This window comes from Mesoplodon mirus (genome assembly GCF_964341445.2).
Source record: "Mesoplodon mirus genome assembly, chromosome: 18".
NCBI classification, from domain to species: Eukaryota; Metazoa; Chordata; class Mammalia; order Artiodactyla; family Ziphiidae; genus Mesoplodon; species Mesoplodon mirus.
The window spans coordinates 40,937,068-41,009,156 of NC_138994.1; the positions used below are offsets into that span (position 1 = coordinate 40,937,068).

General features: G+C 43.1%; 1 protein-coding gene across 1 annotated transcript; it reads left to right on the forward strand.

Moving 5' to 3' along the window:
* Window positions 1-21,054: 21,054 nt before the first annotated feature.
* TEKT3 (tektin 3) lies at window positions 21,055-56,329 on the forward strand (the record flags this gene model as incomplete). Its single annotated transcript, XM_082603321.1, has 8 exons — window positions 21,055-21,222; window positions 29,328-29,935; window positions 32,592-32,675; window positions 37,518-37,588; window positions 41,406-41,549; window positions 44,136-44,358; window positions 47,856-48,010; window positions 56,113-56,329. The coding sequence occupies exons 2-8, from the start codon at window positions 29,357-29,359 to the stop codon at window positions 56,327-56,329; spliced, it is 1,473 nt and encodes a 490-aa protein (XP_082459447.1). The 5' UTR covers window positions 21,055-21,222; window positions 29,328-29,356.
* Between the last annotated feature and the right edge of the window lie 15,760 nt (window positions 56,330-72,089).

Here is a 72,089-nt window from a genome sequence, read left to right on the forward strand (position 1 = left end):
TTATAATTTTGTCTGGGTATGACATAAGGAATTTTTAAGTTCTTACACATACATACATACCTACATACATATAGTATATTCATGAAACAATCACCACAGTCAAGGTAATGAACATATTCACCACCCACTAAAATTTCCTTGCCCCTCCCTCTCATTTCTCCCTGCCCCTACCCTGTCCCTGGGGAACTACTGATCTACTTTTTAATCACTATAGATTTGTTTGCATTATCTGAAATATTATACAAAGGGAATCATACAGTATAGTTTGTAGTCTTTTTTCATCTGACATAACTATTTTAAGACACATCCATGTTGCTGCATGTAATAATAGTTCATTCCTTTGTATTGCTAAGTAGTATTCCGTCAGATGGATAGACCACATTTAGTTTATTCACCCACCCGTTGATGGGCATTTGGGTTGTTTTTGATTTGGGGGTATTAGAAATAAAGCTGTTATACACATTTAGGTATATGTTTTTGTATAAACATATGCTTCCATTGCTCTGGGATAAATACTTAGACACAGACTGGCTGGGCCATATGGTAAGTATATGTTTAACTTAAAAAAAAATTGTTCAGTTAGTATAGCAAATAATAGAAACATTCCCTCCATGTTACCAGGATGACAAAAAAAGCAAGGAGAAGCCAAAGACTGAGAAATATTTTAAAATATTTGCTAGCTTTATTTAAAATGAGATACCATTGTTTTATTTTTCACTACACTTTTGCTATTTATTCATTAAATAATTGCCTTTATTTTGGTTTGACTTTAATTATGAGTGAGATTTAGCATCTTTTAAGTGGACTGACCATTTGTGTTTCTTTTTCTCTGAAATGCTTGTTTGCTACTATTTGCCATTTTTCTATGGGATTGATTGGCTTTTTGTTGTTGTTGATTTGTACGATCTGTTTAGTAATTAATATTTACATATATATTTCACATGATGTGCAGATTTTTTTTTACCAGTTTTTTTTTTTTTTTTTTTTTTTTTGCGGTACGCGGGCCTCTCACTGCTGTGGCCTCTCCCGTTGCGGAGCACAGGCTCCGGACGCGCGGGCCCAGCGGCCACGGCCCATGGGCCCAGCCGCTCCGCGGCACGCGGGATCCTCCCAGACCGGGGCACGAACCCGTGTCCCCTGCATCGGCAGGCGGGCTCCCAACCACTGCGCCACCAGGGAAGCCCTTACCAGTTTTTTATTATGTTTTGTTGACATTTTTTTCACATAGGAGTTTTACATTTTTCCAGCAGGATTGTGAAGGGTGAGACGTGGAGATAAAGATTCCAGGTACTTTCCTTTGGCACTGATGGGCCACTGGGATGAGAGGAGGGTTCTGGACATTAGGAGAAAATATTCAGGACCATCTGAGCTTGTTCAGAAAAGATTTATGGAAAGAGAGCAGGGCTGCCATTTGAGGAGGTAAAATAAAGGAGCTGAGCCAGATGCTAGCTGGAATCTCTTCCAGTTTCAATATTATTTGCAGCTGGTGTGCGGAGCCATCACCTTGCCATGCATCTGCTGCTGGGTTTCTTTCAATGGACAGAATCTGGACAACCACCCTACTCCAGCCAGCCTTGAAGTTCAGGAAGTGTCACCCCATTTTCAACTTTCCCTCAGTCAGCTCTTCTGCATGTTTCCCTTTAATGGTCAAAATAGGCAGCGTGTGGGGAAGGGACAGGAAATTACACAAAACCCCTCAGATGATCCTTGCTGTCTGGGGTTGGCTGGGCGGCAGAAAGGCAAGACCTCTTCTGCTTTGGAGCCTGATGGGTTTGGCCCTGATCCTTGCTCCATCCCTTGCCAGCGGTGTGACCTCAGGTGGGCTCCTGAAACTCCGTGGGTGTCTATTTCTTCTTCCAAAGCATTTCTTTCTCTGCCTCTCTCCTGGATTATTGTGAGTGTCAGTGAACAAATATGTACCTTTCCACCTATGTTATATTATCATATAATAAAAATCCAATGATTACAAATGCGTGGTGCTTAATAAGTGCCTTGCATCTAATAGGTGCTTACTACATACTTGTTGATGAAAGGGGTACATGACGTGGGAAAGGGACTATGGAGGGTTTTCAATGGTGCAGTATTTTGGAGGCTGACCTAGTACTATGTATTAGTAGCCTTAAACATACAAACCTTTTCATCCAGCAATTCTGGTTCTAGAAATATTTTTTTCTAAGAAAATAACTAAAGGATATATAAAGATATTTGGTACCACGTTGTTCATAATAGTGAAAAGAACTGATAACATTCTACGTGCACAGTCATGGGAGGTGGGTTAAATAAAGCCTGGTTCTGTCCCAGTGGATTCATGTCTGCAAAGCCTCTGCAGAAGCATAAGGCTTGGTTTGCAGAACAGGCCTTGGTGCCGGCGATGAGGCCTGGCTCTGACGCCTGCCGGCTCTGCGGACTTTGGCGAGTTTACTTAAGCTCTCAAAGCATTAATTTTCCCCTTTGAGAGTGGTTTTAAGGATGCCAACCTCGCTGGGTCAGGAAAATCAGACAGGTGCTTGGGACGGCTGCTGGCAGGCTGCCAGGGTCCCAAATGGCAGGCGTGATCAAGTCACATGAAAAGATGGAACGCAGCCAGTGAAATCAGCTAAGCTGCAAAACCGTATGATTACTCTGTGTGTGTGTGGGTGTGTGTGTGTGTAAAATAAATACACATATAGAGGTAGAAAAAGTCTGGAAGGATATATGCAAACTCGTTGATAGCGGTTATCTCAGAGGGCGTGTTGTGGGTGCTTTTTAGTTTCATCTTTCTGTTCATTTGCATTTTCTGTTTTCTACAATGTACTATGATCATCTCTGCAATAAAAGCACATTCAAATTGTACATATGGTGTCATTTCTGGGATCTTTGGGAAAGGAGTTTTGTACTGTTTGGCATAGTTTGATGAACTGCCATAAAGGCAGATTACCTGATGGGCAGTTTTATGTAGTCTGAGCAAAGTTGACCTGCTAAGAGGCAGCGTCATCCTTTTTGGATGAACTTACATTATTTTCCCATCAAAGGACTTTGGCTGCTCACTCCTCGGGTGGGGCTGGGGATGCAGCATCCGAGTCACCGTGGACAGTGCTCGCTGGCAGTTCAGTGACGACAATAATAACAGCTCACATTTTGTCTGCCAGGCACTGTCCCCGTCATAACAACCCTATTATACTATGATACTATTATTGCCTCTATGAGGTGGGTTAAAAAATGAAGGCATAGAGAGGCTAAAAAAATGCCCACAGTCTCAAGGCTACTAAGTGTTATAAGCAAGAACTACTACATTCAAAGGCACTGCCTCCCAGCTAGAGGGTCTGACAGTGAAGCATCTTGACAATCCCCCTGGGCAGCTTTGTTAGTCGATGGATCTTGTGCAATTTTCTTCATCCATAAAATGGCGATATTAACAGTGCTCCTTGGGATGAATCCACGAGCTAGTGCATAGAAAGCAGTGATCACAGGGCCCGGATGAAGTCAGACTTGACGTCCTGTGTGTGTGGTTCCGTTTCCCACTAAGCTTTATGGCAGAATCCTCTGCAACAGGGCTCCGAGGGACCACCCCCCATGAGCTAGAGCTGATGCAGCAGATTCTCGTATCTGCCATCTCTGGGCTAGCATTTCCTAGATGTTCTTACGATGTCATTTCAAACAATAAAAATGCAAGCTCTGGTTGAATACGGCTGTCTTTCCCCATTCCTGTGCTGAAGCAAACTCCTACCATAACCCTTGTGCTCTCTTGCCCTTCTCCTTCCCCAGGGACAGCTTAGATGTTAATAAGCATGGTGATCATGGTGATTTTCATTATTCTGATACCATCGATAAACCTGTTTTTTTTGGATTAAGGTGCACTGAAAATTAACAAATGAATTTGTATGGTTTGTATTTGAGATGACTATTCATAATGTTATTTGTAGTTTTTATTTTGTCTGCTCTTTCTCAACTGCCATCTTGTCCTACATTTCATCGTTACACTTTATTTTTTCTTGTGATGAGATATGGTATTATTAACTCCAGTCACCATGCACAGTGAATATGCAACATTTCAGTCTGCAAATTCAACCTTGAAAAGAAGTTTGTTGATACTCTAAGGAAACAGAATTGTGATATGGTGAGCTGTCACCTGATGGTCGTTCTTTGGCTCCACAATTCAGACTATAAGGCACATGTGTTATCTGAGATCTACCTATCTGAGATTAAATCTATCTGAGATTAAACAACCATGTAGGACCCAGTGAGTCATGCCTCCTGACTCTGGGCCAAATGGGTGTAGCCACATGTTGTGTAAATATCAGCGTCACTCCTTTTCCTATTCTTCTAGCAAGCAGAATATTAAGGTTCATAAAAAGAAAATGATATATCAAAGTCCAGTGGAAATAAGTTATTACAAAAGCGAGAGGGTGGTATGCTCAGAAATGTCTAGAAACTCACAGCTGTGTGGATTTTTGCACTTTTTGCTGGTGATTTTGCGTTTAGAATGGCTTCCAAGAATAACGCTGAGTTCCTGTCCAGTGATCCGAAGTGCAAGTAGGCTGTGATGGTCCCTTATGGAGGAAACACACGTGTTAGGGAGGCTTTGTCGGGCACCTGTTGTAGTGCTGACGGCCGTGAGTTTAGTGAATCAACGATATATATTAAAGTGTCTTTAAACAGAAACACACATAAAACAAGGTTATGTGTTGATTGGTCGATGAAAATGTTGTCATCAAAGGCTCCCAGGAGCCTAGCCCTATATTTCCCCCAGGAGCAAAGGTTCACGATTTGCTAATTCAGTGTTCTCGGTGACTTTATAAAACAGAAATGCCGTGAATAACAAGAATCTGCTGTACTCATATTGATTATATATTGATTATCTGTAACTCAAAATAACTAAACTTCAACTGCATTAATATATTTCATCATAGTGAAGACCCTCCAGCAGGATGGGAAAGTGACTCCTCAGGTCTAACGAACCCGAGGCCCCCTCCCTTGCAGGGTTGTGAGTCGTGTAAGGATATTTATTGTGAGCCCCGGGGGGAACACAGTGACTGAGGAAGGACAGCTATTCTGAAGATGGCGATGAAGACATTGTGAATCATTTCAGGTGGGTCAGGATGGACCCGTGAGATGATTTTCAGTGTAGGCATGAAACTCACAACCTGTTCCTACCCTCCCACTAATAAAAAGTTCAAACTTCATAAGAATTAAGTTATATGCCAAAGTCCAGTGGAAATGAATCATTAGAGGGGAAACATCCAAAAAGTATTCTGTACAAGGTAAGAAGATGAATTTACCACCTAGGAAGAGCCCAAGTATGTCTTATTGTGCTTTATTATTATTTTGCAAAGGCTTTGCTCGTACTGTTTCCGGTTTGACAGCTGAGAGTTGGTTCAATTCACCTGAAATCACTGTGCATCACTCAGAGATTTGGATTTGCTCCTTTGTATGGTACTTGGCTGGAATCCAGCCTTGAGACAAACCATGGTTGATTTTCACAAAGAAGTAATGCTGCAGAATTTTATGTTTCTAGAACTATAGGAAAGCATAGATGAGGACTCCTTTCCTCTTGTTATTTGTTCAAATGAAGAAGTGAAGGCCCTCACTGAGTGAATGAGAAGCCCCAGGAAGCATAGAAGGATCTCATGCCTTCTATTCAAGGTTCTTAGGAGAGTTCATGGAGCAAATCCTATCTTCTTGGACAAAAGGAAAGCTAGGGCGTCCCCTCTAGAGTGGACGCTAGGACACTAGGATGTGCCCCGTCCCTCTTGTCCACTCTGCCCAGTGGTGGTCAGCCCTTAAGGCATCTGCCCTCAGCTAATGTCCTGGTCGTCAAAAAGTGCATCATTAGGGACTTCCCTGGTGGTGCAGTGGTTAAGAATCCACCTGCCAATGCAGGGGACAAAGTTTCAAGCCCTGGTCCAGGAAGATCCCACATGCCGCAGAGCAACTAAACCCGTGCACCACAACTACTGAGCCTGCGCTCTAGAGCCCGCGAGCCACAACTACTGAAGCCCGCACTCCTCGAGCCGGTGCTCCACAACAAGAGAAGCCACCGCAATGAGAAGCCCGCGCACTGCAACGAAGAGTAACCCCTGCTCGCTGCAACTACAGAAAGCCTGTGTGCAGCAATGAAGACCCAATGCTGCAAAAAAAAAAAAAAAAAAGAAAAGAAAAGAAAACAAAGTGCATCGTTAATATGGCCAGCCCCCTTCTGAGTGTACATGATTAGCTCAAAATGAGACTAAAAATATGTGGATCAGTGCAAATCCCTCCAAGTTGGAAAAATCTTTCGAAGCACATCCTCCTAATCTTGGGCAGGCTCTTCCTCTGTGCCCTTGACCTAATTGAAATAGGTCCATTTACTGCTCACTAAGTGCCGGCTTCTGTTCTATAGGACTCCCCACTGTCTATCACTGGAGAATTTCTGTGATGGAGGCAGTGTGGTCGTGGCCACTGTAGAGCCGAGGAAAGCAAAGCACAGAGCTGTGCTCACCTTACAGCTTATGGTCAAGGAGGCAATATTCCGACCTGGGCCGTCTTACCGTGTGGTGGATCTGACGTCCAGGTAACGCAGGTGGACCTGGATTAACATTTCAGCCCTGCCAGTTGACCTTCATCCAGCTACCTAACCACTTGGATCATCATTTCCCCCAGTTCTAAAGCAGGGATAATGCTACATAGTGAGCAAGTTTTATTGTGTGTCTGTCATTAGAAAGATGCAGCACAGTTTTAAGGTTATTTAGCTGTGAACCAAATGGCCACATACCTATTTCTGTGTGTCATGAGGGAACTGGGTGTAGGTGTGGGGTGAGGGAAGATGGAAAGATGTCTCTCTATGGCTCTATCTAAGTGCATTAACAAAAGAACCCACCCAGCTTTCTAGAGAGATCTAGAGCTTTTTAGAACAATAAATCCTCAACCATCAAATCAGCTCTTTTGAAAGCGGCACCTTTTCTTGAGGAGGTATTTGCTCTCCTCCTCCTTGGATAGACCACGGTCCACGAATTCCTGGAATAGTTTCACTGTAAAAGCCGAGGTCCGGGACATCTACAATCGAGTCCCTGGACTCTGTCTGTGCTCACTCCCACTGGCTGGAATTTTTTATGGGAGTTCAGACAAAGGCCATTTTGTGGTGACTCCCTCTGCCCCCTGCCCAGAACTGGCTTGGCTGGAATGCATTAATTGCTGTGAACAAAAGGATGCCTGTGTCCTCTCTACCCCATGGCTGTGCATTGATTCTTTATGGTGTTGGTATCAAAACTGCCAGTGTTTCCTCTGGACGGTCTGCTCCCAGACACAGGACACAGCCGTGGGTCTCCTGTGCTCTTGGGGATGTGCTTGTGAGGCTGGGGAAGTGGGAAATGATGAGCTTCACTCACCTAGCAGCCTGGTGGGAAGCACCTCCACTGGCCATAAGGTCCCCTTTGTCTGTTTGGGCCCATGTCCTGGGCACTAACTCTACAGGTCCAGCCCAGCATGGGGAACAGTCAGCACCTTGCAAAGATATTCAGTCCACCTACTGGGTGTTGGCCTAAGAAGAAACCTGGTCCTACCCAGAGAGGCTTCTCTAAAGGAGAAAAAGGAATGACATGAGGGGGTGGGCTGAACACCTGTATGAAAGTTTCTTGAAAGAATAACAGCATGAAAAAATAAGATGGCACACCATGAGCCAGTAAGGATGGAGGACAGTTTTTGAAGATGCAGTGGGTGGGCAACCAGAATAGCAGAAAAGCCAAAGCACGGGACAATCCATTGAAAGGCTATCATGAGATGTAGTGATGTGAGGAAGCCCAGAGTCTCCAGACAGAAACACAGGCTCAGGTAGGAGACCCCTAGTCTTACTTTAGGGGTGTAGTTGGAAGCTGCCTTTGGAAGGTGAGTTGGGCTAGGCAACCCCCTTTTCCAACTCCTACTTCAAGAAGCAATGACTTCTGTCCACTGACTAGGATAGTGAGTATTTGGGGCTAAGAAGGAAGGAGGTGTCCCCAGAGGCTACTGAACCCAGGGAGGAGTGGAGACCTGCTCACACCCAGAAAACCCCCGCTCACAATCCCCTATAGTGAGGTCCACAGAATAAACGGGTCTACAGGCAAAGAGAGAATCCCCCAAATGAAGGGAAGCACAAGAATCACCGGCCTTTCCAGAAGATCAACCTTATGAAAGAGAACCACCAAGCTTAACAAGGGGGAAAATCATCCCCCTGCCAATAGTGAAAACAGAAAAATACTTTAAAATATAGATAATTATTATCTTATGATGGGCTAATTGGGAGGAATCATCACAACATAATAATGACTGATGTTAAAAAAGAATCAAGTAGAAATTTTATAAATTCAAACTAAGATAATTTAAAAAATACTTCAATATATGGAATGAGTAACTAAATATAAAAAATAAATCTAGACACCAAATGGTCAAAGCAGGAAATTCTCCCTGATTTTGGGGGAGTTCCTGGGCGGTCCAGTGGTTAGGACTTGGCGCTTTCACTGCTGTGGGCTGGATTCAGCCTCAAAAATTTATAGACTGTACTATTCTATTTATGAGGAAGGGTAGGGGGCAGGGATAGTTTGGGAGCTTGGGATTGACATGTACACACTGCTCTATTTCAAATAAAATGCCTTTCCATGAAAAAAAATTAATTAAAAAAAGAAATTCTCCCTGATTTTTAAAAAATGTAGATTAATTTTTTAAAAAATTGCAGTAAAATACACATAACATAAACTTTACCATTGCCACCATTTAAAAATGTACAGTTCAGTGCCATTAAGTACATTCACATCATGTGTAACCGTCACCACCATCCATCCCTAGAACTCTTTTCATCTTGCAAGACTGAAACTCTGTCCGCATTAAACACTAACTTCCCATTCCTGCCCCCCTCCCCCGACCCAGGCCCTGGAAACCATCCTTCTACTGTCTGTCTCTATGAATTTGACTACACTAGGGACCTCATATAAGTGGAGTCCTACAGCATTTGTCCTTTTGTGACTGGCTGATTTCATTTAGCATCATGTCCTCAAGGGTCATCCATGAGGTAGCATGTGTCAGAGTTTCCCTCTTACCTATGGCTGAATATTATTCCATTGTAAGCATACACCACTTTGGCTTATCTATTCACTTATTGATGAACAATTGGGTTGCTTCCACCTTTTGGCTATTGTGAATAATGCCTCTATGTCCTGGATTTTTATACTATAGAACAAACAGATGAAAGAATGAAACAGGGACTTCCCTGGTGGCACAGTGGTTAAGGATCCGCCTGGTAATTCAGGGGACACGGGTTCGAGCCCTGGTCTGGGAAGATCCCACTTGCCATGGAGCAACTAAGCCCATGCGCCACAACTACCAAGCCTACGCCCTAGAGCCTGAGAGCCACAACTACCGAAGCCTGTGTGCCTAGAGCCTGTACTCTGCAACAAGAGATGCCACCGCAGTGAGAAGCCTGTGCACCGCAACAAAGAGTAGCCCCCGCTCGCTGCAACTAGAGAAAGCCCGCGTGCAGCAACCAAGACCCAATGCAGCCAAAAATAAATAAATAAATTTATTTAAAAAAAAAAAAAAGAAAGAATGAAACAAAAGGTAAAAGATCTGGACTGGAGACCCAGGAGCTCCAAACACCACATTTTGAAAAAGTTTGAGAAGCAGTAGAAAACATAAATAAACCGATTACCATAGAAAAATGGAAAAGGCAGTCTAAAATCCAACCCTTGAAAGGATATAAGGCCCAGATCCTGTTTTGGACAAATTCTACCAAGAAATATAGGAACTTTCCCAGAGCCTAGAAAAAGATGTAAACATTCCCAATTCATACTATGAGCTTAACTTTGAAACTAGACAACAATAGAAGAAAATAAAAGACCCAATAAAAGATAACAGATTAAATCCATGTATGTATCTTTCCTCTCTCCCCACCTCTCTGCCCATACCGCCCTAAAATAACATTACAGGAGGACAAAAGTGTAAGGCTTCTGAGGGCTAAGAAGGGCAGACAGGAGCCCCCAGTGGACAAGAGATTTAAACAGATTTCTACAAGATGGAAAACAGATGGGAGAGAGGAACTAAGTAAAGAGGAAGCAACTACATTCTAATGTGTGTAGGCAGGGAATACTGAAGGAAAACAAGCTATTTAATTCCATAAAACCCCTTGAAGGCTCTGGACCTCGTAGCATCACAGAAAGTTGGAGGCAAGCTGGAGGCTGGAAATGGGAAACAGGACCACTGCTTCCATCCAGGGCTCCTGGTCTTCTAGCTCTGCCCCACTCCACTCAGAAGACTGCAGGTTTATGTTCTGGACAAATTAAATAGAAGGAGCTCTGGTCCTGGACATTTCAGGTACAATTTGGGGGGGAAGGGGTGTGGTGTAGGGATAAAAACAGGTGAAATGAACGTCTGATCCCCTAACCTCCTCCCTGCCCCCTTTCCCTGCTCTGCTTACAGAGTCCCTGCAGCTATATGCAGGGGCGGGGATTGGGGAATTCTTTCCCAGAGAAAATAGCTCCACACAGTGAAATCTGGAAGTGCCCAATGTGGAGGCCACCAGGTGAGAAGCCTTATTCACATATTTAGAGCTTCCAGTGTCTTTCTTAGAGCCTTGCTCTGACACATATAATAAAAGGGTGTCAAAGATTACCAGGCATTTGAGGCAAGGGTCCAAAATGAACAGGAGAAGAGGAAAGAAACTATGCAGGACAGAGAAGAAAACTTAAAATACTGTGTAATTTAATATCTCCAAACAGGTACAAGATGGCATTGCAGTCGTGCAAGAGTGTTGCTCTCAGAATAAAACAGAAATCAGGTCACGCTAAAAGGCTCTTGGAAATTAAAAGTATGGGAGTAAAACAAATGGGGGATATAATTGAGGAAATACTCCACAATGTAAAAGTTAAATGACCAAGTAATGGAAAACAGGAGAGAAATGATGGGAACATTAAAAGGATCAATTTAAAAGAAACAAAAAATCATCTAATATCAGTTCCGGAGGAAATGGAAGAGAGAAAATTATCAAACAAATAGTGCAAGAAGGTTTTCTGGAACAGAAGGACATGACAGTCTGCATAGTAACCAACCAAGTGTCCGGGATCATGACAAATAAAACAAACAAACAATCAACAAGAAATCAAACGCATAAGAAGTCTACTTTTATGAAATTGCAGAACAATAGTGATTAACGACACAGAGTTACAAGAGGGAAACCAGGTCACATACAAAAAGGATTAGGAGTCAAAATGGTATCACACAGCCCTGAACGGTAGATGACAAAATTCGGAGGGGAAATTATTTTCAACCTAGAATTTACTACTGAGACCAACTGGGACTCAAGTGTGAGGGAAGAATAATGACATTTTCAGATGAAAAGAGAAGTACACATTTACTGACCATGAACCTTCGCATAAGAAGCTGTAAAGATTTATTCCACTAAAGTGAGAGAGAAAACCAGAAATGGAAGAAAGCAATGGAGCCAGGAAACAATATTTAATGGAGAAAAAAAAAGGTAAATGAAAGTCTCAGGATGTCAGCTGTGCAGAGTGGAGCTCACATGTGCTCCGTGAAAGCCATAATGACTTGGGGGTGGGGAATGCTCCTCCTGGCTGGGGTCAGAGCATCTGTGTTCTGGTCCAGAACCTTCCAACACTGTGACTGTCGCAACTCCCTGGGCTCCCCTTTGCTTTCCTTGTTTGTAAAGAGATGAGATTGAACGGTATACTTTTTGAGTTTCCTTAGATTTCCAGTAGTCTTTGCTTTGCAGAACAAGAGGAAGAGGTCAGGGATGAACTTTTTCCAGAAAAAAAGTGCAAGCATATATACTTTTCACTTCCTGTGGAACAAAAACATTGATACCGGAATAAGACAGAAATAAAAATAAAGCCACTTGACATGTTTCTAGCTCTAAAGGTCTGTTCTTCCTTCCTTTGGGTGAGTAACCCAAAGGAATTGGGGCTGGTCTATATAAGTGTGATGATTGTGGAACAGAACTACCAAGTAAAAATGCACCAGTTGCTCTCTTTCTTGAGGTCTTGAAATCGCTCTCTTGCACTGGCCTGAGCCCCTTCTTTCACTTCTGGCTAATATTTAAACCCAAAACATGTTCTTAAATCTTGTGGTTATTTTTAGTCAAACAAACTGTGAATCGAAACTACATAATTTATTGTTAAACCCCCAAAGCAAAACTTTATTGGAAATGCTCTTCTTGATGAGATGGATGGGATATTATTTACTTATTTAATCAATGCACATATCATTGCTAAACTGACCTTAGTTTCAGTATCAGTTCTGTGCCAGTGCCTCATTTTTCGAGCTATTGGTGTTGAGAAACCTTGTTCACACAAATTAGATAGGCCTGGAAGGAGTATTCTTTTTTTTTTAAATTTATTTTATTGAAGTATAGTTGATTTACAATGTGTTACTTTTTGGTGTACAGAAATTATATATTATATAATATATATTTATATACTACATATACTATATTATATATATATATATAATTTTCCATTATGGTTTATCCCAGGATATTGAATATAGTTCCCTGTACTATACAGTAGGACCTTGTTGTTTATCCATTCTATATATAATAGTTTGCATCTGCTAATCCCAACCTCCCACTCCATCCCATCCCTCTACCCCTCAGCAACCACAAGTCTGTTCTCTATGTCTGTGAGTCTGTTTCTATTTTGTAGATAAGCTAATTTATGTCCTATTTTAGATTCCCCATATAACTGATATATGATATTTGTCTTTCTCTTTCTGACTGATGGAAGGAGTATTCTTATATCAATGCTACTCAATTGGAAATAGAACACCTGAGTTATGTGTCAAAAATGACAAGATCATCTATCACCAAAAATTGTTTGATGAATGGACAAGTGTTTAGCTCTTCCTTCCTTGTTGCAGGAAGCCAACTGGAAACCACTGGATTGGCAACAAAATTCACTACCTAATTATCAGAGTGATACACTTGCTGAACCCATTACCAAGTCTGAACCGTCCCTTGGTTGGACACCCTGGGATGTTTTTCACCCAAGGGCAACACACTCCTGAAAGTCAGAAGAGTGTCTGTGAAAGGGGCGGGGAGCCAGGAGGAGGATTCCAGGACCCTGCTCCCCTCCGGTCAGATCAGTTGTAGAAATGAATATGTACAGAATGGAAATGGATGCCTTGAAACCACTGGAGGGCCCGCCTGGCCCTTGGAAAGTGTTTCAGTACCTCTAGCGGGCGAGTCCAATAGTCCGCTGGTCTCTTCTGGGCTGGAGAGGGGAGCTGGGCTGCACCTTGGACAATGCCCCAGACCCAGTGAGACACTCTCCTGCCCCTTCCTCTGCTTTGTGCCTCCTGAGAGCAGCCCTTCGAGCCATGGTAGCCTCACTGCATCCCCATCCTTTGCCGTCTCTTCTGGGCTCCATTAGAGACTCCAGGGAAAGACTGCACTACCAGATAAATTAAACTTCCTGGACGTGTGTGTCAGGAATCAGGTAATCTGTTTCCATGATTATTTCTAGGCTGTGTGCTTGGAACGCTTAGGAACTCTAGGGGAAAAAAAATTAGCCCCAAGATTCATAATAAACCCTGATCTAAGTTAGTCCTTGGGCCCATCTGCCTTAAGCTGAGAGGAGAGAGAAGAAAACTCTTTTTTTTTTTTTTCCAGTTTAGTTATTTAAAAATAGTTGTCACCTTTCAAGAAGCCCTTGGTCATTTTCTGGAAGAGCTGATGCACTCTCCCAGGTTGTGGCTGACTTGCAGCCACATATAATTAAGTCCCATCCTGCTGTGGTTCTGCTGTAAGATGATGTGATGCACCCCTTCCCGCCAGGAGAAAATAACTACCTGGGGCTGTGTAGGTTCCCAAACCTGCCCTCAGGTACCCCTCTCTCGTCTCACAGGAACAACAGGATTCTGTGGAGGGGAGGGGAGGTACTGTTTCACCTGTGTTCTTGTTGAACTTGCGTAAGAAGCTGGGAAGGTGTTATGATTATCCCAGCATTGCAGATGAGGAAACTGAGTCTCAATGAGGTTTAAATGGCTTGTTCATCGTCTCGGGCCAGCAGGGGCAGAAGCAAGGCTGCAGTCTGGGTCCATGTCATTGCCGACCCCATGTTCTTTCCGACACACAGAGGGTCCACCTCAGGCAGAAAGACTTCTCCACAGCTCTTCCCTGGCTGGAACACGCAGCTCCTTGGCTGGGGCAGGTGCCCGGGTGGAGGCGTGGGAAGTGGCTGCAGGTGATGCTGCGTTCTTCAGGGATGCCTGGCAGCTGTGAGTCCGGAGCGGGGCTGCCTCACCCTTTCCACATCGTGGCTCATAGAGAAAAGGAAAACGTGTATTTGGCAGCTTGGGTTACACAGCAGAAGCTGGCCAAGGCTGGAGGCCAGGGGCCTGACCTTGATCTGACTGCTGAAGGAGGCACCCTGGTAACTGTGCTGGCCTAGGTGCTGGGGCGCTGACCCACCATGCAGGTGCCATGCAGACCTGGTCTTAAGGAAACAGCCTCTGTCGCAGTGGGACCTCTGCAGAGCTGCGTCCCTTCATGGGATAAGCAATGGATGGTCACTTTTCGAATTCACGGTGATGACGCACTTAGTGTCCTTGGAGCAGTGGTGACTTCGGATGGTGGAGGAATGTGGAGGGACACTGCAGGCGGTTATGAGTGACAGCCCTTGTCCCTGGGAGCAGGAGGTGGCAGGAGATTGCCTACTGGTCATGGCGTTGCCCACAGCGTTCTCTCCTTCTCTCTCCATGGACGACAGTCCAAAATGAGATAAGAAGAACTAATACAGCGTGGGGTTGATGACTCTCACTTTGGACTCAAATAAATAATTTCTGAGGAAGTAGAGAATATATAGATGTGCCTATATGTAGTGTATACATATATATGTGTATGTATATATAGCGAGAGTATATATGTATGTGATATACATATATGTAGAGAGAGAATGTATAGGTGTATGTATATGTGTGTATCCATATATGTATATATGTATATATATATATAGAGAGAGTATGTGTGTGTATATATATAGATATTATATATATATATTTAGAGAGAGAGAGAGAGAGAATGTATAGGTGAATATATTCTCAGAAGATATGTGAAAGCAGGCTCCAGGGATTTAGGTAAATGAGAAGACATGAAAGTATCTTGAGGCATGATGAAGTCTGCTTTTTTTTTTTTAATTAAAAAATGTTCACCTTGAAGGCTCTTCCTGAGGGAAGCCTCAAGCGGTGATGGATGGATCCCCGTGGCTAGGGTCTGATCAAGCAGAGGGGAGACGGAGCACCCCATGATGAGCTGAGTTCAGAGACAGCAAGCCTACTCAGCTGGGCCAGAAGTGCTGTTTGCAGAACAAGACTAGGAAAAAAGCTTCAGTGAGATGACAATACTCACGCCAGGCCTCTGGGTGCACGGGAGCATCAAAGGCTGTTGGGGGCAGGTCTCCATGGCCACTTGGGTGACATGGGGCAAGTTAAACTCGTTGGTCTGTTTCCTCATCTAATAAAGGGGCTGAACTGGGGAGGTATTAAGATCCTTCTAGATTTCACTTTCTGTGATTCCATTAACTTCGATTCAGTTACCCGAAACCTCTTTGAAAAGACACTGTGTGCTTAATGGGACAGGTAAGGGAGAAACAGGAGAGATGTAAAGATCCCTCTTGAATACTTAAAAAATTTTTTTAAACTTAATTTAAATGAGAAATATAACTATTAAAAAATTCTCACCCACAAGCAAAAAATGGGCAACTTATTTCCAATGCAAGTTAGGTAAGTAGACAAATATTCATCTCAAACGGGATACAGGTGTCTTCTTCGCCTTTAAAATTCCCCAACTTTTTAATAAAGATTAAAGTAAGGACCATCTGAACAAAAATGTAAGATCAGGTATCATTGCTCAAATCCAAGTAAAGTCCTCCTTGGTACTGAAGTTTGCCTGGATCTCCAGGTCCCGCCCTAGACTTACAGAATCAGATCCTCTTGGGCTGAGATCCTGAAATATGCATTTTTAAAGATCTCTGGGAAATTCTGATGTGTCCCGTTCTTCACCTGGGAATGTCCTAGCAGAGCAACAATGTCCCTGCATTGTGACTCTGGCGAGCTAATTATTGGCCTATGTGGAGCGCTTAGTATTTTTACGAGCATTCCAGAGAAGTGCGGGGTGGGCGTGCAGGAGCTGATGTTGATTCCAGGCAAGCACAGCTTCTCTTTGTTTGCCGCAGCCTGTAAAGTGCTGGCCTTCCATCTTCGATATGGAGGGTTGTAGTTTGGTATCTCTCTTCTCCACACCCTGCTTGACCTGTTACCCCAAGGACTGTTCAACCTCCATTTCTGAACAGAGATGTCTGCCCTGAGCCCCTGTCTCTTCTGGGGCCCTGGTGAGCAGAGCTAGGTCAGAAGTTCCTTTTTTTTTTTTTTTTTTTGCGGTACGCGGGCCTCTCACTGTTGTGGCCTCTTCCGTTGCGGAGCACAGGCTCCGGACGCGCAGGCTCAGCGGCCATGGCTCACGGGCCCAGCCGCTCCGCGGCATGTGGGATCTTCCCGGACCAGCGCACGAACCCGTGTCTCCTGCATCGGCAGGCGGACTCTCAACCACTGCGCCACCAGGGAAGCCCAGAAGTTCCTTTTAAATTCAGTTATAGGGTGAACCTGGAGCAAGCCCAGACAACACTCCTGAGTTTCCATTGATCCCTAGAACTAACATGCTTTCTTGAGCAAAAGGCAGCCAAAGACTCAGAGAGCCAAGGGCCAAAGGGCGCAACATTCCTGGTTTGTAGAGTTTCCTGGTTTATAGCCTTCCTGCTCTTTCTTTCTGCTACCGCTCTCCTCCCTAGGTTGATAGCCTCACCTTGGGAGAGGAGGGGACATGGAAGACAAGGGCATTCAGCTGCTGCTTCTACCGCAAGCACGAACACTCGTCTGCATCCTCTCAGCTTTTCGATATCGCAACCAGATTTCCTTCCATCTTCACCGCTCCACTGATTTGAATACTATCCTGACTTCACTTTGCTTCTGCTGAATCATTATGGCCTCCCTGATAGTTTTCAGGACGCTTCCCTAAGAATTTGATGAGTGACCAGAAAATTGGGTCCACCTGAGGCGATTCCTAGCTTGTGTTTTAGGCCACAGACACAAGACATTTTTAAAGTTTCATCTGCATTATAGCATTTTCTCTATGACTTTCTTGAGTCTAGACAATCAAGGAAACAATAAATGAAGCCTTGATTTGTAGCTTTTAATGATTTCCATAGTTTAAATACTCCCATCATGGTCAATCCCAATTTACCAATGTGACGTTGCTGAACTTAAAAATGGTAAGGGATACCGTCATTATGTAGTATTTCCACCATAATGATGCAACAGATGAAGATAAACTCAAAAGGATGAAAAACAGTAAAGTGTTGTAAAAGAATTAGAAAGTGATGTTTTGAGTATTTATTACCATTGTTTCAATATAATTTATTTAATCATACATTGATATAATTTAGCTCTTAATAAGGGGACTCTTTAACAATGGCCTTGCAAAATTCCTGCAAATTTAACAATGGGCTGTTGGGGGCCACTATAAATCAAACTACTGCCAGTTACCTGTCTAATTCATTGCCTTGCATGCCCACAGCTAAAATGCCTTCAGCTATTGCATGAGGGATCTTGGTCCAGTAAATTCAAGACATTGACTGTCTGACTCTCTGTTTGACATGTTCTATCTCCTTGACTAAAGTTTAACAACCTCCCAGTGGTAGCTGAGTTCAGAAGCTAATTTTTCTTAACTGATGAAGGCTCATCTGGATGAAATACAGTGTATCGCTGATAAAAACCAGCCTACGCAGACCCGTTAGTCTTGTAACAGTCACATTCAAAAAATAATGCAGTCTCTGCAGAATCTTCACGAGAATATTACAAAATGGCCTCGGCTCCTAAAATGCCAGATCAGAATTTTAAGTAGCCTTGATATAGCCCTGTTTTCTCATACGTAGCATGAAGTATAATCCACAACCTAACATATACCATTGTATGACTCTTTTTTAAAAAATTTATTTATTTATTTATTTATTTAAAATGGATTTTTGGCTGTGCTGGGTCTTTGTTGCTGTGACAGGCTTTCTCTAGTTGTGGTGAGCAGGGGCTGCTCTTCGTTGCGGTGCGTGGGCTTCTCATTGCGGTGGCTTCTCTTGTTGAGGAGCATGGGCTCTAGGTGTGCGGACTTCAGTAATTGTGGCACGTGGGCTCAGTAGTTGTGGCTTGCGGGCTTAGTTGCTCTGCGGCATGTGGGATCTTCACGGATCAGGGATTGAACCCGTGTCCCCTGCATTGGCAGGCGGATGCTTAACCACTGAGCCACCAGGGAAGTCTCACACTGTATGACTCTTAACATCTTTAAAGTGTCCTGTTTGTGTCTTCGTTTCTCTCCTCCTTTAGATTGTCAGGATCTCCCTGCAGCACTTAAAATGAGTCATCTTTATTGTGGATGATGATTAATTGATGACGTTGGACTGCCAATAAATACCAGGACCTTCTAAATGGTCTAATCTTAATGGAACTTTAAGATTAGATTTCAGAGGCATCCCACATCATATAAGACTTTAGGTCATGGAGATCAATTAATTGTCTAGCTATCTCAGCTGCTGGGGTGGCTTCTGATTAATACTCCATAACACACCTCACCTGATAGCTCCAATCTGGGTTGCTTTTCCCTTGAGTTTTATTTGTTTCAGGGAGAAAGAGAAGCAGTCCAACTGTCCCTGTAGAAGTGGGTGCCATTCCCCTTAGGTGGGCTAAATACACTTAGCTTTCCCAGAACTACTCATAAGCGAGCATCTGAATTTCAATCTATTTTCTGGGAAGGATTTCAATAGAGCATCTGATTAATGCTCTTCCTTTCAGGCCAGTGAAGCATCATTAGCCCCATTTTATGGAGAGATACAACAGACCTGGCGTGATTTGGGGATTTGCCCCAAATCATCACTATTAAGTATCAGGGAGGGAAGCTGCTCCCTTTCTCCAAGTGCTCATTCATTCATTCAACAAACATGCACTAGGAGTACACCATAGGCCAAGCTCGAAGGCTGGTGCTGAGGATGGAAAGGAGAATATACAAGAAGGAATATAGTTATTTGATGTAGGGGGAAGACCATGGGCTTTGAGGTCAGACAGACCTAGGTTAGACTCCAGCTCTATGACCTCCTGGCTAATGTGACCTTGGTCAAGTTACTTAACTTGTAAGTCCCTGTAAAAGGGGAATCATATTTTCAACCTTATGGGGTTATGATGAGGGTCATCAATGATGTGTATGAAGCTGGCACAGAGCAAGTGCTTCAAAAATGGTTCCTGTGACTAAGGCTGGAAAATCATTGTCCCTGCCCTCGCAGGGACATAGTCTAATGGGGAAGACAATACGTGAAAACATACGATGGTGACATAATGGCTCTGATGGAAACATAAGGAAAGAGAGGCTGTGGGAGTCTACTGTTTTCTACTTGATCCGAAGGACACACACAGAAATGCGACCCTGGGCATGTCATTTAGCCTCTAGGACACAGCTCCTCACTTGCTAAATAAGTGAACTAGAATATGATATCTGAACTTGATAGAGTCTGTGTACCTTGGCTCTCTGGGAATACTCTCAACGAGGTGTGCGCTGCAATTTCATGTCATGAAAAAGTCATTCAATGAAAAAAGCCGATGGTGATTCACACCCCTATAAATAACCTAGTAACATAAGCAAAACGTAACAGTGACAACTGATACTACCTTCCTGTGGTTGTAAATGATAAAATTCTCAATGAACACATCACACACTCAATTAAGTTGCCAAGAAACACCCCACAAAGCACTTTTCTGTAAATATTAGTGTTATATTCTGTGCATGCAGGCCATTTGGATCCCATACCCAGTTACAGGTCATAGTTTCCAAAACTACTGATTCTCAACACAGCACTCAAGGAAAAGAATACCATTGATATTGATGGTACAAATTGGAATAAAATGTCCCAAATCTGTTTCTGAGTAATTTCCAAGAACAACGATAAAGAATACATTGCAAGAACTTACATTGTTCTAAAATTTAGACCGAAAATGTTTTTAATCACCTCTCCCAACTTTGACAATATTTCCAATTTCCCTGTATAAATAGCCATAAAAATAGAATTATGGGATTAAAAAATTTAGAAGACACAGACAGATTAGAGACAGTTGGCTGTAAAGGCAATATTTTCTATTTCCTTTTCCTAAACATTCCTCCTCAGCCCAACACACTCATACCCCCATATATTGCTCTCACCTCTCTTACTTTTTTTCTCCTCTTCCTTTATTTTCCCACCAGCTGCCCTTTAACACACCCTCTCCACCCTCACCCCCCAATGCCTAGACAGGATACATACAAGGGCAACTGTCATCAAATCACAACTGAGTTAGAATCTTTTATTGAAGACACAGATAAATCAGTTATGTACGCGTGGTTTTTGAGAAAAATGGCTTGTCCATCTCTAGTTAACTGCTGCCATTCTCCAAAGCCACGTGGACACAACTGATTTATCTGTGTCTTCAATAAAAGAATGGCATCCACTATGTCACAGGGAGAAGCACAAATGGGTATGGCCAGGTTAGGGTGTGGGGAAAGGTCAGTCTGTCTTCCCAGCCAGGCTGAAACGCGGGGGCTTGTCAGCATCCCGAGCCTTAGAATGGGTCACCAAGGTCTGCGCAGCTGAGAGAGCTCCGACTTAGGCGCCGCAGGGGAGGCGGGGGACCCTTCACCCCTTCACCCCCTCCACCTCCCTGTCTCCCCCGGAGCTGTGGTTACTAGGCGCGAGAGAGCCCATGGCAACGGCCGCCTGCACGCAGGGTTTCCCTCCTCTCTCCGGCTCCCGCTGCCCGCCTCTCCCTCCACCGGCCAATCGGCTGCCGGCGAGCCAGAAGCGGCGGTCGTTGAGTGGTCCGCGGGCGCTGACGTCACAGGAGGGCGAGTGTGGGCGGGGCGGGGCCGGGCGGGGCCGGTAGTCCGCGTTCCAGCGGGTTGTAGTTAGTGGGGCTGCGACCCGTTCCCGCCCACGCCCGCTTCCCCGCCCCTCGCCCGGCACCGCCGACAGGTGAGTGGTCCCTCGGGCTCCTGCCTGCTGCTGGGACGACCCCGACAGAGTCCCCGCCCCGATTAGAACTCCAACGTCTGGCCTCAAAATTCGGAGTGAGGTCGTGGAAACCCTGGAATAACACCCCCCAGCCCCGCCTCCATCTTCACTTCGCTACCCACACCCCTGCCAGTGAAAACCGTAAAACCCACAGGTACACTTAGCCAGTCTCCCAAGCCTTCTTAATGTACGTTTCTGATGCTTTTCGCGGATTGAGAAGTTACTTAAAATGCAGAACCAGGAAAGGTGTGTCAGAACTCCAGACCCTAGGTCGTATAATACCTTACACCTGTTGGCAGTGCTGTGTTTGTCCCTGTGGTTCTTGTGTGCCTCAACCCTCTGCCTTGTTCTCCCGGCTTACTTAGCCCGGTCTTCCAAATGCAGCCAAGGGGAGGGCTGAACAACCAGTCATCTGGCCGTTCAAAGAGTTGCTGAAATTCAGGTCAAAGCAGGTTCCCTTACTGTCCATGGCCTTTTCTGTTCAGCTCTGGCTGTGAAGCGCTCACTTGTATTTTGACAGTTTGCACCAAGTAACGGTATGTTTTCTCCCTGGATGCTTATGGTGGCGTAGCTCAATAAACATTTTAGAAATGAGTAGAATTACTCGTTTGATTATTGTGAAAAAACCAAACAGATAGACTCATAGGCCAAGTGTATTGAGGTATATGATAAAATATTAAACTTTTTTCGTTTTAAGATAAAATATTTCACAAAACAAAGTGTTCAAGTATGCAGGTAACCACCCCTTGTTTAAAAAAACCCAAAAAACAAAAAAACTGTTACAGACACAGAAGAGGCCTCCTATGTATCCCTTGGGATTCGCATACCTTTTTCTCCTTCCCCACCTACCAGAATTTAGTGTTTACTTAGACTCTGCACATTTTTATACTTTTACTACTTAGGTATTTATCCAGAAACCAATATATAGTCTCATTTTAAACGTTTATATAATGCTATCATTCTCTACATGCTCTAGGTCATTGCTTTTAACTGTTGTGTGATAATTCTTGCATGGATTTATCACAAGTTAAACATGCATACTCCTGTCGATGGACTTTTATGCTTTTCCCTTTTAAAAATCACTAGAACCATATTCTTGTACATTCTAATTGTATAATTTCTGAGTCATAGGGAATGTGCTTTTTCAACTTTAGTAGATACTGCCCCATAGCTCTCCAACGTGTAGTAATTTATACGTTCACCATCAATGAAGAGAGTTCCTTATCAAACTGTTTTTTAAAAGAAAGAGATTATTCAACTTTTCCTGCATTCTTATTTAATATATGCATAGAGAGAAATTACTTAAATGCTGAAATCTGATATAATTTCTCCTAAGTCTGGTACTTATTAATGTGTCAGGGGCAGTGTTTTATTTCTGCTTCAATTTGAAACTGTGAGGAATTAAATACATATGATCAAAGGAACAGGGGTTTTGTGTGATTCTTTCAAGCCTGTGCTGGCCGCTGATCTGAGGCAAGGTGTGAAAGAAGTCATGGAAACTTTCTGTCCTTGTCATGCCTTCTGCAGACTATGAGCTATAGGTTTTTATACCTTGAAATATTTATGATCTTAAAGTCTTGCCTAAATGTGCTAATAAAATATATTTCTCCAGCTTGAGGCCACCTTTTGGTCTCACTTCTTAAAATGCTTTTTTGGTCATGACTAAAAGCATAATAAAAAAACAATTGCATGATTTAGGGGATGAATTTTTCCACAGTTATTTTCAGTCATCTTCCCAAAGAATTTGTTTAGTTTACTTGCAAATGTGAGCTATTTATAGCATCAGTTAAGGATCATAGTATGTGCTGCTCATGGCCTCTTTAAGAAGAGGCTAAGTTAGAATTTAGAGAATAATTTAAACATTGTGAAAGGCACATCACCCAAGTAAGCGATAGGCTTTTAAAAACTGATATTGGGCCTCCCTGGTGGCGCAGTGGTTGAGAGTCCGCCTGCCGATGCAGGGGATACGGGTTCGTGCCCCGGTCTGGGAGGATCCCATATGCCGCAGAGCAGCTGGGCCCGTGAGCCACGGCCGCTGGGCCTGCGCATCCGGAGCCTGTGCTCCGCAACGGGAGAGGCCACAACAGTGAGAGGCCCGCATACCGCAAAAAGAAAAAAAGAAAAAAAAAAAACAACAAAAAAAAACAAACTGATATTATTTCTTCCTTAAAACTTTGGTAGAATTTATCAGTGAACCCATCTGGACCTGAAGTTTTCTTTGAGAGATTTTAAACTATAGATTCAATTTCTTTAATTCCTATACAGCTGTTCAGGTTACCTATTTCTTCTTTAGTCAGTTTTGTTTGTTTGTATCTTTAAAGAATTTTGTCCATTTCCTCTCTGTTGTCAAATTCCTTGGCATAGGTTGTTAGTAATCATACGTTATTAACTTTCTAACATTTGCAGGGGCTTTAGTAGTATTCCCTCTTTCATTTCTTTTTTTTTTTTTTTTTTTTCTTTTTGCGGTATGCGGGCCTCTCACTGTTGTGGCCTCCCCCGTTGCGGAGCACAGGCTCCGGACGCGCAGGCCCAGCGGCCATGGCTCACGGGCCCAGCCGCTCTGCGGCATATGGGATCCTCCCAGACCGGGGCACGAACCCGTATCCCCTGCATCGGCAGGCGGACTCTCAACCACTTGCGCCACCAGGGAGGCCCTTTCATTTCTGATAGTAGTCATTTGTCTTCTCTTTTTTAAATCTTGATCAGTCTTGCAAGAGGTTTATCAATTTTATTGTTAAGATTTCAATGGTTTTCAAAAATTTGTTCATTTTCTACTTCATTGACTTTTTATTATTTCCTTCTTTCTACTTTGGGTTTACTTTGCTTTTTTTTTTTTCCTAGCCATTAAGATGAAAGTATAGATCATTGATTTTAGCTCATTCTTATTTTCTTATATAAGCGCTTAAAGCTATAAACCTCATTCTAAACGCTCTTAGCTGAATTTCACAATTTGATATGTTCTGTTTTTTATTCTCATTCAGTTCAAAATATCTTCTGATTTCCCGTGTTATTTCTTCATTGACCCATAGGATGTTTAGAAGTGTGTTGTTTAGTTTCCTAGTATTTGAGGATTTTCTGAATATCTTTCTATTATTGATTTCTAATTTAATTCTGATATGGTCAGAGAGCATACTCTGTAGAGCTTTAGTTTATGTAGATTACACCTATTGATATTTATTATATCAGAAATTAAAATAGAGAAATTAAAAATATTAACTCTTAAAAGTAACCATAACAACCTATTATATAGTAACATAAATAATACTTTTCATTAAAAAACTATGTTTTCTGAAACAAATTTAGTTAGAAGAGTGGCATTGTTTCACATTTTTGGTAAAGTTTTAAAATTTTTGTCAGTAGGTGGGTTCTCATACCTACTTCTGCATTCAGTCTGTTGTGATATCGCATATCATGTCACCTCTGGAAACCTCTATTGTACATTTCTGAGAGAATGAGAGTGAAAAAGGCCGATCACATCTGGGTGTTTACTATAAAAATAACCTTGACCTTGTCACTCCAGAGAAGGTCTTAGGCAAGCCCACGGTTTCCTGGGTCACATTTTGAGAACTGCTGCTCTAAGGTTTACAGTATGCATTTTTGACTTACTGTAGTATATGCTTAAATAACATTATTCCATTTTAGTCATAAGGCCTTTACAATAGTACTTTTCCATTTCAGCTCTCCTGTCATTTGTGTTATTATTACCATATAAGTTACTTTTGTTTTTATTATAAACTTCGCAATAAATTTTTATTATTTTTACTTTAAGCAGCCATCTTTTAAAGAAATTTAAAAGTTAGAAAAGTTTTTTTTTTTTTTTTGCTATTAGCACACATACTTACCATTTCTGAGACTTCATTTCTTTGTGTAGCTCCAAGTTTCCATCTGGTATAATGTCCTTTTGCCTGAAGAATTTCCTTTCACAGCCCTTTCAGTGCAGTTCTGCTGCTGCTGAATCCTCTTGGCTTTTGCTCTTTTAAATATATATATATATATATATATATATATATATATATATATATATATATATAAAACACGTTTTTATTTCACCTTCATCTTTGAAGGATATTTTCATTGGAAATAGAATTCTAGGATTACACTTTCTTCCAGCCCTTTAAAGATGTTGTTTGATTGTCTTCCGGCTTGCATAGTTTCTGACAAGAATTCTTCACTAATTCTTATCTTTGTTCCTTTCTATCTATTGTGTCTTTTTTCTCTGATTTTAATTTTTTCTCTTTATTGTGAACTTTCAACAATTTTATTATGATGAGCCTTGAGGTCGTGGTGTGTGTACACACACATGGATGTGTGTTTATCCTCTTGGAGTGTGTGGAGCTTCTTAGACATAGGGGTTTGTAGTTTTCATCAAATTTGGGAAATTTGCAACCATTATTTCTTCAGATATTTTGTCTCCCTCTCCTCTTAATGTGACACACCAAGTGCATGATGTTAGACCACTTGATATTTTACCATAAGTTACTGAGGCTCTTTTCATTTTTTTTTCCAGTTAATTAAAAAGTCTGTGCTTTGGTTTGGTTAGATTCGAGCTCACTAATCTTTGCTTCTCTGGTGTCTAATCTGCAGTTAATACAATCTAGTGAAATTGTGCAAGAATATATTATATGTTTTATCCCTAAAGTTTCATTTTATTCTTTTATAAGTCTTCCATATCTCTCTTCATTATGTTCTTGTTTTCCTTTAAATACGTGTACGTAGTTTTCTAGTGCCATCACATCTCCGCCATTTGTATGCCTGTTTCTATTGACTGATTTTTCTCCTAATTATGGGCCACATTTTTCTGCTTGGCATGTCTGGAAGTTTTTGATTGGATGCTGGACACTGTGGTGCTATATATTTGAGCTCCTGATGTTGGCAGGCACTTTACTTGTGGATTAGTTTGAGCTCTTTGAGGCCTGTATTCAAGCTTTTCCAGAGTCTTTAGTACCTTCATTCTAAAGATAGGTCAGCCCCATTCTAATGTGTGACCTCTCTGGGCTTTGCATCAAATGCTCCAGGTGACCACTAACAACTCTCCACTCTGATTGGTCTGGGTTCAAAATGTCTCTGTGCCCTCTGTGAGCTCTAGGAATCATGCAGCTAACAACACTGCCATCATTCTTTGCCAAGGTTTGTGGAACATTCCTTGATGTATGTACAACCTATTACTCAGCAAAGACCCAAGTGGACCCCTACATAGATTTATGGAGCGCTTTTTCTGCATAACTCATTTTACTCCAGAATCCTGCGTCCCAACTTCCAGGTGTCTCAGCCTCCCCAAATTCTGACCTCCTCCTCAACTCATAAATGCTGCCAGGCTCTGTTTGGTTTCCATCCGTTTTCCCCATAGTCTGGAAATTGCCTCCAGGTGATCAGAGGGCTCACCTTATTTGTTTCTCTTCTCTCACAGATCAGAGTCCTGTGCAGCCTGAAAACAGTTGTTTCATGTATTTTGTCTAGTTTTTTAGGGGTAAGAGGCTAAGTCTAGTTTTTATTACTCTATCCTGGTTGAAGGCAGAAATCTATTTTGAGTTAAATATTTCTTAGGCCATGAGATTCTCAATTTTCTTGACCAATAATGACCAAAAGAAAAAAAAAAGAGAAAAAAAGACATTGCCAGGCTGTTGTCTTTTATTGGGTCTTCCTAAATGACTTAGAAGGTGGCCTACTGGAGCTAGAACATGGAATATTGGAATATGGAATGGCAATGGAATATTGTCTCTCATGTGAAACTTACTGCCATATATGAGGAGCTCTACATCTGGGAACTTTTTAAACAACTGACTTGATGCTTCAGATTCCAGATTCTAAATTATATCCCATCTCTAATAAAAATTATCACTGGATGCTTTTACAAACCATATTGATTTTCTCAAGTCATATGTCTCCTCTGGCTTGTGGACCCCTGCATTTCACACATGTGTTAAACCTGAACACTCATGGTTCGATATTTGACAAACATGGATTGAGCTGCCTCAAGGTTTCAGCATCATAGGTGTCGAGTAAATACATGTGGGAATTCTACACCTGGAATTCCATGATTGAAGGACCAAGTGTGACATTAGCTTTTAGATTCATTGTTGTCAGGAATGAAGAAAAGCCAAGCAAGAGTGGTCCAATCCCACTTGAAGCTTCTTGCTGAAAGAAAACTGACGGGATTATTTCTAGATGTGACTTGGGGAAGGGGTTGAAACTAAAAGTAGCCAGGAGGACCCTCGTGGCTCAAGTTACTTGGAATTTGCTTTTTCAAAAAGCAATGTTTGGGGCTTCCCTGGTGGCGCAGTGGTTGAGAGTCCGCCTGCCGATGCAGCCCCGGTCTGGGAAGATCCCACATGCCGCGGAGCGGCTGGGCCTGTGAGCCATGGTCGCTGAGCCTGCGCGTCCGGAGCCTGTGCTCCGCAACGGGAGAGGCCACGACAGTGAGAGGCCCGCGTACCTCAAAAAAAAAAAAAAAAAAGAAATGTTTCAGTTTCAGACCTAGGTATGGAATGGCAAGTGGTTATTAAGGCTTTCGTTTTTACCATCGTACTCTAAGCTTGGCCCGTATAAAGTGCTTGGGGGCTGAGGGAGGGAAGAATAAGGAGAAAATCAGGGAGCCAGGGTCATGTGGGATACCACCAGTGGCAGTGGGTGGCTGTTTCATCACATGTAGTCCGAGTGGATTTTGATTTGGCCACAATTGTACAAATAGATTATTTTGTGGTTTGGGTACCAATGGCATCAAAACAGCTATTTAAAGAATCATTGAATGTGTTTTTGTTTGTTTTTTCTGAGTAGGAGGCTACAGAATTGGATCTGATATTATTTTTCCTTTTCAGTAAATGCGTCTATAGACATTAACCCCCAAACAGAATGACGTTCAGATGCGGAAAAGTATGTCATAGTCTATGGCATCCTTGGCTTTCTGCACCAACAATGACCCCAAATTCTGGACAATAGAATATTTTCAGCTGGTAAAAAAGGATAAAGTGGCTCTCTATGTTTTAACAGGGGGAGAGGTCCAAAATACATATATTTTCAAAAATGCATGTTCTGGAATGATACATATAATGATTAAGATAATTCAATTTTTGTATTAAAAAACTCTGTGCATATGTATATCGGGAGATGTATATAGATTTAAAAATAATATATATGTTGGTATATGAAAAGGAAAAATCTGGAAAGATACAATTAGTAATGAATTATTCACAGTGTCTACTTCTGAGGAGTTTATTTTGCAGGGGGGAGAGTGGATATTTATCTTTTACTTTTTATACACCTCTGAGCTAGTAATTTTATTTTATTTATTTTATTTATTTTATTTTTATTTTTTCTGGTACGTGGGCCTCTCACTGCTGTGGCCTCTCCCGTTGCGGAGCACAGGCTCCGGACGCACAGGCTCAGCGGCCATGGCTCACGGGCCCAGCCGCTCCGCGGCATGTGGGATCCTCCCGGACCGGGGCACGAACCCGTGTCCCCTGCATCGGCAGGCGGACTCTCAACCACTGCGCCACCAGGGAAGCCCTGAGCTAGTAATTTTAAAAGCTAACATTTATTGAGCATTAACTATGTGCCCAGAACTGTGCTAAGTATTCCAAATACTTAGCATCATCTTACTTAATGCCCAGAGGCTGACATAGCATGTCTGTCTATATTGGAGTTGCTTAGAGGTGGCAAGTTGCCAGGAAAAGGGGATTTAGGTACTTCCTTGAGTTATGTTTGCTTACCTGCTACACTGGTGTTACTCTGATCGTGTGTTTATTTAGGAAGACTCGGAGGGGGCCGGGGGTGAATGCCGCTCAGCAACCTCTTGCAGCTAATACTGCTTATAACAAACCAAAGTAGCAATTACTATTATTATTCCCAATTTAGAGATGAGGACAGAGAGCTTAAGTCATTTGCACAAGGTCTCACAGCTAGTAAATAGCAGAGCCAAGATCTGAATCCCAATCTGTTAGCAAGCATAGTTCAGGCTCTTCATTTGAATGTGTTATGAGACAGTGTTACTTCTCATGATTTAAAAAATATTTCAAAACTTCAAATGGCCAATCTACAAAAATGTAATTTGAATACAATCTAGAGACAGAGATGAAAAAAAAATGCAGAATATGTTATCACAAGTAAAGGTGGTTATCAAATTAAAACAAATATCTAATGTGTTAGACAACACTGCCGCTTATAGTAAGTCAGATGTAGCCTTTTATCTGTGAGTTTTCACCAAAGGTTAATTTATGTGACTGTCTATTTTTGCTTCCCCCCTTTCCCCCACCTTTTAAGCAGGAGAGATTTACAAATAGTGCTTGAGCATCATGGAGCTTCTAGGTTCTACTTTAGCGGCAACTTATGCCCACCCTAGACCAACACCAGCCAACTTCCTACCAGCCATCAGTGCCATGGCCTCAAGCTATAGGGACTGCTTCCCCCACTGCAATCTGACCCATAGTCTGAGCCTGCCTTGGAGACCAAGCACGTACTACAAAGCAGCCTCCAACTCGCCAGCCTTGGACCTGTACTGCACCAGATCTCAGAGGGTGTCCGAGAGCACCACGCGTCCCTTTGTTTCCAACAGAACCACACTCTTCACCAGATATACTCCCGATGATTGGTACAGGTCCAACTTAACCAACTTTCAAGAATCCAACACTTCCCGACACAATTCAGAGAGACTAAGGGTAGATACATCTCGCTTGATTCAAGACAAATATCAACAAACGAGAAAGACCCAGGCAGACTCCACCCACAATCTGGGAGAACGAGTCAACGACCTAGGATTTTGGAAATCTGAAATCACTCATGAGTTGGATGCAATGATTGGAGAGACAAATGAACTAACCGATGTTAAGAAAAAACTGGAGAGGGCTTTGATGGAGGCAGAAGCCCCTCTTCAGGTAACTATAAGACCGTATTAAAAGGACAGTGCATTTTTATGATGATAACCCAGTCGTTGAATTTTTGAGGTTATTTATCTATTGAATTATATTTCGCTTCACCTGTAGAAGCCAAGCCCTTGTCAATAAATCTGTACCGGGTTTCAGTGATTATAAAACCATTGCCATTTTTCTCACATTATACTGAACAACCATTTAAGTAGAAAGAATTCTGGAATTCCTTGGTGGTCCAGCGGTTAGGACTCAGTGCTTTCACTGCTGAGGGCGCAGGTTCAATCCCTGGTTGGGGAACTAAGATCCCGCAAGCCCAGTGGTGCAGCCAAGAAAGAAAAAAAAGTAGAGAGAATTCTGCATGCAAAGCAAAGGAGGCTAATTAAGGCGACACTCTTAAGACACACAGTATTTTATGGTGAAAATGCCACCTTCCCATCTCTTAAATAGGCTGCTTGGTTATTGCTGTCCCTGGATTAACATAAACGTTGTTTGAGAGGAAAAAAACTGTTCTTTTAGTTTGTGTCATGAAATGCCTTCTGCATGTGTGTTATGATTCCACTTCAGGCACAGTGAAATGATCAAATTAGAGCTTCTTGGGAATGGAATGAGTTTGGTTAAATAGAGAAATGGGATAGAAGTTAAGCCAGTTTTGGTCCTGGAGGCAGCCTTTCAGTTGGTTGCTGGCCTCTGACTAGGCTTCTGAATGGAGATCAAATTACCTTTAATCCTCTGAGTGTGCGATGGGCCCCCTGACCCCATTCTATCCACCACTGTTGGAAGAAGATATTCTGTATGTGAAGATGTCCAAATGATGCAGATTATTTTAGAAGTTGTGTATATGTGAATGGGCAAAGCGAACACTAGTTTTCTCCATGTTTGTGTGACTCATTTTCCTGGTGATAAGCATTTGCAATAGGTCTTTTTTTTTTTTTTTTTTTTTTTTAATGGCATCCATAGTAGAAGAGATTAGAGAATCGAAGAGCTAGAAGTCTGGTTGTTTGGGGGGTTTGCTGGAGACCCCTGCACACCGTAGTTTCTTACTGCACCCCTCCTCCCCAGTAAACACAAGTGCACACAAATACACACGACCACAGAAATCCTGAGAAAGGTCGACAGGACACTAATGATATTCTTTTAAAAGAACTCACCATGAATTGTTTTTGGGGATCAGAAGCCCTTCCATCCTTTCTCTGAGCTCTGGCTCATTTTGAGGATTCCTGGTCTATTCTACAATACATCCCATCCCACCCCACCCAGCACTTACTTTAATGAACACTTAAAATGACAGCCACTTACCTTTTACTTAATTTCCAGAGGAGATTCAGTTTCTTCCCTTGACACTTCTTTCAGTGTTGACTGCTTTCAATGAGATGGGCATAATTTAAATACTTTTCTGCAGTTTTTGTCCAGATATCTTGTGTGTTTAAACATTTACAATCAACACGGTATCAGAAGATCCCAATTAAAATGAGAATTAGTCCCATGAACAGATACAGCTCAAAAGAGGAAATACTGATGATCAACTGTATATAAGACAAAAATATTAAAACTCAATAATAAAAATGCAAACTAAGTCAATGAAGTAACCATCTTTGGCTTATCAAATTTGCAAAAATGAAAACTGATAATGTGTAGGGTTGGCAAAAGTGCAGAAGACGGACACTTCAGATATTGCTAGTAGACTATGGATGAGTAGAAACTTCCTGGAAAGCAATTTCGTAATACACATTAAAATAATCAGAGTTCCCTTCAACCCATTGATTCATCTTCTAGTCAGTGTACATTATACTATTGAAAAATTAGAGATTCACTCCAAGATTTTGTTCAATGACATCATATCCAGATTATAGTGTACATACTATTATATTTTATGCTTTTTAAAAATTTAACATTATAGTCATCCCATGTCATGAGATACTCTTTGAAAAAAGTATTTTAACATTTACATAATGTTATTTCATGCATAATTTAGTTGTTGGCTATCTAAGCTGTTTTCCATTGGCGTCATTAATGTACTTTGTCTCAAAGACTATTTCAAGCCTACTATTTAACATCAATCCTAAAAAGCATAAAATTATGAGGGCATTGTAACTTCTGTTAAAAACAAACAAAACTGAAAGGAGTGTGGATAACTCATTTTTGACTTCTCTCTACTTCTTCTCTTTAATGGATAAAGCATATTATTTTTATAATTAGGAAAACAATAAATGGTACTTTAACAATAATCACCTGGATTTTTGGCCACACAAATATTTTAGGTCTTTAAATAATCATTTGTTTCTTCCTCACTCTTCTCAGTAGAAAAATATTTGGAAATAAGATCTTGAAGACTATGATTTGGGTTATTGAACTATTTCTCTAGAAGGAATTGATGCCAAATAGTTTTCTCAGATGCTGATTTGTGGGGATTAAGTAGATGCCATCTGCTTCAGTTTGTCAACTTTCCAAATTAGGAATTTTTTTCAAACTCTTTACCTTTTCACTAGCAGCAAGGTTCACTTAGTTGTCACACTGAGTTTCTTGTTTGATTTTCAGCAAAATGGCTTGAAAAGTTGGTATTGGGAGCATCTATTGCCTTGTTTTAGAAACAGGTTATTAGAAGTGCTAGTCACTGATTTTAGTCAGTTTGTATTAGTGTTTTTCATTATGTGTGTATCTGTAGGTAGCCCGGGAATGTCTATTTCATCGAGAGAAGAGAATGGGAATCGATCTAGTTCATGATGAAGTGGAAACAGAGTTGCTGATGGTAAATATGGGGCAAACCCTTCAATAACAAGAAACCTCATTGCAAACGTGCGTTTAATGTTTAATGTAGAGAAACAAAAAATGATATTATGTAAAGACACAGTAAGGAGTTACAGTATCAGATATTTATGGCATTTAGAAAAGATACATTTTATTTTATTTTTTATTGAAGTATAGTTGATTTACAATGTTGTGTTAGTTTCTGGTGTACAGCAAAGTGATTCAGTTATACATATATATATATGTATATTCTTTTTCATATTCTTTTCCATTATGGTTTATTACAAGATACTGAATATAGTTTCCTGTGCTATATAGTAGGACTTTTTTGTTTATTTTATTTTTTAGAAAAGGTACATTTTGGGGGGTTTATGAAAGTAATAGATATTTATTGAGAGAATTTGAAAAATGCAGTAAAGGATAAAGATAAAAATCACCTAAGTTCAATTAGACAGAAATGACTATTAATGTTAGAGTATTTCAGTCTTTTTAATAATCATACTTAGGTAGATATCACCCAACTTAAAGACACACAGACATATCTTCCAGATTAGAATGATAGTGTATCTGTGCATTTGAATAGTGCTTTTTTTGTGTTGGATAAATGTAGATGTGGAAAGGCAGTGCTGTGTTTTTTTAGAAGACAATATTTTAGAGCATTTTTAGGTTCACAGCCAAATTGAGGGGAAGATCCAGAGGTTTCCCATGTGGCCCCTGCCTCCACACATGCATTGTAGTGATAACTGTATGTATTTCTGATTATTTCCATAGGATACATTTCCAAAACTGTAATCCACGCATCCAAGGGTATATGCATTTGGACAGCTTTTGATAAGCCATCTGGGAGCTTGTAGTTACATCTGATCTAGGGTGCTGGTCCTCCCACTAGGCTCTCCCACCTTCCACCAATTAAAGGTGGTTTTGTTCTGAGTTCTCTGACCTTTACCTCCTAGGCTCTCTCCCACAAGATCTCTGCCATTCCTTAAGATTTCAGCCCTTAGGTACCTGGGACCCTTCCCAGTCTCTCTTTGTTTTTTTAGCCCGGATACTCTATTAAGCATTCGTTCTGCATCCCCAGGTGCCAAACATATGTACGTTGGTAACTCATTTTTTGGTTCACATCCATGAAGCTTAAAAGTGAACTTTTCTTTGACCCTGATGCCTTCTGCCTTCCCCTTCCTATTGATGGTACTGTTACTGGTTCTATGGCTCCATCCCAAGAGGGTTCTGCTCTGAGACAGTATTGAATAGAACCCTGATACCAGCAGGCAAAGAATGTCTGGGTGGATTCTCACCACCAGTAGCAAGAAATGCCTTCCCCGTCTGGGATTTCCGCCTCTAAATGGCTTGTAGGACCCCAGCTCCCTCACAACCAGCCGGGTGATGGGTAAACTTCAAGTGACTCAGGAGAAAATACTGAGAATGCACATCTTTAAGGAAACACCGCTGCTTCCCAAACTCAGGGATGAGTGAGAATTTGAGAATGTCGTCATCAAAACACACTGTCTATAGAAATGGAGTGCTTGCTCCTATAGGTGACATTTGTCATTATCCAGATTCCATTTGGACTTACAGTTTGATTTTTAAAGTGTGATTTCAGTAGCCTATTCTACCTGTTAAGAGTGTGATAGTTTACCCACTTACCCCAAACTTAAAAAGGCTCAGTTAAGCTTTTAAGTTTGTATGTATCTATGGATACATAGAACCACAGGAAGCAGGGTCTGGGTTTAACAATGAGGTCCCAGAAATGATTGTATGTCCACAGTTCAGGGTATAGCCTAGAGTTAGCACACATCCATGTGTGTGGTCAGAACTCAGGGTTCTTGTGACCTGGCCAGTATTCCTCAGCCAAGAAGAGGGTGGAGCCCACATTGCACATGAGGATTAAGTTCTAAATCGTACTTTATGACCCATGTCGCATTATAAGTCCTACCCTTTAGTGAGAGCTTACCATCTGCGAGGCACATAATTATCTACCCCACAGCCTAGAAAGGCAGGTTTTATTACCCTTCGTTTATAACTTGCCTTTGATCCCAGCATTTGCAAAGGCAGCATTGGACCTGGGCTATCTGATGCCAGAGCACGTCTTTAACCACTATTCCACCCAAGACCCGGGGGGGTGAGGCAACAGGGGGCGGTTTGCTTGAGGTGAGGGCACACCAAAGGCTGTGAAGTCTCTATTCTACCTCCGCGCTCTGCCACCCCATCCCAAGACCACAGCTCCCAAGAGGAGAACTGTAAGAGATGCTTTGCAAAGGTTTTGCCTGCTCAGATAGTAGGATTAATTCAAGGTTCTTCAAATGCTTGGATGTGATTCCTTGTTCTCTTTCCATCTTAAGCCACAATGTATTCATTTTGGCCACTGAGACTCTGAGAAACTCAGAGAAGTCACTGCCACCCTTTTATTCTTGGGGTCTATTTTTCCTCCCCAAGTTCGGGATCCAGAAGGGGTGGCACCACTTGCCAGGCTCCTAGTGTGTGGTTCTTGGGTTTTCTGCCATGACCTTCACTTCCCTGGGTGTCAGGTGGCAGCTATCGGTCTGATTACATCTGGGCTCTTCTCACACTTCTGCCCTCTGTCTGTACCCACCACCTTCTGGCAAACTTTCTTCTCACGGGCGATTGAGGGAATAAGGCCCTTGTCCTGCAGTCACTTCATGGAGGCGTTTCCAGACCAGCCCCGTGTGTGAGTGTGGATTAGTAGGTAAGTTAGCATTGGGGACAGTTATAAAAGTCTTTGGTTTCAGGCATTCCCTATTCCAAGGAAGCCTTCTGCTTCCAACCACTATGTTCACCATACGACATTATTTAAATTCAAATATAAAAATTAGTGTTGAAGAGTTTTTTTATAGCAAGAGTCTCATTAAATGTAATTTTTTCCACTGAAAGTTCCAGGAATTCCCTCTGTGTGAATTGTGTACACATAGCATAAAAGCTCACTGGGATTTTGGGTTTTAAGTGGTATTTTCTAAGCAGTATTCCATGTATCCTTTGCCAACACCTCCATGAAATGGCTACACACACACACACACACACACACACACACACACACACACACACACACACACACACACACACACACACACACACACACACACACACACACACACACACACACACACACACACACACACACACACACACACACACACACACACACACACACACACACACCCCAAGCCATAGAGAAAGATGAAGACCGAACAACAACAAAAATCAAAGACACGCACAACCTACAGTGAGAATGTGTGAGAAATCCTTGCTGACTATAAGGGCAGGGGGACTGGGAATTTAGTTTTTCATTTACTCCAATCATTCAGAGTATCAAAGAATCAGGCAGGAGGGTTATCACTGAAATAAACTCTAGGCATAGTATTTTTATGTTAACCAATTAAACAATAAAAGAATAAGAAGACTATATAGTTGAGTTAACACTGGAGTGAAGAGGATTCTAAAATCAAATGAACAAAGGCAGAAACCCAAAGGGAACATTTGATAGTTTGATGTCATAGAAACCATAAATGTCTATATATCAAAAACACCACACACAAAATATAAAGGCAAGAGCCAAACTGGTAAAAAAAATATAAATATATATATGTGTCATATAATGGGAAAGGATTGAATTTTAAATACAAGCATATTTATAAATAAGAAAAACATAACAGAAAAGGTAGACAAGCACATGAACAGGTGGTTCACAAGAGAAGAAAGTCAAATCATGAACAAATACCCAGTCATAATATTAACCTGCAAATCTGAACAAGTGTGCTTTTATTGGGGGGTGGTCTTTCATGTTGGCAAAGATTGAGAGGAATCATAGTGTCTACTGGGTGTGTGAGGTGAGGAAACTCACACTCATTTATTGTTGTAAATGGGTACAACTTTTCTGAAGGGCAATTTGGTTGTACTTGTCAAAACCTTGAAAAAAGGCATCCCCTTTGGTGGTGTCTAAATATTTTTGAGCTTGTTCATCACAGTATAGTTTTATGTCATGGGAAAATGTTCAAGTTTCATGTTCAGTGTTCAGTATGATCACTTTTCACTTGAAAAAGTGGTAGCAATGGTTATGTACACTTTTAAAATGTCTTCTAGGTGCTATTTTGGGTTCCTAAATTTTGTAATGTGAATATGAATTTCAGAGGGAAGTAAATATTTATTTAAAACATCTCTGCTATCACACAAAATCTACAAAATCTCTACTATACATGTAACTATATACATCCTAGCAGCATCAAAATGCCGTGTGCGTGGCCAAGCAGAGTGGCATGGATAGGGCAGATTTTATACGAGTATAGCAGCTGGGCTGCAGGGCAGAGGCAGGACAAGGGGAGAGCTGGCCTCCTGGGGTGGAGGTTGGCCTCCATTTGGAACAAATAGCTGGGTCTTTTGGAGGTCACATGCACTGCCTGAGAGAACTGCCTTTTAGGCTGTCCTTTTCCCTTCCAGATTCACTTTTCTTGGAAGAACACTTAGTATAGAAGAAGCCATGCATTAAATTCAACCTTGTGTATCACCAGAACTTGATTGATTGATTGACAGATTCAATTAAAGACCAGAGATAAAAAATAAAGAAAACTCCTAAAATTTTACCCCTGTCCCAACTTGTTCCATAATATATTTCCCTAAAGCCCTGTAAAGGGTGAATCTCAGTCTTATATTAAGACAGCAATATCGTGGGGGCGTATAGGTAAATCAGTGGGTATAACATTCTTTTTTTGTTTTACTTCACGATTTTCCCAGAAACAGAGTTTTCCTTCATCAGTGTTTTGTTACATTGTTGACTCTGAATGTTATGTTCAATATCAAAACATTAATGTGGCTTTTTTTTTCACTTGAATAGGAGGTTGATATTATTCTGTGTTGTCAAGAAAGGATGAAGCTGCATTTGGACAAGGCCGTTGCCCGCCTGGCGTAAGAGCTTTTACCTCTCTATACGGTTGAAACACTATCCTGAAACTGTACTTCCACGCTTCCCAATCAGATTTCCCTTAGCTTCTTATGTAAGGATTTCTTATACATGGACACACATCTGCATGCACATACACGTTTTTATTTAGAAGGTAAAATGAGTACTTGGGGCACTTACTTTAAATTTTTATTTAAAGAAATAATTTTCGCAATGCTTCAGGAAGGATTTTTATCCTACCTTGAAGTGTGGCTAAGGTTACTTTTAACTCAAAAGACTTTTATTCTTTGATAAGAGATAGACTTGTACACGTGCAGCCTGACAGCTGGAACAGCGATGAACTGTGGCACACTTTTATATTTACTTTCCACTTCTCCTTAAAAACTCAGCCTTCTCTGGTTTCTCGGCAACCGTGGTACATGGTCCTCGGTGCTGTGATTACACCTCTGCATTCACTGCATCCATTGCATTGTAATTGTTCACCCATCCTACTCTCTAGCAGAATACAAATTCTTCTTCTCTTGGCAATAGTAGACAGTAGGTACTTAACATTTATAGCGGGGGTTGGCGGCAAAGAATACTAGTCAAAGCAGGGTTTGAAGCAATGATAACAGCTGTCAGCATAGGAAAAATATTGGCCCAGCCTGTCGCCTTATAGGACTAGAAAGGTCAACGTTCATTTGGTGACGGCCATGGAAAGAAGTAGTGTTGAATATGTCACACAGAGGAAATGATGATTCTGCCTATACTGATGTTGTCAGGGGTAGCGTGTAATGTAAACAAAGGAATAGTTGTTCTAAAGGTGGTGGTTCTTCTCACTCAGTCTGCTGACCATCAGGATTGATGCTATGAAGGTCGGTTAGGTTCAGATGGCTGAGATCTCTCTCAAGCTGTGATTGGAAGGGCTCCTTAATTCAGAAGTCGGTGAGGATAGCTAAGGATTGGCTAAGGATGACCGACTGCCACTTCCGATATTAATTTCTGGTTTCTGCTCCCTGGAAATTACAGAAACAGTTTAGGGTGGTTCCAATGATTGTTCTGTTTTCTTCTGGTCCAGTTCCTAATCCTCATTTTTTTTGTAATCTAAAATCTGCTGTCCATCTTCCATGTCCTTTGCTTTTTTTTTTTTTTTTTCTTTTTGTGGTATGCGGGCCTCTCACTGCTGTGGCCTCCCCCATTGCGGAGCACAGGCTCCGGACGCGCAGGCCCAGCGGCCATGGCTCACGGGCCCAGCCGCTCCGCGGCATATGGGATCCTCCCAGACCGGGGCACGAACCCGTATCCCCTGCATCGGCAGGCGGACTCTCAACCACTGCGCCACCAGGGAGGCCCGTCCTTTGCTTTTTAATCCACAGTGGGCAAAATGTCCACCTCATTTCCTGGGGTGGTCTCTCCAGGGTCTGTGGGAGCCGGGATCTCTAACATGGTTACTGGGCTCGGTCCAGCAAAGGTGATGGGAGGAAGGTTTTCAGCTCCACTTGTCTTGAAGGAACAATTAAGGAAGGAACATGAGATGGGCTTGGATCTCAGCTGAGAATGGAATCTCATTAGAAACCAACATGGAGGCCTAGATCTCTCCCATCTTGGGCTCTAAGACGGTGGATGGATAGAAGGCCTTCCTAAGGAGGCTCTGAGGTCAGGTCAGAGGAGGTCAAGGGTGTCAGCCCAAGAGAGGAAGCCCGGGGAGCATCTTGGTCCCAGACCACAGATGAGAAAGACCTAAAATCCCAGAGTTTCAACCCAGTAACCTGAACTCTGAAGCAGCAGGGATGCAGCTTCCTCTCCTTTCCTCCTCTGCACACACACGCTGATTTAGAATTCACAAAATGCAGATGACCTGTGTGCTGCTATCCTCATTTCCACTTTACAAACAACAAAACAAAGAGCTTTGACAGGTCAAGTGACTTACCTGAAGGCACAGGCCAAGTTAAAGAGAATTAGCCCCTTCAGTTCCACACAGGCTTTCCTGGGTGGCTCCTCTATGCCAAGACCTTTTTTAGGCACCGGGAATAGAGAATGTCTAGGATCATCCAGTTCTCTGGCTTTTTCAGATGCTCTCTGTATGCGATTGCACAGTTTTTATTTCTAGCCCAGACTTTTCTCCCCAATTCCAACAACCCACTTGGTACCTCCTCTTGGATGTTTACTGGACACTCAAACATAAAGCAAGACCTGCTGTCCTCTCCCCCAGCCCTCCAACCCACCCATAGATTTGCCCACCTCTGCTGATGGAATCCTGCTATTCCAATGACTCAACTTTGGCTTTGTTTTTTTTTGCTCCAGAGCCTGTGCTCTTTATTTATTTATTTTTTAACATCTTTATTGGAGTATAATTGCTTTACAATGGTGTGTTAGTTTCTGCTGTATAACAGAGTGAATCAGCTATACATATACATATATCCCCATATCTCCTCCCTCTTGCATCTCCCTCCCACCTTCCCTATCCCACCCCTCTAGATTGTCACAAAGCACTGAGCTGATCTCCCTGCGCTATGTGGCTGCTTCCCACTAGCCATCTATTTTACATTTGGTAGTGTATATAAGTCCTGGTTCCATCTTTAAAGCATCTTCAGAATCTGAGCACTTCTCACCTCCTTCACTGCCGCCCCATTGGTCCAAGCCACCCCCATCTCTCACCTGGGTAGCCTCACTGGTCTGCTCATGGGGTCTCTCTGTCCCCTGCAGTCCGTTCTTAACCCCACACCAGAATGATCCTTTAAGATTGTAAGTCGGTGGTCTCTCATTCCACTCAGAGGAAAACCTGACACATTCCAATGGGCAGCAAGGTCTGGTTCTCCCTCTGCAAGTCTTGGTATCACCTGCTTGAGGAGAGTCCTACCCTGACCATCCTATTTAGAATCATCGCTCACATTCCTGGCCCCCTTTTTCCTGCTTTGTTTTCTGCATTGTTCTGCTAACAAACCACAGGATTTGCTTATTCCTTATGGGGACTGCCTGTCATCCCCCTGTAGGATGTGAGTTCCTCTAGGGAAGAGACATTTGCTTTGTCCGTGATGCATCCTGGCAGAGAGTAGGCATTCTGTAATGATATGTGGAATGGACTATGCCACAAATCAGGACGTGGCTCACCTGTCACCCACACCTGCCCCACTGGCCTGTCTCTTTGGGACTGAGCTGCCTGCTGGGTCCTCTCTCTGCATGGCAGGGCAGGAACGCCAGGCATCTCAGAGCTCACCAAGTCCTCTTCCTTCCCAGGAGGGTTCTGGCGGGAGCAGGAGGCTGGGGGCTGCCAATTCCTGGCCTCTTTGCACACGCTGACTCCTGCTGGGGAGGTCCATTTTGACCCTCGGTTTCTACCTCCAGACCTGGAACAACTGCAAAGTGAGGTCATTTACAGCTGGAGGGAGGCTGGCTGTGAATACCTCCTAACTTCTCAGGGAATTGCACTCTAGGAATGGAGGAGACAGGGGTTAGGTTGTAGCTGAGGAAAAGGAAGAAGGAAAGGGAGGCACAGATGTGGACAGATTGCTCCAAACCAGTGTCCTGTCTGGAGCGGTTTGGGTACTGGGAAGATGGGCCCCAGCCTAGGGGAGCTCCAGATACCAATTTCTGTATGTCTGCACGTCTCATGCCCATGGAAGGGACAGCGTGGGCAGGGCTCTCATCGCCCACATGTAGGGACAGCTCCAGGGGAAGCTGCTTTTAATGGAGAAGTTGGACATCGTGGGAAGGAGAGACCCAGAGAGCAGTCACGGGCGCGCGTGGGGGGTGGAGATGGGTCCCCACCCCGAAGGGCCGTCATGCTTCCTCCTGTGACATTGTTCCCTTAGCCTGAAGCTCCGTCTCCCTTCTGTGTTTTAGAGCCAACAGAGCTTCCCAGCACGAGCTGGAGAAGGACCTGAGTGACAAGCAGGCGGCTTGCCGCATCGACGATAAATGCCACCACCTGCGAAACACGTCCGACGGCGTCAGCTACTTCCGCGGAGTGGAGCGGGTGGATGCCACGTGAGTAGGGCGCGTGCCGCCTCTGTGACTTCCATGTCGCTTAATTCATTCTCTCTCCTTTCAAAAGGATGCAGCGCACAGGTAAATCAGAGACCCTGGGAGGATGCGGAAAGGTAAGAGGCACCTGCTGTGGACAGGTCGTTAGTAAGCACGGTGTTCTGCAGACACTTGCATCCTGTCATCTTTTGTAGAAGAATATTCATTGTTTATATTTCTAACTGTGAAAATAGCACCTGCTTGAGGCAGAAAAACCTAGAAAACACAGTTAAGCACAAAGAAAATAAAATGTTACCAATGTATCGGATGCCCCGGTCGTGGGCCAGGGGTGGGAAGTACAAGCTGAAAAACAGCTGAATGTTGAATAATTTATTTCCACTCTTTCTTAGACCTGCCCCGTCCATGGTTTCTTTGCCAGGGCCCTGCATACGATCTTGGGTTGATGCTCTTTTCTCTATGAGAGGGCCCGTCTTTCTGCATCTTGATAACCCTGTTATTTTTCTTTACCATCTTATAAAAATGGTCCTGTCGCTTTCACATCTCTTTGGAAAATAGTGGCATAGAACATTAAAATGAATCAACTTGATAGAGGTGAAATTCACCTATGCTAAAACGCATTTGGTGTTAGTGTACATTTTGATGAGTTTTAACAAATTTCTATGCCTATGTAACAATGACCACACTCATGGCCCCTCCCCCTTTTAAAGGGACTCCCTTTAAAGCTTCCTTTAGGGCTGGTCACCCCAAAGCAGATCCCCTCTTAGCTATTCTGTAATAAGAGCAGCAACAGGTACCAACTTTCTTCAGGTGTGGATCAGATTCAGACCCTAGGTCCTAAGTGGTCCCCATGAAGTGCCTCTTACTTAATTTGAGGAGAGCAGGAAGCATCTTCCTTTTCTCCTTCTGGGGTGGACGTGGGGGGGTGTTGGTTTGGGATCGAACCACACACACTCTGACCACTTGGTCCTCCATAAAGGGCCTCATCTATTTCCAGCATGAATTCTTAGCCGTCTCTTTAGGGTGTCAGGGTATGGAGCAGATAGGATGTTATTTTTGGTCATCATGGCCTGCACTAAAACCTTAATCGACAGTAAGAGTCTCATTTGATATCCTATTACACCATCAAGCAAAGAAACCACACAGAGAGGCCCAGTGTTAACAATTTACTGTCAGTCCTTCTAGCATTCTTCCACTCATGTAGATATCTATTTATATTTTTAAAGATTGGTATTACACATGTACTGTTTGTATAGCCTGTCTGATTTTTCACTTCTGGATATGTCAAATACATTGTTTGTGAAAATATTCTTCTACAGCCTGAGTTTGCATGCTGTATGGATTACTTTTTAAAAGGTACCATAATTTACTCAAATTTTTCTTTACTTTGGGACACTTTAGGGTGTTTCCAGTGTTGCAGGGATTGGCATGAACATTGCTAAAAATGAATCTCCTTACATAGACATCTTTGGGTTATTTCCTTAGGATCAATTTCTGAAGTGGATTGATACAGAGATTAGCATGACCCCTGTGCAGTGACGATGTGCCAATTCAGAAAGCATTCTGTATTTTTAGTCCAGGGATATAAAGTACAGCATGGTGACTGGTTAACAATACTCTATTGCATATTTGAAAATTGCTAAGACAGTAGATCTTAAAAATTCTCATTCAAGAAAAAAGGTTTGTAACTGTGTGTGATGGTGGATGTTGTTAGCTAGACTTACTGTGGTGACCATTTTGCAATGTATCCATAAATCAAATCATTATGTTGCACACTTGAAACTAATATCATGTTATATGTCAATTCGATTTCAATAAAAACACTTTCTGAAGTGGAATTTCTGAGTTATACACATTTGCTCTCCGGCATGGCCGTACCAATTCAACTTTCCTACCTGCAGGATGAGAGAATCTTTTTCTAAACGTGCTCACCAGAAAATTATCATTCTCTTAATTCTTTGTTATTCTGACAAAGGGTTGTTAACATGTTGTTGTTTTCGTTAGTACCACTTTGATTAGTCCTGAGGTTGCATATTTTTTCGTAACGCTTATGGGGCCGGTGAGACACATTTCTAATGAATGGATATACTCATACCCTTCACCAATCCTTTCCCCCGCCCCTGCACATCGGCAGAGGACTTAATTTTTTTTTTTTTTTTTTTTTTTTCCTTTTGCGGTATGCAGGCCTCTCACTGTTGTGGCCTCTCCCGTTGCGGAGCACAGGCTCCGGATGCGCAGGCCCAGCGGCCGTGGCTCACGGGCCCAGCCGCTCCGCGGCATATGGGATCCTCCCAGACAGGGGCACGAACCCGTATCCCCTGCATCGGCAGGCGGACTCTCAACCACCGCGCCACCAGGGAGGCCCAGAGGACTTAATTTATGCTGCGGATTTACAGAGAGAAAGCAGTCAAACAAGGAGCAATTAAGAAAATTTTAAAAGAAGTTTTGCTCTGATGTTTACACTTCATGCAGTAAAACCAGGATCAAGCGATTTGGGGTTTTTTTCTTTCTCAGGATGAACGGTTGCCTATGGAAAATCTAGGCTGATGCATCATTGTTTCCATTGTCTGGGTCTATTTCTTTTTTCTTCAGGGTCTCAGTGCCCGAGTCCTGGGCCAAATTTACCGACGACAATATTCTTCGCTCCCGGAGCGAGAGAGCTGCCTCAGCGAAACTAAGAGACGACATCCAGAACCTCCTGGTGGTGACGGCCAACGAGATGTGGAATCAGTTCAACAAAGTGAACCTAGCTTTTACCAGCCGCATTGCTGAGACTGCAGATGCTAAAAATAAGATTCAGATTCACCTCGCAAAGGTAAGCCAAGCGCTGGGAGGCCCCCGCAGCTGACCTGGACAGAGAGATCAGGGGGCCCTGGGACCACAAATCTCCACCGTAAGGCACGTGACTTCCTGGCCATACAGACTAAGAAAAATGAAAACTGGTACAAAGTGCACCATTTATTTTAGCCAGGTAGCTAGGTGTCCACATGAAATTGGAATCCAACATGAACTGGAAATGGGAACACAAAGAATGCACTATGTCATGAAAGGTTCCTAGTATTTAATAGAAACAAAAATATTATTATTAACATTCAATGAATCACCGTATGTAACTAGGAAGTGAATTTATTATTAGAACATACGGTAGGGATGTTTTCTGTTAAATTATTTCAGGCCTTTTTTTCTGGAATACAAAACCAAATACAGGAAACTATTAAGTGGTTCAAAATGTTTCTGATATTGAACCTTTTACCGTGCTTTAAGTATAAGTGTTTTATAAGGACAATAAGATGAAAGATTTAGGCAGAATTCATGGGTTTCAAGATAAACAAGGTGCTCTTGCTTTTTTAATATTGGTCTTGGAGTCCTTATTATTTCTGTGGATTGTACTGCATATAGCTTTTTGGTTTTGTTTCTTAATTTAATTTTTATTTTATATTGGGGTATAGTTGATTTATAATGTGTTAGTTTCAGGTGTAGTGGTTCAGTTATCCATATATACATATTCATTCTTTTTCAGATTCTTTTCCAATATAGGTTATTGCAGAATATTGAGTAGTTTCATTTCTCTCTTTTTTTTTTTTTTTTTTTTTTTTTTTGCGGTACGCGGGCCTCTCACTGTTGTGGCCCCTCCCGTTGAGGAGCACAGGCTCCGGACACGCAGGCTCAGCGGCCATGGCTCATGGGCCCAGCCGCTCCATGGCATGCGGGATCTTCCCGGACTGGGGTATGAACCCGTGTCCCCTGCATTGGCAGGCGGACTCTCAACCACTGTGCCACCAGGGAAGCCCTCATTTCTCTTTTTAAGAACCTTCCCATGTTGGCTGTGTTGCTCTCAGGAGATATCATCCTATTGAGGGCACTGTGTTTTCCCAGGCTGCAGTAATTTACCTTTCCTTCTCATGGTGTCTTCTTTGGGCGATACACATCTGTTGGGTCAGACAGCTTCTACATCCAGTGAAGGGAAGAGAGAAGGATAAAATGTAGTTTTTGTCCCAGGAAGCTTATATTTGTGGAGAAGATGCGTGTAACATGAAAAGCTCATGCACAATGAAAAACAATAGAAAATGACAAATCGTGGTTGCCAAATAGCCAGTACAGAAATTGTTCTGGGAGTTTGGAGGAAGAAGCAAACATTCAGGTGGAGCAACATCATGAACAAAGCCTCGGGAGGTATAGCCAATCAGAGGTTGAGTCAGGTCTGTAAAGAGACCCTGTGGCTGGCACAGACGGTGTGTGTCCCTAGAGAGAGAAGCTTGGAAAGGCAGGTGGAGCCAACCGTGGAAGTCATTGGTGGGAAGGCGTCCCCTGGGCAGTGAGGGGCCATCTAAAGGCCTTTTATCGATAGAAGGCTGACATGATGGAGTCCCTTTGTTCAACAAAGTTTTGTTTACTACTGTATTAGTTTGCTCTGGCTGCCATAACAAAGCCCTACAGACTGGGTGGCTTAAACAACAGAAATTTATTTTCCCACAGTCCTGGAGGCTGAAGTCTGAGATCAGGTTATCAGTGGGGTTGGTTTTTCCTGAGGCCTCTCTCCTGGGCTTGTGGACGGGCGCCTTCTCCCACATCATCACGTGGTCTTCCTTCCCTCCATGCCTGTCTGTCTCCTAATCTCTCTTTATAAGGACACCAGTCAGATTGGATTAGGACCAACACTAATGACCTCATTAAAGAACTTCATTAGCTCTTTAAAGGCTCTACCTTCAAATACAATCACATTCTGAGGTCTGGGGGTCAGGACTTCAACATATGGATTTGGGGGGCGTTGAGGAGGATAGAATTCAACTCATAACAGCTACATTCAAGGTGCTGTGCCAGGGGCTTTGGGGTGTACACACATGACGACTCACTGACCCTGCCATCTTGTGTCTTGTGTGAGACAAGACATGTACGTAGAAAATGATAAGTTCCATCAGAAAAGTGCAGACAGAACCCTTTGGAGCTACAGATAAAAGGTTCAGTTTGTTTAGCAGAAGGAGCAGTTATTTCCAGTGGTGAGAGATGGGGGTGGCTTCGTGGAGCGGGGAGCCCTTGAGGGTGGCCTTGGTGATAGAACAGTGTAATCATTTTCAGCAGGTGGTTGAAAGCTTGGAAGAGAGGGCAAAGCTTAACTGACAGGTAAAAGAGTTCCTGGCTTTCACAAGTGCTGAAGCTGTGTGGTTACAGGAGGTCTCTGCAGGGAGAAAGGAGGTAGCAGAGAAGGGGTCAAGGGCAGCACCTTGCACTGGAGTGAGGAGAAGGAGTTAGAGACAAAATCAGGGATTAGGATAGCAGTTGGCCAGAGCAGTAAGCAAGGCGAGGGTTTCAAGGGGAGGGATACTCCAGAGGGACCTCATCATTGACTTTGAGCGCATGGTCTCACCAGAGCAACCAGGGCCAGAGACAGGATACGGGGGCCGCTGGGAGGTTAGGTGGGTGGCACGTGGAGGGAGTAGGCAAGGCCATTGCTGCTGAGTCCATGTGTCTGTGAACTTGAGGAGAGGCTGGGAAGGTACCAGCCGGAGAGGACCCAGTGGGATTGGATGAGAGCGTGGTGGGGAAGGCATGAGGGTTCAAAGGAATTTGGGTGATGGTTGGGGGGCATCTCCAGGCCACAGGAAAGCGGCTGAAGAAGAGGGGACTAATGGGGGTGTGTGTGGAGACATGGGGGGGCAGAGGTCAAGGTCGTAGGCGAAGGAGAAGGCAGGGTTTTCAGAGCACAAGAAGGGGGCTTACTTGTCAGAAGAGGAAGATGAACCAGGGAGGGATTCAGGCTTAGGTAACTGGGGGAGCTTCTTTAAGGAGAGAAGAATATAAAATTGGGATTACCAGATTACCAGTGTGCTCCTCCCTTGCAAAGGAGACACCCCAAAGCTTGACCTTGATTTGCTTCAAGGAAAACCTCTCTGAGATTAGTGAGGAGAGGCAACAGGAAGAAAAAGAAGCAAGGATGCGCCGATGTGGGAGGGAAGCGGGGACCCTCAAAGCTGCTGGCCTCCCTCTTCTCGGAGTCACATGCACAGTGTATCAGTAAATATCTAGAGCCGGTGATCTGAGGGAAAAGGAGAAAGCGAGCTCGGATTTGCGGCATTCACCCATTTCTGTGGCCTAGGTGCTCGCAGGCTGAGTCGGGAGGAGATGCTCTCCAAAGGGTGGGAGCAGGTGCCACGCCTCCCAGCGCGGGTCCCGGGATGGGGCTGCTAGGAGGAGGCCCTCAGACAATCCTCCTCCCCATCAGAGGGGGAGGCCCGGCCCCAAATGCCCGGGTCGGGGAGCAGGTTGTTGAGGGCACGGCACCAAAGCCTCGGGCGTTTGCTTCTCCTGGTACAGACCCTGCAGGAGATTTTCCAGACGGAGATGACCATCGAATCCATCAAGAAGGCCATCAAGGACAAGTCTGCCTTCCTGAAGGTGGCTCAGACCAGGCTGGATGAGCGTACGCGGAGGCCCAACATAGAGCTCTGCAGAGACATGGCTCAGCTGCGGTGAGCGAGGGAGAGGCGGGGGTGGGGGAGGACCAGGTGGGGGTCACGGTGATGGGGAGGGGGGTGCCCTCAGGGCCAGCTCGGGCTCCTCTGGGGAAACCCCCAGGCTGCCGGCAGCTCTGAGCTCCTAAGGCTCGTCCACCAGCCCATGGGGATGTGGAGCGGCCTAGTGATGGTCACGGTGCTAGAGCCTTCTTTAAAGTGTCAGTAATGGGGTTCGTGTTTAACAGCCTGGAGTTTCGGTTTGGGATGATAAAAAGTTCTCGAGGTGGAAGGTGGTGATGGTTGCCGAGTTTGTGAATGTACTTAATGTCAGGAACTTAAGAGCTGAGATGGCAAATTTTGTGTTATGTCTATTTTACCACGACTAAAACAAAAGGGAAATGACATCAACACTACACACAAGATTAGTGTTAACACGTAGCCTCATTCCGGGGGTGGAGGTGGTGTTGGGCTCCTTTGCACCTGCCTGGAGTGTCCGGAGTTTCCAGATCCCCTGTCTCGGAAACAGTACAGAGGTTGGCCGCTGTGTGTGTCCGAGTGCCCCTGACTCATCGGAAAAGGGACTTTGGGTACCAACTCCCCCCGCAGTCTGTTTGCTCTCACCGTTGCTCTCATCCGCTTCTCTGGGTGCTTCATTCCTGCTCTCATCGTTAAGAGCATCCTCAGGATCCCCGATACCCCGATGGCTCATTTCAGCTCATTTCAGTTTGTTCTGTTCTTGATAGAAATTGAAAGCAGCTGGTCATCATAAAGCATCCCGCACGTGTACATGGTGGGAGGGATCTGACACTACACTTCATCTTCTGGACACTAGGTGTGTTTTATTCTTCTTATTTTAACTTGGAAGATTCCTTTCAGGATGGGCTTGAATGGAATTGGCCACCCTCCCACCCCCATTCTGGCTTCGTTTCCAATTTCTCAGCACCTGCCTATCTGCCTCTTTCTGGATTTCATCATTGCTGTGCTTAGATCTTGAAACACTTTGTGCAGAAGCAAATCAAATTTATAGCAACTGGAGGAACAAAGCAGCAGCGCTTGAACTGGAGCAGTGGGAGAGACCACTAGCCTTGTAGTCTGCCTGGTCCATGATTGAATTCCCTTATATCCTAGGGACAAAGCGACTTGGAGCTCTTACCCAAGGAACAAGCGGTGGGGTGAGGCTGTGGATTCCCTGCAGGGAAGGAAAGGGTGCTCTTTGTGAGGCCAAGAATGAGAAAGATGATGATAAAGGTAGTGATGGTGACAATCACAATAGCTGTGGCCATTTATTGATCTTATTCTGTGCCGGGCACTGTCCTGCATACTTTACTTTATGCATTATCTTCAATTTACAAATAAGTAAATGGAGGCAGAAGCGGGCTGAGTGACGGTGACCCAGCTGGCAACTGCTGGGAGGAAGGAGAGACATAGTTAGAATCCTTGCCCATCTCCCTGCTGAGCTCCGTTCAAACAAAGCAGCAATTTGCTTCTACTTCCCCATGTCTCATTGTATGGGGCCTTTGCCACCCCCCGTCCTGTACCTCAGCTCATCTGGCCTTCTCCATGCCCACATGGGATGGGTCAGCAAAACAGGTGCCGTATCCTCATCTCACTCTCACACAGGATAAAACAGAGGGTCACAGAGGAGATGTTACTGCAAAACACCCTCCATGGACAGCACGCGTGTTGTCTGTGTTGGATGCTAGGAGATGTGCTCTAGAATAGATTCAAATGGGCTTCATCTCCCACAGTAGCTGCATTTCTTCTAGTGGAGCTGTTGTCTGGGCCATCACCATGGAGGAGGTCACCCAGGCCACATGTTTCTCCAAGTGGGTTCCACAGAACCCCTACTCACACACAGCCCATCATTGAGGTGAAGCGGCCCGCCACTCTGGAGGCAACCAGTCTGAAGTATCTATTTATTACAGGAACCTGGTAGTGGGATCACACCCATTTGGCCAGTTAGATTAGATCATGAATTGTGGTTTTATGCAAATATTATTGGGAGAAGCTGAGCTGAAGTTTCATGCTCCGACAATTTCTGCAGAGTCATCAAAAGTAGTGACAGGGGACTTCCCTGGTGGCACAGTGGTTAAGAATACGCCTGCCAATGCAGGGGACACGGGTTCGAGCCCTGGTCCAGGAAGATCCCACATGCCGCGGAGCAACTAAGCCCATGCGCCCCAACTACTGAGCCTGTGAGCCACAACTACTGAAGCCCGCACGCCTAGAGCCCATGCTCCGCAACAAGAGAAGCCACCGCCATGAGAAGCCCGCGCACGGCAACCAAGAGTAGCCCTCACTCGCAGCAACTAGAGAAAGCCTGCGCGCAGCAACGAAGACTCAACACAGCCAAAAATAAATAAATAAATAAATAAATTTATTAAAAGAAAAAAAAAGTAGAGACGGGAAGAGAGAAATTGTTTGGGTTGCCATGAGACCAACACAGGCTTGCTTTTCAGAAGGGTTTTGAGTCATGGTCGAATTTGACTTTGCAGTTATCAGACAATGAGGCATTCACAGCTGCTTCTGAGAAGCTGAATGATTTTTCCTCTTTTCTCCCCCTTCACGGCTAAACAGAATTTGCTTTTCCTTTACTTCCTGTCGACCCTGCAGTGTGTCTATTTCCTCTGCTCCTTTACTGACTTCAGGACAAAACCTACTTTTGTTTCCGTAAAGATTTCTTGTTAAAATATCGTTGCCAAAAATATGGTCCTAGAGGAACAGCAGTGGAATTTAGGATTGTTATTGAGGGAGGAGGGGATTATTTTTCTTATTCAACTGATCATCCTGAAAGCAACCCTTTGGCTGTCTAGATGGAGAAAACATAAGGACTATAAACTCAGGGGAGTGAGGACAGAGGAAAAGTGCTGTTTTCATTTCAAGACTTTGATTTGCATTTGAACTTTTTCTAAATGGGTGCTTTCAAGAGCAATTCTAAACATTCTTGGCATCCTTGAGGGCAGGCCAGACCAGGCTCTGCTTTACTTAATCTTGATATAGTTTTTTCAGACGACGGTAGTTTTATTTGTATTTGAATGCAAACTGGTTTTCAATTCTGTAATTTCCCCCAAAATGAGTGGTTTCAGCAGAACGTCTATCTGTCATCTGCCAAGAATAAGGAAACTGAGAGTGGAACGTGTCCTTGAAAGAGGAGGAGAAACATATTTCTAACGGCGAAAGTTGTGGGAGGTGTAGTATCTCTGAGCTGCCTTCACGCAGAGATGGGAAAACCAGGATGTTAGCTGCCTGCATTCTAAGTGTCTGGAATTCCTTTTAAAAAAAATTGGTATTTTAATGTGTCTTTTTTCAGAAGAGCCCTCACAGATAAATTTTCCACTAGACTAACGTTTGGCTGTCAGGAGTGAAGACTCACACGTCACCCTGCTCCGTTCCTACCTTTGGGTTCAGGGTTCCTTTTGAAGCAGTGAAAACAGATCAGGGAAGGCTGGGAGACGAGAAGCAGGCTGGTGTGATTATAAACAACTCACCCTCATAAATCCCATCACCAGCCGTGTCCGACAGCCTCTCTGAAGATCTGTTTCTTTGCTAGTGGTATTGTATACCCTGGGATCTTCCAAAAAGAAACTTACTTTTTAAATCCAACCTGACCTAAACAACAACAAAATATGCTTTTAGCTCAGTTCTCAGATGCTGTGTTTACAGATCTCAGGCCAGAGGAAACTTCCACACTTAAGCTTAATTCCTTCCCTCCCCCACTGGAAGTAAGAAGACAGTTCAGGCTCTAAGATGAAAGGAGATGCACGGTGTGGGTGTGTCTTCACGGCTTGTCGTTGCATCCATGAGCCTTTTGGGGGTGCTCTGCGGTGCTCCCCACCTCGGGATGGCTGCAGGTGGCTCCCTCTGGCCTGTGCTTCCTCTTCATCACCTGGGGTCTGCTCCTCGTTCTTGGGAGACCCTTGACTTGGACTTCCAGGCAGCTTCCTACCTCCCATCATGGGCTGCATCTCCTAGGACACAGAAGTTGGTCCCCATCCATCAAGCATTTTCTGTGCCCCTGTCAACTGGAGGAGCTGTGGATGTCACTTTCCCGGATCCGATGGCCGGCAGGGAGACTTAGCACACAGGCCATGACAAGCACCCCGAGGGCCACAGAAGGGCTGGTGCTCTTGGAACACACGACATCGGGCAGCGAACTAGTCCCAGGGCTGAGGGAGGGACTTCCCTAAGAAGGGTCTGTCCAGCCGGGCTTTGAGGATGGCATAAATTAGCAGGATGAAGAGTGGGGTAAGAGCATCGTGGGCTGAGGGGACGGCAAGGGTGGAGACCCTGAGGTCAGACACAGAGCAGGGACATTCAAGGACTTGCCTGCACAGTGGAGAGGAAGGGCACAGGGGCACGGGGAGACAGACGCAACAGATTTTTACATTTTTACGTAGGGGTGTGAGGAAGAGGGTGGGGTCAAGGATGATCAGAAGACCTTTGGTTTCAGCATCCGCAAGGATGATGTCACCATGGCCTGAGATGGGACAGGCAGGTGGCCTGGGGTGCTGGTGATTCATCTGCTCTGTACCCCACCTCGGCGTGGGTGAGCCCCGGCGGGCATACCCACCAGGGAGGGTGTGTCCAGAACGTGAGCCTGCAGGGCGGGCCTGGGGAGTCTCCAGACCCCCTTCATTTGTCTGCTGTGACCTCGGATGGAGATGTGATGTTTGCCCTGTCGCGGTTGTCGGTCCAGCCGAGGCACTTCAGGTAACCTCTCTGAGTTCAAGGCCAAAGAGAGTTCAAGTCCCTCAAAATTGTGTTTCCTTTTTGGAAACTATTTATTGTTTTCTTTCTGGCTTTAAGAGCTGTATCTGTTCGTGATAGAAAATCAGAAAATGAAATAAAAAATAAAAATCATCATCAATTCTCCTTGCCGTTGAGGGATAACCACGGTTGCCACCAGGCACGTTAACAAAATTGTGATCACGCTGCATGTAGAGTTCTATATCCTGACTTTTTCAACCAACATTGTATTCTGAGTTTCCTTCCCCAAGGCAAAAACAAATTCTTTTTTAAAAAGTATTGCCTGGGGCTTCCCTGGTGGCGCAGTGGTTGAGAGTCCGCCTGCCGATGCAGGGGACACGGGTTCGTGCCCCGGTCCGGGAAGATCCCACATGCCACGGAGCGGCTGGGCCCGTGAGCCATGGCCGCTGAGCCTGCGCGTACCGCCAAAAAAGAATAAAATAAAATAAAAGTATTGCCTGCATAGTATTCCATCGTCTGGCTACGGTGTCCGTTCTCATCAGGATGTTGTTTCCTCTTGTTCTCTCATAATAATACTCAGTACAGGATAACACAGTGAAGACATTGCTCCTTTATCGTTTTATGTCAAACTTTTCACTTTGTTTAAATTCACCAGTAAGAGAGAGACACGCTCTGATTTTAAAACAAATTCAAACAGTACAGATCCATATGGAGTAAAAAACAAGAGCCTCTTTTCTGCCCTCTCCTTTCCCCCCACCCCAGCCCACCCCCAACCTCAACCAGCAGCTGCTGATTTGGTGCATCTCCTTAAATACATTTACAATTTGTCCTTTACGAAAAGCAGGGGGCGGAGGGTTTTGAGTAGAGACGTTGTGGCTTTGGTGCCATCTTAAATGAATATCCTGTGAGAGCTAATTTTGGGCCTGACACTATTTTGGTTCTTGTGGTAGGGTTGCCAGATTTTGCAAATTAGCAGCCAGGTAAATATGAATCTCAGATAAACGACGAATAATTTTTTAGTATTAGTATATCCCCAATACCGCAAGGCATCTTTAAACAGAAAACACTTATGGTAAGTAAAAATACTTGTAGTGAATAATATTCAGCCTTAAAAAGAAAGGAAATTCTGACACATGCTACCACATGGATGAGCCTTGAGGACATTATGCTGAGTGAAACAAACCAGTCACAGAAGGACAAATACTGGACGATTCCACTTGTATGAAGTACCTAGTGTGGTCAGATTCATAGAGACAGGAAGAAGAACGGTGGTTGCTGGGGGATGGGGGTCGTGGGGCGGAATAGGGGTTAGTGTCGAAAGGGGACAGAGCTGCCATTTTGCAAGATGAAAAGAGTTCTGTGGGTGGAGGGTGGTGATGGCTGTGTGAATGCACATGATGCCACCAAACTGCACACTTAAAAACGGCTCAGATGGTAAATTTTGTTGTTTACATTTCACCGCAGTGAAAAAAATACTTGTACTAAAAACATACATGTTTATCTGAAATTCAAATTTAACTGGGCCTCTTGTGTATTATCTGGGAGGCCTGCGATGTGGGGATGACAAATAGAAAAGAGATGGTCTCACCCAAAGGGTCCAGTGCCGAGGCCAACTTCCCAGGTCTCTGCTTCTGGGAGCTGAGTGGGTGGGGCAGGAAATGGGACCCAGTTCCTTATTATGGCCACCAAGACTCCTGATTTCCTTCTTAGTTTCCTGGATAACTGTGAGCGGTGTATAAACACATGTAGGCCGTCTGCCTGTGGGGAGGGCAGTTCATCAATCCCTGGGGCTCAATTTCCTTGTCTGTAGAACAAGGAAGCTGGGCTTGATGACCTCTGCCATTTATCTTCCAGTGGCAAAGTCTGTGAAGCTATAAAATGGTCTTGGTATAATGATTTCCACATGGTCTGGATATTTTTCTACGATCGTGAAATCCTTTTCCGTCTGCTGCGACGTCCACACCCCTATTCATTCACTGTCACTATTCTCTTTATATTATGGTACATTTTAGTTAATTTCATGCACACACACACACACCCCAAGTCTGCTGATAAATGAACATCCCCAACAAAGAAAACTATAGCTCTGAATCACTGGGCAAAATTTGATGAATTTGGAGTTGGTGGTTTCAACTGACTATATATATATATATATATATATATATATATATATATATATATATATGTATATATGTATATATGTATATATATATATATGAAGTAAGGTAGTCAATAGATAAGTTATTATTCTTATTGTTGTCTTTTATAACCTGTTTAGTATTCTTTCTCTTGATTGACCACATGGTCTCATCCCTTGGATATTATTGGCCAAATCAGAGGGTAAAGGAGTCCTTGCTTAATTGCTCTTTGGGAGGAGAAAGAGTTTCTAAATATAAACACAATAGAAGAAATCACAAAGAAAAAGAAAGATTTAGCTAACCAAAAATTGAAATCTTATGTATAATGAAATACAAGAGAAATTAAAAGGTAAAAAACAAATTAGGGAAAACATTTGCCACAAGCTTAACAGACCAAAAAAAAAAAAATGTAATATGCCTAAAACTTAAAGAGCTTTTTGCCAAAGTTTAAGATAATTAGTAATACCCCAGTAGAAAAATGAGCAAAAGACAGGAAGAGGCAATTCACGGAAAAATAGCAAAATGCCCAATAGACATTTAGGAAAGTTTCACTAATAATCAAAGAAATGAAAATGAAAATGATATCAGTTAAAATAATTTGAGAAGGAGATGCTAGATTTTTTACATGAAATGATGCCTTTTTTCCTTTCTGTCTTGAAAAATGTGTCATGTTTTTCATCATCAGCACAATCAGAACTGCAACTTGTTTCATGGTTTACGTAGCTGATTTCATGGATTATCATTTTCATGTTCCATTAGGTTTTTGATGTTTCGATATTTACTCTGGAACCTTGGGGCATTGCTGGGGGGAGGGGCATTATAATTGGAGGAGTGCCCCATTAACTAACCCCTCCCCCACCGTAGTTAACAGGTTGGGCTGAATTCCAGCCACTGAATAAAGTTGGGTGTTCCCCTCTTCCTCACTATATAAACAACTTTCAATGATAAAGTAAATGCATGAAAATCGAGCTGTTTCCATTTTCCCCATCTTTACTATTTAAAAAAAATCAAATGTTTAAAAGTTTACCTTTTTAAAAATTATAATGTTTAATATTCACGTGTATGCGCAATACATGTATGAAAACTTGCTGGTGTCCCCCGAATATCCTTGGTGTGCCTTTTGGATCGTCCTGTTTGCATTGCGGCTTTGCAGCGTGAAGTAGTTCTGAGGTTGATGTGACCGGTGGGAATTCAGTAACCACATTCGGCGCCGGTGGAGCTGATAACCAGCGTGACTTCTGCTAACCTAACCGGTGCCTCTTCCCCACGCAGCCTGGTTAACGAGGTGTACGAGGTGGACGACACCATCCAGACCCTGCAGCAGCGCCTGAGGGACGCGGAGGACACCCTGCAGTCGTTGGTCCATACCAAGGCCACCCTGGAGCACGACCTGGCGGTCAAAGCCAACTCCCTATACATCGACCAGGAGAAGTGCATGAGCATGCGCAGGAGCTTCCCCAGCACCCGGCGGCTGGTGGGCTTCTGCTAGGGCCCCCACCCCTGGACCAGGTGTGATGCTCCCCAGGTAAGACGGAACCAGGGCACCGCACGCGCGCACTTACATGTGAGCCGATCTATATTCACTTATTAAAGGATCGTATTTATAGACATGTGCCGCGGTCCTGTCTTGGAAAACCTTTCGTTTGCCTCCAAACCTTAGTTCCCGACGGTTTACTAGGCTTCTGGGCCAGAGAAAAACAATCGATGTAATAGACAAGGTAAGAACACTTATTTGTATTACTCTCATTATTCTCTGTGTAACATGGATGGGCTGGAAAGGAGAAATGTATTTTTTTCTGAGGCCGTGGAGGCAGGTATCCCAGCAGGTGGGTTTTGAGAGAAGGGGAGAGGCCTCTGGAAGGTAGCAGTCGGGGATAGTTTGAGCAAAATCGAAGGTGGAAAAATAGGGAGTGCATTTGGACAATAGTAAGTAGACCAGTCTGGCTGTGATTCATAACGTAGGGTGTGTATGAAGAAACAGGATGGGTGAGACCCCTGGAAAGTTGGGGGGTAGGTTCAAGGGTAGGGGGAGTGATGGACAGCTCTGTGCAGGGACATGGCCTTGTGAAAGCAATGACCGGGTAAGGAAAGTTTGAATTGGAGAGATGGCCGTGGAAACCAAGAGGGTAGAAGCACAAAGCATGTTACAACAAATCAGCAGAAGTCGCTAACCTCACAAGCAAGTGAGCTCTGAGGGCCCAGGGTGACAAAAAGTTGCTGACTTTGGGTGGGCCGAAAAATGGGACATCACTTACATTCTAGGAGGTCCTGTCTTATCTCAGGGGTTGCTTATTTTTTTTAAATAACTTTTTCTTTATTACAAATGAAAAACATTTGCTGATATCTGTTTTGGAAAATAGGGAAAAGACACGCACAGAACTCCTTGTAAATTACTTGTTATCACAGTGCCCAGAAATAATCACTGAAGTTGGTCATCATTTTATGGTATATGCTTTTAATCCTTTTTCTGTGACAGTATATGTGTCCATAAAATTTATTTACATATACAGGTAACATGCAGTGATAATTTACAAATATGTATAATATGTAATGCTTATATTTAAATACATAATTAATAACATTTGGGACCACACTTCTGATTTGTAATCTCCTTTTCCTTATTCATATATTATACTATAAATGGGTTTCCATGTCATTAGCTGTTAATGCACAGCATCGTTTTTTAAAACCTTGCCTTGGTGTCTCTAAAAACAATAAATAACCACTCTTGGAGATTTCAGAAAATACAGGCGAGGGATAACAGAGTATTTTTCTTTCTCTGTCTGACTTATTTCACTATGTTATTACGTATACATGGAATCTAAAAAATAAACGAATGAATATAGCAAAACAGAAACAGACTCACAGATACAGAGAACAAACTAGTGGTTACAAGAGCGGAAAGGGAAGCGGGAGGGGCAAGAGAGGGGTAGGGGATTAAGAGGTACAAACTACTATGTATAAAATAAATAAGCACAGGGAAATACAGCCATTATGTTGTAATAACTTTAAATGGAGTTAGTATTTTATTCTATAAAAATATTGAATCACTATGTTGTATGCCTGAAACTAATATAATATTGTAAGTCAACTATACTTCGATTAAAAAAAGAGAAAATACAGATGAGCAAAAGAAGAAAATAAAAATCTTCCATACTTCTAAACTAACTAGATGCTTTGATATACCTATATTCTATTTCTGTATTTTTATGCACATTTTCCTTTCAAAAATGGAATCCCGAATAAAGCAGCCCTTACAAAGCACTTACTTTGGGCTGAAACCATTCCCAGTGCCTCGTTCACCTCAACTCATTTACGCTTTTTGCACTTGAAAATGTATACTCTTTCCATGTCATTTAATCCCTTTCCATAACTTCATTTTAATGGTTTTTTAATATTCTATTGTCCTGAGGTTTTAGAATGTTCTATGACCAATTCCCCATTATTGAATATTTTTGTTGTGCCTGACTCTTCTTTATCACAATGTAGCCATGATTTAATCTTGTTAGTGAAATGTGTGCAAACATCTTTAATATTTTGCTTAAGATAAGTTCCTAGATCTGGAGTCATTACATCAGAAGTCAGGCACACATTGAAAAAGGCTTTTACAGTGTATTATCAAATTGACCTCCTGAAACTTTATGTTATTCAGCACTCCACCACCAGCCTGTAAGAGGGCCCTGTCTTTCTGCATCTTGATAATCCTCTGTTATCTTTCTTCAGCAGCTCATCTTTAGTAAATAGTGATGTAGAACATTGTTCACTGGACCCTTGAATTTCTTCTGTCAGTTGCTAGTCCTTGTTATTTGCCTGTTTCCCCCGAGTATTTATCTTTTCTTCATTTGTTTTTTAGAGTTCTCTGTATATCAATCATGTGACACTTTCATCCTATGTACTGAGCATATATTCTTTGTATGCCACTTGCCTTTACATTTTGCTTATGGTTTTTAATGTTCAGAGGCTGAAACGTGTAAATACTTCCATGATGATTTATTTCTTTGGAGTTACACCAGAGAAGCTCTTCTGCGTTCCAAGATTATTTACCTATCATTTCCTCTGATTCCGTTCATGACTTCTTAAATTACCCTTAACCATCTGGAATTCAATTTGATATGATGTAGAGAGCATGCTAGCTTTGAATCCTTTGATCTGGAAATACTGAAATGGGAAGGTGAGTTACCGGAGGGGAGGGTTTCTCTCTTTTCTCTCCTATTTCTCTCCTCTTTCTCTTACAAGCATCTTTTTTCTGCCTGTGTTCTCTTTGCTCTGTCCTAACCACTGTCTATTAATGCCAAATCCATCTCTCTCTCTGTTTCTTAAAAGTTATTTTTCAGCACACCTTGGTCAGTCAACTTCACAAAACATCTCAAAATGCTAGTAGGGTTGACATAAACATGATAAGCTTGTACTAGGGTTATTTTTATGGTCTCAGTATATCATTTTAGACATCAAATTGTAGGTTTCGTCATTCTCCCTTTGCTTCTAATGGAAACAAAGATATTTAAGTGCCACTAAGACACTCAGCAATTAGGGCAATCAAGTGTTGGTGGTCATCATTTTTAGACAATAGTTAGAATAAACATAAATTCCACGTCTCTTATTTGTTACATGTTTCAGGGAAAATCTTGCTGACTTTTTCCACGAATTATAATTTTTTTTGAGGAATATGTGAGTGTGGAGTCCTTTTACTTAAACATATGTTCCCAGCATTACAAGAATGTGATGGGAAGAAGACGTAGTTCAGACATAGGAAAAGGCTACTTTTCTTGTTATTTTGGTAAACTGTGGGCAAAGCGAAATTCCACAAATAAACATTCGGTTTCTGGTCTAAAATGTCACAGCTACTTCCAAGGGCGGATATTCAAACGCTGGGATCCTTGAGCAGCCAAGACTCAGAGTGTGATCTTGCATGAGAATCACAGGTCTGCAAATATCAACACGTGATCTGGCTTAATATATTCAGGCTCAACCTATCTTTAATATTATGTGGCTTTAAGAAGGGCTGCTGGAATGTCAAAGGCTTCCACCCACCCAAGCATCATTCAGATTTAGAAATGTGTGTAACTGCCCCTAAATAACCAAGTCACCTATAATTTTAGCAATTTCCATTTACATCCCTGGAGAGTGTTGTCATAAACACCTCGCAGGGCACTTTTGAGTCCTGAGTTCATGCTGTAAATAGCTGAGGTGGGGTCCAGTTCTTGGTTATAATTTTTGCACTGGAAACAGGAATGGAGTCCTTCCTTTTGTGTTCAGGGCTGACCCAGTTCAGGAGGAGGGGGAATGGGTTCTCATTGATGTGCCCCCAATTTTCCCTGTCAGTCTCCACTCTTCTAGCCCTGGCCCTTCAACTGTTCCCGGCAATGCTGGACCCACCATTGGTGAGATTGCCAAGACCAGCCTTCTAGGCAGGGTGCCATGATGGTATTTTCTGAACCCTGTTATAGTCAGGCATTCATGGAGAACAGAGACAATACTTAATGTCTTCTCCAAGGATGGAAAATCTAGTTTACCTTGAGGACCAGCTCTAGACCATAGCAGTGCTTATTTGGAATGTTGAGAAGGAGTCTGAGGACATGTGTGAGTTCACACAGGTAAGGATCTAGACGTCGGAAGGCTAATCTAACCTGCAGGGATCCAGGATGGAGAAGAAGCAGCACAAATATTGCGATCTCTGCTCTAAATGGTTCTATATTCTCCCTCAGCCCAGATCTTTCCCTTCCAACATCAGAAGTGTTATGTTTTGTGATTATTGGCTCATTCCCTGGGGACCTTGCTGTTTGCTTATTTTGCTGGGAGCTAATGGGAGACCCTTTCTGCTGCCAACTTTTTCCTTTGAGCAAGGAGCTTCTAAAGAGCTCACCATGACCAAAAAGCAACTCTGGTGGCATCATGGTAGAGATCTAACTGTACAGAATAAATTAGACGTTATCATGGGATGTCCCTGGCAGTCCAACGGTTAAGACTCTCCACTCCCAATGCAGGGGGCGTGGGTTCGATCACTAGTCAGGGAACTAAGATCCCACATGCCCTGCAGCGTGGCAAAAATAAATAAATAAATAAATTAGACACTATCAAAGTTTGTGGTTTTTTAAAGAAAATTATTTTAAAATTAAAGTGTTATTTTTCCCAAGAGACGTCCATGAGGGTATAATATTTCAAACAATCAATCTCAACAACACAATGAATTAATTTTACCAAAGTATTGCCAAGTCCTAGATCTCAACGTCTTTGATTCTATCTGCATGTATGCTCTGTTTCGTCAGATAGAAGAAAAAAATCTCTGATTTGACAGAATGTACGCAATTCTAGAAATCAACCTCTTCTGGCATCCTGTTGGCAATACCCGTTGGTACTGATGGACTGTAGGACTGCTCTCCATGTGCCTGGGTCTTTGGAACCATATTTCTCCTAAAGAGCATTCAGTCCCAAATGGGAAGCGATTGCGTTTTGTGTCACTTACTGGCATTTTGGTGCAAGTTAACTAAAATAGGTTCTTTCCCGTTTGTGTGCATTCTGGGTTGCCTCAGAGCTGGAGTTATAGCTACAGAAATAGCTAACTTCCTCTAGAGAGAAAAAGGAATTTAGAACTAGGTGCCTCCTTTTCTTACCTTGGTTTGGATTCTGTTCATCTTATCTTGTAGATTTTAAGACCCTTAGCTCAAGTCACATTTCTTTGCCCGCATGGAGCTCAGGATACACAAGAATGTATTAGTAAAATGAGTACTAGGCATTGTGGAGTAACAGTGTTAGGGAATGTTGAAAGGAGTCTAATTATGAAATTTAGAGATGAGGAGTCAATGAAAACCCCAAATCTACAGACGTAGAGCTATCTAGGGAGAATTTCAAGAGTCATTTGAGTTCTGGTTGGTTGGATAATTACCTTCACAGAGAAGTTCTGAGATGTGTTTATTGTTCAAGCTTCAAGAAGAGGATGATGATGCTTATCTCTTAGGGAGGGGAAAGCTCAGATGTTTGGGGATAATGCAGAAAGACCTTATCCCCCGTGGTGAAATAACGACCATCACTATTGGTCAGTTTCACGATAGAAGATCAAATCCAGTGGCAAGCAAGAGGATATATTGTGGCCCAGAAGGAATGGCAGGATGGTTCAGTAGTAAGTAATCCAAACCTCAGCTTCACTCCATCTGCCTGTTCACTGGTTGGTTGAATCCCTGGAGGAGAGCAGAGCGAGGCGTACGGAGTGAAACCATGCTAGGAACTGGGGTCTGGACTGGGACCTGTGATATCTTGTCCTCCAGCGTCACCCTCCACCTGTCCCCACCAGCCAATTCTTTGAAGATATAGTATGTGGAAAATTGCAATTCATTCTTTATTCATTGACTCAATCAGTAGATTTTTACTGAGTCCCTTCCATGTGTTTGTGCTGTATCGGACTATGGAGATAATACAATGGACAAGATCAACACGGTCTCTGCCATCATGGAGCTTGCAGCCCAGTGGATTCTACTGACAAATAATCACACAAAGAACTAAGCTAATTATGAGAATTTGTGAGAGGGACTGCATCTTGGAAGGCTCTCTTGAAGTTGTGACACTTAAGCAACTGTCTGAATGGTAAGAAAATCAATGTGCAACGTGCTGGGGGTGGGAGAGCCTGCAAAGGTGTTCTAGGTAGAGAGAATCACATTTTCAAAGACCCTGAACATGTGAGGAGCTACGTACAGGAGCTACATACAGGCAGGACTGGCTTCGCGGACATGAGACCTGTGCAGTCACTCAGAGCCTTGGGCTCAGGGCAGCTCATGCTTGGTTCAGTGCTCTGCTGTTACCCTCTTGAAATTCTTAATAAGTTTTGAACAAGGAGCCCTGCATTTTCATTTTGCACTGAGTCCCTTAGAGTATGTAGGTGTTCCTAGCTGTGGAAGTTTGATCTTGATCCTACTTGTGATATGTAGCCATTGGAGGGCGTAATGCAAGGAGAGACATCCTCTCAATTCCTAAAACATGCTCTGGTTGTGATGTGAAGCGTGGAAGGAGGGATATGGCTACCGCCCTCTAAGACCTTATAGTACAGCAGGTACAGCAAAACCTGGCCAAGGGGTGTTCTTAAAAGTTACACATTATAGGAATATATTGAAGAAGATCCTGAGAATTGAGCAGAGGGTTATCAGGTGAAATTTCCAGGTTGGGAAAGGTATCATCTCTTACATGGGTCCTCCCAGTCTTCTTTTCTCTGAGCTAAATACCATCATTTTGCTTCTTCAACTCAAGCTCAATCTCTTTAATCGATTAAGAAGCTTAAAGATCTGAAAACCACTGTTTCCCATTTGAAGCTTCGCAATATTCTTGGGAATTGCCTCGTAGCTTTAGCTTAATGCTGGAGACTCACATAAAGTAGGGCTGCTTTCCCATCTTCCTCCCTATAATGCAGCGAGCTCAGATAACATCCAGATGGTTACGATGAGGTTTTTCAGTTGCCTGTCTGAATCTCTGCTAATCTAATTCCTTCGATGCCCTGGAGTACATCCCACAGACACTTGCTGTCTCTTCCACTTAAGGCGGCTGTGTTTCTGCTGTCAGTGAAGCTTCTGTTCTAGGCATTTCCCATAAAGACTATTTTATGACGTTATTGCCAGCCACCTCATCATCTTCTTGTGCTGTTTTAGCTATTGGCGCTGTCCAATAGAACTTTCTGCAATGATGGACGTGTTCTACATCCTCTCTGTCCCAAATGGTAGCAACCTGCCACATGTGGCTATTCAACAGTGAAAATCAGCAGGGTTCCACATGAAAATTTAGGGCACTAAAGCTCAGGAAAGCTATTTGGTCGTTCAGTGTCACAGAATCAGAATAGGGCAAATCCAGACAGAAGCTCAGATCTTCTGACTCCCAGGGGTCTTTTTTCTATGCTATGACTCGGAGGTCTCAAAGAACCATTTATTTGCAAAGCTTTATACAGCATCTATTCAATGTCATGAGTATTGCGGGGGATGCCAAGAAATAAAATAGTTCCATTGGGTCAAAAAAGGGTGAGCAATGAGAAAAGAGAATCACTTGGTTGACCTCCAAGGACAAAGAAGAGAAAGGGAGGGCTCCAGTGTTTACCTCCAGAAGTCCAGAGGTGTTGCCATCTGTTGTACAAATGGGCCGTGTTCTGCGTCTGTGCTCAAGGCAAAGGGTCCTGAACCCTGCAGGTTCTTTAGTGCCTGACACACACAGGCTGCATGTGGTAAACCCCACTGCCTATGCCACTCCTTGGTCTTTGGGTTTGCAGAGACTGAGGCTACGTAACCTGCCCAAGCCCACACAGCCACTAAGAGTCCGAGTCCAGGTTGAAATCCAGATCCTTTCGGCCCGAGTGTTAATTAGGGTAGCAGTGGGTATGGATACTGCAAACTAAGTTTGTGCACTGACACTGGTAGTCCTGAGTGCCAGGCTGAGAGACTTAGATTTGACCTATTGGCAGCAAGAAGCCAGAGAAGCTTTTAATGAACTTCTCAGTGGAAGCTACCGAGGAAGTAGGAAGGATAGACTCGTGGTGGCCAGAGCAGAAAGATGGAGGGGCTTCAAGGAAAACCATGTGTCGAGGTTTTTTCCCTTAGGGGCTCATTTCTCCCACACCCAGAAGATGTCCAGAGGGGCTGGGAACAATGGGGGCATTGGAGCGTCAAGGAGAGAGACTGTTCTGAGAGTCAAGGAGGCGGGGGGTAGGGGGTGCAGGCAGAGAATTTGCCTCCAGAAAAGTCAGAGGAGGTCCAGAATAGGGTAGTGGAGAGAGAACAGAGATGGGTCTAGGCAGTGTGGGGACCAGTGTAGCATCGTGTAAAGGGTCACAGAAGGTCGAAGATCAGAAAGAGACTTGAAGGGCATGAAGGAGATCACTGATAACTTTTAATAGTTCTCTTTGGGGAGAACAGTGTAACCAGATAACACAGGAATTTAAGGGAAACAGGGCTATGTTCCATAGGAAACAGGAGTTGACCAGCAGTGAGAGGAAGGGCAGAAATGCAACACCCAGAAAAACACAAGGCAGTCAATATAAGTTTCTTCGAGATAGCAAAAACTTGTTCATGTTTGCAAGTATAGGGAAAGAAGCCAGTGAAGAGAGTGAGAAGAAGAATGAGACTGCATGTATTATCTTCTAAAGAGATGAATTACTTGATAACAATTTTAAAGTTACTGTAAGGTAAAACTTCTCTCAATATCCTTAAAAATATTTCAGCCATTCTTACTTATTGTTCCAGAAGCAGTATTTTAAAATTATCTGTAATCTCTACAGATTACAGATTTTTAAAAATCATGAAAGTACACACTCTGTGTGTCTAGTCAAGCTTCCAGAAGAACAGTAGAATTATATGAAAGTTAAAAGCTGGGAAGGAGCAGTGAATATTTCCTCACGCACTTTTTGATTGCATTGAGCTTTTGAATTTTTCAAATTCTGTGGCATCATTTGGCTAGTTTTAAAACACTGTCTACCCCATAATGTCATCTATCTCTTCTTCTGATAATGGAAAAAAAATCATAAAGTGTCGGGAAAGAGTCAAATTCTTTGCTATTAAGTCATTTGTACCAAGTGTCCATCTCTTGAAGAATCTTCATAAATTGCCAAATATATAGTTAAGGTATTCCACACACACAAAGCACTGGACATCACTGAAATGGCTTTAAGTAATATTATCAGTGCCACCAAGTAATGCTTTAAAAAAAACCCAAACTCATTCATTCTTAAATTCAAATGCTCATTTGGGTGCCTTTTACCCAATACAGTCTGTGTAGAGAATAAAATCTTATGCTTCCCGCAGATACTTTCACACCATGTGTTGAAAAAACGTATGCCAAATGGACACCACTCGGTTGTAATTTACAATTTGAGCATCTTTCCTGCTTTATTGCATCACAATTAACACACACAGTGGTGACCCTGAGAAGACCGATGTTTATTTTCACGGCAACTCCTCCCCCCAGTGCCTACTTAGCTAGTGTTCCCTACGCACATTTTCCAATCCTCACCATGACTCACACAATAATTACTCACTAAAATAAATACCTCTTCTTCTGTACTGTAAGTTTCCAACAGAAAAAAGTGGCCAGACTCTTCTTCTTTGAATATATGTCACTCGTATTCTAAGTGAGTTCAAAAGTTGGTACATCAGTGGTTTGACCCAACCGCAAACCAAAAACAAACACAAGCCTTACCACCACCCCTCATGACGTTGTTCTTCCACATTATATACTGTTAATACTCTGCATCATAAATCCCATCACTCTGTATCAGTCAGGTTGGGCTAAGTTATGCTGCAGTAACAAATGGCCCCCAGATCTAGCCCAGCAAAGTTCATGTCCAGCACAGGACAGTTGAAGGCTCTGCTGCACATCATCCTCACTCTGGGATCCAGACTTCTGGAAAAGCCACTGTTGGAACATGGACAAGTTGTCATGGCAGCAGGGGAGAGAGAGCTCTGAAAGTTGTTTATCCACCCTCATTTCTCAGACTGACGCAGGTCACATGGCCCTGCCTGATTTCAAAGGCAGCCGAGAGATGCAGTGCTGTCAGGCACACGGAAGGCAGAGAACTGGAAATAGGTAGTGAATGGTCCTAATGATTTCCACATGCTCATTCGACTTCTTCTCTGAGCATAAATGTGTCAAAAGCTATGAAATTGGTTTTGCAAACTTTGGGAAAATATTTTGACTCAAACCTGTTTATGCTTTGGAGAAGCCTTTGAATGTTGGCTTTGAAGTTTTAGAATCCTTAGAGAAAAATATTCCATTGAAGACTGGAAAGCAATATTTTGAGGTTGTTTTAGAAAAAAAATACTCAGTGGGTTTATTTAGAAAAGGTCACTGTTGGAAAATGATGCAAAATCTTCATACTCCTATTTAACAAAGTTTCCGAACAGGACAAATCAATTTGGAGTAGAAAGAAAGAAATTCCTATGTACCGTGATATCCAATTAAAAAATTCATTTGTCAGACTTTTCATTCAACTCTCCAGTTGGAGTTGTTTGCGGGAAATCTACCTGCCTATCACTGTTCTAGCACATGCAGGTTCATAGTCTATATTTGAACTAGACTGAATTCCTCTTTACTATTTATATTTATGATGTTATTTTGAGCTCTAGTATTTATATTACTATTTTCATTGCACTCTTATTCTTAACAAACCACTTTTGAGCCATTGATTCTTTTCTGTGAACTGGGGATTTAAAACAACAGAGAGTGACAACACCAAAAAATGACAAATTTTAAAAAAAGGATAATTTAAAAAGAAAATAAAACTAAGTGCTTAAATGAATTAGATAGATGTCCTTGTACAGGATGGATATATATTCAGTAAAAGTTGGCTTGTGAAAACAGTATAAGCAAAGCTCAGTATCCCTAGGGACAGGTAATGTAGAAAACCTTCCGTCTTTGGTTTTCAGGAAATGGGAATAATCTGAAAAGTTCAAAGTGTGTGATTCCCCAGAGAATGTGATCCCCCCATTCTATCAGACAATGTTCCTCTAAATACCCTCAACCAATTATGGGGTTTATTTTTTTCCCTTTATTGCAAGAGATGCCCCAATTATTTAATTGATCCCCCTTTAATCTTCTGACTAATTGCCATGGTGCAAATAGAGGTTTAGAAGGACATTCTCTCCTCCTGCTGTTTGATTATAAACACAGGTCTCACTAAGCAACAGAGTGGCATTTTCATTTGCATGCTTCCTTTTTAATGGGATATTGGGTCTACCAATTCAGAGCCCAACATCCCAGTGCAAAGTGTGGGAAATTAGAAGAGGTTTTCAAGTTTGGGACAAGATGGGGGTCTCTTATTTCCTGGCTCTTACCCCAGAATTGAAATCTGGGGACCACATTCTCAGATGGCAATGGAGAGAGAGAGATCGGGCCCCAAGAGAATTCCTGACTCAGCTACTGACTGTCGCACAAGAGTGAGGATAACTAGCTGGCTTTACGTCGCTAGTAATACCAAAAAGAGTGTCGGGCCCTTGAGCAGGGGCTTGAACCTAGTGGCCCCAGTGCTGTGATGATTTTCACGGTGCAGTGAGTCAGTGATCCCCAGTCTTTCCTGGGGAAGGGCCCTGGAAGGGGGTAGAGAAAGGCCAGCCATGCTCCCTTCAAAAGTGTTCCATAAAGAGGGGAGAGAAAGTCCATTCTTCTGTGAAACAAAATATGAAAAGGTGGAAGAAGATGTTCCTTCTCTCAGGCACTAGTGTTCATTGGCTGCGATGGTTTGAATGTGTGTCCCCCTAAAATTCATGGGTTGAAACCTAGCCCCACACACACACCAGGTGATGGTACTAGGAGGCAGGGCCTTTGGGAGGCGGAGCCCTCATGAATGGGATTCTTGTCTTTATGAAAGTGGCCCTAGAGGGCTCCCCTGCCCTTCCACCACGTGAGGACACAGCAAAAGGATGGCCGTGTGTGAACCAGGAAGCAGGCTCTCACCAGACACCAGATCTGCTCGCACCTTGATCTTGGACTTCCAGCCTCTAAAACTGTGAGAAATAAATTTCTGTTGTACATAAGCTCCCCAGTCTGCAGTATTTTGTTATACCAGCCTGAATGGACTAGACATTGACTCAGAAGATAATGGTAGCAATAAAGAACTTGAACGTGGTGTCAAGGCTCACATAGAAGGGGTGGTAACTCTATCCAGTTAAACTTGTGTGGGACCCTCAAAGGTCAGGTGATGCAGGGGGCACTTCACAGTGAAGTGGAGAGGAGACAGGTCTGCCCTCGTGCTTGCAGGGTCATGGGGGGCAGTTCTTGGAAGACAAGGTAGGATAAGCGCCATTCAAGAAACATGAAGGAAGTGGTGTAAGGAGGTAAGGATGGAGGTGGGGGCTCTTTTTAGGATCTGGAAAAGCTTAATACAGGGGGTGAGATTTAAAGTGGGAGACAGATGAAAAGATGCTCAGCATCACTAATCATTAGAGAAATGCAAATCCAAACTACAATGAAGTATCACCTCACACCGGTCAGAATGGCCATCATCAAAAAATCTGCAAACAATAAATGCTGGAGAGGGTGTGGAGAAAAGGGAACCCTCCTACACTGTTGGTGGGAATGTATTGGTGCAGCCACTATGGAGAACAGTATGGAGGTTCCTTAAAAAACTAAAAATAGAGCTACCTATGATCCAGCAATCCCACTCCTGGGCATGTATCCAGAAAAAAACAGAATTCGAAAGGATGCACGCACCCTGATGTTCATTGCAACGCTATTTACAATAGCCACATCATGGAAGCAACCTAACTGTCCACTGACGGAGGAATGGATAAAGAAGATGTGGTACATGTACACAGTGGAATATTACTCAGCCATAAAAAGGAATGAAATAGTGCCATTTGCAGAGACGTGGATGGACCTAGAGATTGTCATACAGAGTGAGGTAAGCCAGAAAGAGAAAAACAAATATCGTATAATATCGCTTATATGTGGAATCTAGAAAAATGGTACAGATGAAACTTATTTGCAAAGCAGAAATAGAGTCACAGATGTAGAGGACAAACTTATGGTTACCAAGGGGGCAAGGGAGAGTGGGATAAATTGGAAGATTGGGATTGACATATACACACTACTATATATAAAATAGGTAACTAACTAATAAGGACCTACTTAGCACCAGAGAACTCTGCTCAATACTCTGTAATAACCTATATGGGGAAAGAATCTAAAAAAGAGTGGATATATGTATATGTGTAACTGAACCACTTTGCTGTACACCTGAAACTAACCCAACATTGTAAATCAGCTCTAATCCAATAAAATTTAAAAAGAAAGAAAGAAAGGAAAGGAAAGAAAGGAAGGAAGAAAGAAAGGAAGAAACCCAGAAAATCCAAGTCTGCTCTTTTTTGGGGGGGAAGGGAGTTCAGGCGTGATGCTCCAATTCTCTCTTCTCAAATTTGTCTTCCCTTTGAAGAATCCCTCATGAATCGCCAAGGCTCCAGCACACTGTTGTCTGTAGCGATGTGTTATGTGTGTCCCCCTAAAATTCCTGTGTTCAAGTTCTAAACCTCAGTACTTCATAATGTGACATATTTAGAGACAGGATCCTTAAAGAGGTAAGTTAAAATGAGGTCGTGTGGGTGGGCCTTAATCCAATAGGACTGGGGTCCTTACAAGAGGAGGGTACTTAGACACGGACCCACACAGAGGGAAAGCCAGGTGAAGACACCCGGAGAAGTCGTCTCTGGGCAATTTGTTGGGGCCACCCTGGCTAACTAATACAGTGGGAGTGGAAAGTGACTTCCTTTGATGTCTTAGAGCCCCGCTGAGAGGAGGCATTTAAGGCAGGCTTCTGTCAAGTCTGGGAGACAGCAAAAAGGAACCGAACTCCCAAACTAAGGTAAAACTAGGTCATCAAGCTTGTTAAGAAATGGCTTGCTTTTAAAGATGCTAACGAGTCGTCCCATTCACAAAAGGATCTGTCCAGGGATTGATGATGCCTTTGGGTCCTACTGCCGTCTCCTGCCTCCAGAGGGGGATCCCCAACAGCACAGCTCTGTCATTTTGTCCCAGAGCCATGTGGTCACACGTGCTGAGAGCAGGGTTAGGACTCAGACCACAAGTGGCCTGAGGCTGGAGTTCGTGGCCAAGAAAAGAGCAATAGAACCTGGCGTCACAACCCCCGGGCTTGTCTACAAGCTGGCCTGGACGTCCCGCATATCTGGCCGTGGTGTCCGCGCGCATGCGCCGGGAGGGCTGTGTAATGAACAAAGTGTTTATAAGCATCTGATGAAAGCTGTGTTCCCACACCCCCGGGAGGGCCGCAGAGCAGGCAGCTGCATCCCTGCCGTGCACAGCAGGGGCGATGCTCTCCTCTCACTCGAGAGAAACGAAATAGGAACATTCTCTGGCAAAGACAAACCCCTCCAGCATGCTCCAGGAAAATAGCTCTGAACATAAGATCTGCCAGGTCTGGATAAATATAGCTCAGTCCCTCAGATGTTTTGACCATGAGTGAATGTTCATACCACACAGCCTTTCATCAGAGGCCTCCAAATAGTTCATATAAAATCCTGAGCCTGTTCCAGGCAGCGGCTCGTCAAGAGTTACCAGATCCGCTGTTAGAGCCACCCAACGCCGTGAAGTATTTATCCTTGGAGATAATGTGAACCCGGAGAAAGTTGAAGCTTGAGATCAAGCTGGTGGCAGAAGAGTCCAACTCCAATGGACTTAGAAGTTTCTTTATACTTGGAACCCCATTTTCCTCATGTTTAAAATGGGAATAATAATAATAGTGCGTCTTCACATACATGCTCTAAGTTTGTTTTTTATAACATGTTTTTAAAAATATATTTATTTTATTTATTTATTTTTGGCTGCATTGGGTCTTTGTTGCTGTGCAACGCTTTCTCTGGTTGTGGCGAGCGGGGACTACTCTTGGCTGTGGTGTGCAGGCGTCTCATTGCAGTGGCTTCTCTTATTTGTGGCTCACGGGCTCTAGGGCGGGCGGGCTCAGTAGTTGTGGTGCACGGGCTTAGCTGCTCTGCGGCATGTGGGATCTTCCCGGGCCGGGGCACGAACCCGTGTCTGCTGCATTGACAGGTGGATTCTTAACCACTGTGCCACCAGGGAAGCCCACATGCTCTCAGTTTTTAATCAGATTAAAAAGCAAAGAGGGTTCCTACTTCATTGTAGGAAAGCTCTCCAAGTTCCTATACACGTTAGCATTCAGGAAGCGTCATAGAGAATGATGGTGAGATGATAAAGACCTTCAAAGAAGCGCTTATCACTGCCCTAGGCATTCTTGTGACATCCTATGATTCTACTGTACCAAATTCTATTTTCCTTAAACCTATCTTGAAGTCCAAGTGACAGAATGGATAGTCGATGAATCATTAGGTTGGAAATTTAAAATGCTTGAAGTAACATAAATAAATGAGTTGTAAAACAACGCAAAGCAATATTTAACAAAGTGTGGTGCATATATAAACATGGGGTCCCCATGTTCATGTGCAGGCTTTCTAGTAATACATGGAAGTTTGGAGATTTGTGTGTTTCTCCAACAACCCTTTCATGCATGCATTCAACAAGTATTAATAAAGTGCCTGTGTTATACCAGGGACTGTAGTTAGCCATAGGAATCAGAAAATGGTAAGACAAGTCCCAGCCTTCCAAGCCTTATAGCCTAGAAGGAAGACTCCACTAAGGAAATAAATAAATGCAATGAAGTATAATTAGATTCTCAACAAATGGACTTGGTATTCATGGTGTCAGCAGTCTCCTGAGTACTTACCTAGGTCTATGCCATACATTGATTTTTTAAAAGACTATTT